A 72,089-nucleotide genomic window follows, 5' to 3' on the forward strand; every position below is an offset into this window, starting at 1 on the left:
ATGCTTCAGTCCTAGTTAGAAGGGGAAACAAAAAAATCATGGGGAGTAGAAAGTAAGAGGGACTTGGGAGGAAGTAAATAGGGAGAGGGGGAAAACAGGGGATGTATCAGGTATGGGACGAGATGGAAAAGATGGACAGAGGATCAGGAAATTGAACAGAGGTATTTAACAAGTAAGGATAGAGAACTTGGGGTTGCAACCAGAAAGTCCCAGATATCAGGAAAGCAAGAACCTCCCAGTAAACCACAGTGATGACATTAGTTGAAATACCCCACAAATGGCAGAAAGAATCTGTAGAGACCATATGCAAAGGTTAGGCATGGCCCGCCAATTGAAAGTTGGGGCCCCTCACCCATCTCAAAAATTTTAATCCAGAATTGCTCCTGTCTAAAAGAAAAACAGAGACAAAGAGTGGAGCAGTCTGAAAGAAAGGCCATAAAGAGATTGCCCCACATACAGACATGAAACCCAGACACTATTGCTGATGCCAAGAAGTATTTGCTGGCAGAAATCTGGTACAGCTATCTCCTGAGAGGCTATGCCAGATCCTGCTCAATACAGATGCAGATGCTCATAGTCAACTATCAGACTGAGCACAAGAACCTCAATAGAGGAGATAGGGAAAGGACTGAAGGAGCTGAAGGGGCCTTACCTGGCATCCATGGGTGGGGAGGCCCTTGGTCCTGTGAAGACCTGATGCCCCAGTGTAGAGGATGCTAGAGCTGTAAAGCAGAAGTAGGTAGGTTCCTCATAGAAGCAGGGTAAGGGGGATAGGATAGGAGGTTTGCAGAGGGGAAACAGGGAAATGGGACAACATTTGAAATGTAAATATATAAAATATCCAATTAAGAAAAAGAAAAAGGAACAAAAAGACATCACAAACTCTGTAAGTAGACGGATGTATATTGACAATATCATATAGAATGAAGTAATCCAGACACAAAATGACATACATGGTATGTACTCACTTAAAAGTGGATATTTGCAATAAACTAATGACCCACATGGAGGGAGCAAGCAAGGATGCTTGTGGCTTCCCAGGAACCAGGAATTAAATAGTACTAGAAGACAGAGGTCAGACTTCACAGGCCTTAAAAGTTCCCTCTACTTTCTTACCATGATGTTGTATGTTATTTCCTAAATTGCATATTTTTACTCCCTTCCCCCAATCTATCTCTTATTCAGACTAAGCAAAATATGGATTTCCATTTTTTATTTCTGAATAACCTGTGTCTTATGAAAATCAATGTATTTGTTAATGCCTTTTTCTTATATCTATCCCAATTTATATATATGAATTGAGGTTGTCCTCATATAATCAATCACACACTGCATGGAATTCATTGAATGAAAATTAGTATGTGAATGAGAAAAACACCAAACCATGAATCAAATCAAGGCATTTTTCAAATGCATTACTAGGAAAACCATATAGACCTGTTACAGAAAAGCAGGGACAATCCTGTGACAGATCTCAAGTGTTATCTGATGACACTCTCAGTTCCACAGGACAGCAATCTGTCCTCAAGTATTCATCTGTGGAATTTACATATGGTGATGAAAATATAGCTTCCCTCACCTAAAACTTGAAGCATTATGTATAAATGATTGGAAAACATCAACCCTAAAGGAGTTTGCCTGGGTCCAGATGTGTGAACACAAACCTTGAACAGCAGCCTATATCTGGGAATTCTACTTAGTTTCTCCTGTAAGGAGTTTGCAACTGTCAAGTGTTAAGTTGAGGTCTGATCCATTTGAAATGAATTTTTGCAGATTGAAAGCTATGTATGTAACTTAATTCTTCTACACATGGATATTCACTTTTCTTATGACCAGTTGAAAAACAACTGCATTTTCTCCAATAAGTATTGTTTATATATCTGGCAAATATCAGATGGCTGTAGACCTGTCTGGCCATATTTGGATCTTATATGTTCCATTGATGTCCATATCTATTTTTATGCCAGTGCCATGCTGTTGTTGTGACTACGGCTCTATAATATATCTTTTTAATTAGATGTATTCTTTATTCACATTTCAAATGTTGTCCCTTTCATGCCCCCCCCCAAAAAATTCCTTCTCCTCTGCACACCAATCCACCCACTCACACTTTCCTGTCCTGGCATTCCCCTATAGACTGGCATCTAGACTTTTCAGGAAAAAGGGCCTTTCATCCCTTTGATGTCCAACTAAGCCATACTCTGCTACATATGCATCTGGAGCCACGGGTCATATGCACTTTGGCTGGTGGATTAGTCCCTGGGAGCTCAGGGGGAACTGGGTGGTTCAAATAGTTGTTCCTCCTATGGCAAGGCAAACCACTTTCAGCTCCTTGGGTCCATTCTCTAGTTCCTTCATTGGGAACACTGTGCTCAGTTCACTGGTTGGCTGAGAGTGTCCCTCTTTGTATTTGTCAAGTACTGGCAGAGCCTCCCACATGAAAGAAATATCAGGCTCCTGTCAGCAAGCACTTGTTGGCATACACTATGGTATCTGGGATTTGTAACTGTATATGAGATGGATCCCTGGGAGGGGCAGTCTCTGGATGGTCTTTTGCTCAGGCTCTCCTCCACACTTTGTCTCTGTGTCTCCTCCTGAGGGTATTTTATTCCGACTTCTAAGAGTGGCTTCTGAGATAATATCCACTTATCCATGAGTGAATTTCATGTGTGTTCTTTTTGTGATTGGTCACCTCACTCAGAATGATATTTTCTAGTTCCAGATATTTGCTTAAGAATTTCATTAATTCAATGTTTTTTAATAGCTCAGCAGTATTCAATTGTGTATATGTGTCACATTTTCTGTATCTATTCATATGTTGAGTAACATCTGGGTTCTTTGCAGGTTCTGGCTATTATAAATAAGACTGCTATGAACTTAGGTGAACATTTGTCCTTATTACATAGAGAATACTCTTGATATATGCCCAGGACTGGTATTGCTGGGTCCTCTGATAGCATTATCCCCAATTTTCTGAGAAACTGACAAACTGATTTCCAGAGTGGTTGTACCAGCTAGCAATCCCAGGAAGTGTGGAGGAGTGTTCCTCTTTCTCCACATGCTTGCCAGCACCTGCTGTCTCCTGAATTTTTAATCTTAGCCATTTTGACTGGTGTGAGGTGGAATCTCAGGGTTGTTTTGATTTGCATGTCCCTGACGACTAAGGTTGTTGAACATTTCATTAGGTGCTTCTCAGCCATACAATATTCCTCAGTTGAAAATTCTTTGTTTAGCTCTGTATCCCATTTTTTAACAGTGTTATTTGGTTTTCTGGACTCTAACTTCTTGACTTCTTTATCTATATTGGATATTAGCCCTCTGTTGGATGTAGGGTTGGGAAAGATTTTTTTTCCCAATTTGTTGGTTGCTGTTTTGTGATAGTGACAGTTTCCTTTGCCTTACAGAAACTTTGTAATTTCGTGAGGTCCCTTTTGTCAATTCTTGATCTTAGAGCATAAGCAATTGGTGTTCTGTTGAAGAAATTTTTCCCTGTGCCCATGTCCTCATGGCTCTTCACCTGTTACTTTTCTATTAGTTTCAGTATGTCTGGTTTTATGTGGAGGTTCTTGATCCACTTGGACTTGAACTTAGTACAAGGAGATAAGAATGGATTGATTTTCATTCTTCATGCTAATCGTCAGTGGAACCAGCACCATTTGTTGAAAATGCTAACTTTCATCTTCTGGTTGATTTTAGCTCCTTTGTCAAAGATCAAATGACCATAATAAGTGTGTGGGTTCATTTCTGGGTCTTCATTATGATTCCATTGCTCTACATGCCTGTCACTGTACAATACCATGCAGTTTTTCTCACTATTGCTCTGTAGTACTGTTTGAGGTAAATATATATATATATATATATATATATATATATATATATATATATATATATTGATTCCACCAGAAGTTCTTTTATTGTTAAGAATAGTTTTGACTATCCTGGGTTTTTTGTTATTCTAGATGAATTTGAGAATTGCTGTTTCTTTTTCTTTCTTTCTTTCGTTTTTCTTATTTTCTATTTCTTTGTTTACACTCCAAATGATTTCCCCTTTACCAGTTCCCCCCCTCTCCATATGTTCCAAAAGCCTTCTTCTCTCAACACATTCTCTAATCACCTCCCTCTGTTTTATCTGTCCTGGTAGTCCCATACAATGATAGATCAAGCCTTTCCAGGATCAGGAAACTCTCCTTACTTCTTACTGGGAGACATTTGTTATGCTAATTGTACCTTGGGTATTCAGAGCTTCTGGGCTAATTAATATCCACTTATCAGAGATTGCATTCCATGTGTATTCTTTTGTGATTGGGTTACCTCACTTAGGACATTTTCTAGTTTCAACCATTTCCCTAAAAATTTTATGAATTCATTGTTTTTAATTGATGAGTAGTATTCCATTGTGTAAATATACCACATTTTCTGTATCCATTCCTTGATTGAGGGAATCTGGGTTCTTTACAGCTTCTGGCTATTATAAATAAGGCTGCTACAAACATAATGTAGCATGTGTCAATATTGCATGCCAGGGAATTCTCTGGGTATATGCCCAGGAGAGGTATAGCAGGGTCCTCCGGAAGTGTCATGTCCAGTTTTCTGAGGAACCACCAAACTGATTTCCATAGTGGTTGTGCCATCTTAAAATCACACCAGCAGTGGAGGAGTGTTCCTCTTTCTCCACATCCTCGCCAACTTGCTGTCTCCTGAGTTTTTAACCTTAGCCATTCTGATTGGTATTAGGTGAAATCTCAGGGTTGTTTTGATTTGCATTTCTCTGATGACTAATGATGTTGAGCATTTCTTCAGGAGCTTATCGGCCATCCAAATTTCTTCAGGTGAAAATTCTTTGTTTAGATCTGTACCCCATTTTTAGTAGGGTTATTTGGCTTCCTGCAGTCTAACTTCTTGAGTTCTTTGTATGTATTGGATATTAGCCTTCTATGGGATGTAGGGTGGGTGAAGATCTGTTCCCAATTTGTTGGTTGCAATTTTATCCTTTTAACAGTGTCCTTTGCCTTACAGAATCTTTGTAATTTTATGATGTCCCATTTGTCAATCCTTGATCTTAAAGCATAAGCTATTTGTGTTCTATACAGGAACTTTTCCCCTGTGCCCATGTCCTCAAGGGTTTTCCCGTTTCTTTTCTATTAGTTTCAGTGTTTCTGGTTTTACATGGTGGTTTTACTTAATCCACTTGGAGTTGAGCTTAGTACAAGGACATAAGAATGTATCAATTCGCATTCTTCTGCATGCTAACCTCCAGTTGAACCAGCATCATAAGTTGAAAAGGCTATCTTTTTTCTACTGTATGTTTTCTACTCCTCTGTAGAAGATGAAATAACCATAGGTGTGTGGATTCATTTCTGGGTCTTCAATTTTATTCTATTGGTCACCTTGCCTGTCACTGTGTCAATACCATGCAGTTTTTAACACCATTACTCTGCAGTAATGCATGAAGTCTGGGATACTGATTCCCCCAGAAGTTCTTTTTACTATTGAGAATAGTTTTAGCTATCCTGGTTTTTGTTATTCCAGATGAATTTGAGAATTGCTTTTACTAACTCTGTGAAGAACTGAGTTGGAATTTTGTAGGGGATTGCATTAAATCTTTATATTGCTTTGGCAAGATGCCCACTTTAACTATATTAATCCTGCCAATCCATGAGCATGGAAGATTTTTCCATTGTCTGAGGTCTTCTTCAATTTCCTTCTTCAGAGACCTGAAGTTCTTGTCCTGTAGATGTTTCACTTGTTTGGTTAGAGTCACACCAAGATATGTTATAATGTTTGTGGCAATTGTGAAGGGTGTCATTTCCCTAACTTCTTTCTCAGCCTGCTTATCCTTTGAGTATAGGAAGTCAACTGATTTGCTTGAGTTGGTTTTATAACCTGCCACTTTGCTGAAGTTGTTTATCAGCTGTAGGAATTCTCTGGTGGAGTTTTTTAGGTCACTTAGGTATACTATCATATCATCTGCAAATAGTGATAATTTTTTCTCCCTTTCCAATTTGTATCCCTTTGACCTCCTCATGTTGTCTAATCACTCTAGCTAGAACTTCAAGTACTATATTGAAAAGATATGGAGAGAGAGGGGAGCCATGTCTAGTCCCTGCTTTAGTGGGATTCCTTCAAGTTTCTCTCAATTTAGTTTGAAGTTGGCTACTGGTTTGCTGTATATTAGCTATGTTTAGGTTTGGGCCTTAAATTCCTGTTCTTTCCAAGACTTTTAGTATGAAAGGATGCTGAATTTTGTCAAATGCATGTTGAGCATCTAATGAAATTATCATGTGTTTTTTTTCTTTGAGTTTGTTGATGTAGTGGATTGCATTGATGGATTTCCTTATATTGAACCATCCCTGCATGCCTGGGATGAAGCCTACTTGATCATGGTGGATGATCATTTTGATGTGTTCTTGGATTTGGTTGGCAAGAATTTTATTTAGTATTTTTGCATTGATATTCATAAGGGAAATTGGCCTGAAGTTCTCTTTCTTTGCTGGATATTTGTGTGGTTTTGGTATCAGCGTAATTGTGGCTTCATAGAATGAGTTGAGTAGTGTTCCTTCTGTTTCTATTTTGTGGAAAAGTTTGAAGAGTATTGGTGTTAGGTTTTCTTTGAAGGTCTGATAGAATTCTGCACTGAAGCCTTCTGGTCCCATGCTTTTTTTAGTTGGGAGACTTTCTATGACCCCTTTTATTTCCTTAGTGGTTATGGAACTGCTTAAATGATCTATTTGATCCTGATTTAATTTTGGTGTCTGATATCTGTCTAGGAAACTGTCCATTTCCTCCATATTCTCCAGTTGTGTTGAGTATAGGCTTTTGTGGTAGGATCTGATGATTTTTCGAATTTCCTCAGTTTCTGTTTTTATATCTACCTTTTCATTTCTAATTTTGTTAATCTTGATACTGTCTCTGTGCCCTTGGTTACCTGTATAAGGGTTTGTCTATCTTGTTGATTTTCTCATAGTACCAGCTCCTGGTTTTGTTGATTCTTTGTATGGTTCTCTTTGTTTATATTTGATTGATTTCAACCCTCAGTTTGTCCTGGGTGAAATAGCTTCTTTTTGTTCCAGGGCTTTCAGGTGTGTTGTTAAGCTGCTAATGTATGCTCTCTCCATTTTCTTTTTGGAGGCACTCAGGGCTATGAATTTTCCTCTTAGCACTGCTTTCATTGTGTTCCATAGATTTGTGTATGTTGTGTCTCCATTTTCATTAAATTCTAAAAAGTCTTTGATTTCTTTCTTTATTTCTTCCTTGACGAAGGCATCATTGAGTAGAGAATTGTTCAGTTCTCATGTGTTTTTTAATTTTTTTTATATTCTTTGTTTACATTCTAAAAGCTTTACCCTTTCCCAGTCCCACCCCCCACCAGCCATATGTTCCATAAGTCCTCTTCTCTCCATCCATTCTCGTATCTTTCCCCCTCCCTTTTCTCTGTCCTGGTACTTCCCTACAATGCTGGATCAAGCCTTTCCAGGATTAGGGCCCTCTTCTTCCTTCTTCATGGCAATCATTTGATATGCTAATTATATCTTCAGTATTCAGAGCTTCAGGCCTAATTAATATCCACTTATCAATGATTGCAATCCACGTATATTCTTTTGTGATTGCGTTACCTTGCTTAGGATGATATTTTCCAGTTCCATCCATTTGCCTAAAAAATTCATGAATTCATTGTTTTTAATTGCTTAATAGGACTCCATTGTGTATATATACCACATTTTCTGTATCCATTCCTCCATTGAAGGATATCTGGGTTCTTTCCAGCTTCTGCCTATCATAAATAAGGCTGCTATGAATATAGTGGTGCATGTGACCTTATTGGATGCTGGAGAATCCTCTGGGTATATGCCCAGGAGAGGTATAGCAGGGTCTTCCGGAAGTGTCATGCCCAGTTTTCTTAGGATTATTGTTCAGTTTCCATGTGTATGTGGGCTTTCTGTTGTTTTTGTTGCTATTGAAGAACACTATTACTCCATAGTGATCTGAGAGGAAACATGGGATTATTTCAATCTACTCTTTGTTGAGATCTGTCTTGTGACCAATTATATGATCGATTTTGGAGAAGTTACCATGATATCCTGCAAAAAAGGTAATTCTTTTGCTTAAGGATGAAATGTTCTATATAGATCTGTTAAATCTAATTGGTCCAAAGCTTCAGTTAATTTCACTGTATCCCTGTTTAGTTTCTGCTTTTCTGATTGGCCCATTGAGGAAAGTGCAGTGTTGAAGTCACCCACAATTATTGAGTTAGGTGCAATGTGCACTTTCAGCTTTAGTAAAGTTTCTTTTTGGAAGAAGGGCACCCTTGCATTTGGAGCATAGATGTTTAGTATTGAGTTCTTCTTGGCGTTTTTCCTTTGACCAGCAAGAAGTGTCCCTCAGTGTCTCTTTTGATGACTTTAGGTTGAAAGTCAATTTTATCTGATATTCGAATGGCTACTCCGGCTCCTTTCCTGAGACCATTGGCTTGTAAAATTGTCTTCCAGCCTTTTACTCTAAGAGAGTTTGTCTTTGAATCTGAGGTGTGTTTCCTGTATGCAGCAAAATGTAGGCTCCTGTTTCCTTATCCAGTCTGTTAGTCTATGTCTTTTTATTGGGGAATTGATTCCATTGATGTTAAGAGATTAAGGAATAGTGATTATTATTTCCTCTCATTTTTGATGTTGTCTTTTATATTTGATTGGTTATCTTCTTTTGGGTTTGTTGAAAGAAAGGTACTATCTTGCTTTTTCCAGGTTGAAGTTTCCCTCCTTGTATTGGTGTTTTCCGCCTATTATCCTTTGTAGGGCTGGGTTTGTGGAAACATATTGGGTAAACTTGGTTTTGTCATGGAATATAGTGGTTTCTCCATCTATGGTGAATGAGAGTTTTGCTGGGTATAGTAGTTTTGGCTGGCATTTGTGTTCTCTTAGAGTCTGCATGAGATGTGCTCAGGATCTTCTAGCTTTCATAGTCTCTGGTGAGAAGTCTGGTGTGATTCTGATAGGTCTTCCTTTATATGTTACTTGGCCTTTTTCTCTTACTGTCTTTAGTATTCTTTCTTTGTTTAGTACATTTGGGGTTTTGATTATTATGTGGCAGGAGGTATTTCTGTTCTGGTCCAGTCAGTTTGGAGTTCTGTAGGCTTCTTGATTATTCATGAACATCTCTCCCTTTAGGTTATGGAAGTTTTCTTCCATAATTTTATTGAAGATACTTGCTTGCCATTTAAGTTTTAAATCTTCACTCTCATCTATGCCTATAATACTTAGGTTTGGCCTTCTCATTTTGTCCTGTATTTCCTGGATGTTTTGGGTTACAAGCTTTTTGCATTTTGCATTTTCTTTGACTGTTGAGTCTATGATTTCAATGGTATCTTAGCCATCTGACATTCTTTCTTCTACCTCTTGTATTCTGTTGTTGATATTTGCATCTATTGCCCCTGATTTCTTCCCAAGGTTTTCTATCTCCAAAGTTGTCTCTTTTTGTGATTTCCTAGTTGTTTCTACTTCTGTTTTTAGATCCTAGATGGATTTGTTTAGCGCCTTCTCTTGCTTGTTTGTGTTTTCCTGTAATTCTTTAAGAGATTTTTCTGTTTCCTCTTTCATGACCTCAAATTGTTGACCAAAGTTCTCCTGTTTTTCTTTAAGTGATTTTTGAATTTCCTCCTTATTGGCTTCTATCTTTTGACCCCTATTCTCCTGAATTTCTTTCAATGATTTTTGTGTTTCCCTTGTAAGAGCTTGTAACTTCTGATCCATTTTCTCCTGAATTTCTCTAAGAGATTTATTTATGTCCTTCATGTGTTCCTGTAACAGCATCATGTCCAGTGATTTTAAATCCAAATCTTGTTTTTTTGGTGTGTTGGGGTATCCAGGACATGCTGTTAATAGAGAATTGGGTTCAGATGCTGCCATATTGCCTTGATTTCTGTTAGTAAAATTCCTACGTTTGCCTTTTGCCATCTAGTTCTCACTGGTGTTAGTTGGACATGTTGTTAATGCCGGACTTACCAGTACAAGCTGCCCCCTCCCAGCTGGCCTACGGCTGCACAGTTGGCCTCATGCACCGCCTGGAGATGGAGAACTGTGGTCAAGGCTGTTAAGATCCAGAGGTAGAGACTCGAGAATTGTTGTTTCTAACGCTATGAAGAATTGATTTGGAATTTTGATGGGGATTGCATTGAATCTGTAGATTGCTTTTGGCAAGATCACCATATTTACTATATTAATCCTGCCAATCTATGACCATGGATGATATTTTCATCTTCTGAGGTTTCTTCAAATAATTTTCTCAGAGAATTGAGGTTCCTGTCATACAGAACTTTCACTTGTTTGGATAGAGTCACATCAAGATTCTGTATATTTTTAATGACTATTGTGAAGGCTGTAGCTTCCCTAATTTCTTTCTCAGCCTATATATCCTTTGAGTATAGGAAGGCACTTAATTTGTTTCAGTTGGTTTAATATCTGGCCACTTTGCTGAAGTTGTTGTCACTTGATGGCATTCTCTGCTGGATTTTTATGTTTTTTTTTTAAGTATACTATCTTATCTGCATACAGAAAAATTTTCCTTTTCAATTTCTATTACTTTGACCTCCTTTTATTGCTTAATTGCTCTAGCTAAAATATCAAGTACCATATTGAATAGACATGGAGAGAGAGGGCAGCCTTGTCAAGTCCCTGATTTTAGTGGAATTGCTTCAAATCTCTCTCCATTTAGTTTGATGTTGGGTACTAGTTAACTGTATATTGCTTCTAATCTGTCTAAGTATGGGCCTTGAATTCCTGATATTTCCAAGACTTTTAACATGAAAGAATGATCAATTTTGTCAAACGCTTTTTCAGCATCTAATGAAATGACCATGTGGTTTTCTTTTTTGAGTTTTTTTTTTTTAATACAGTGGATTACAATGATGGATTTCCATATATAGAACCATCCCTGCATACCTGGCATGAAACTTACTTGACTCTGGTGAATAGTCATTTTGATGTGTTCTTGGATTGGGTTGGCAAGAATTATATTGAGTACTTTTGCATACATATTCATAAGGGAAATTGATCTGAAGTTGTCTTTCCTTGTTTGATCTTTGTGTGGTTTTTGTATCAGCATATTTGACTTTATAGAATGGGTTGTCAGTGTTTCTTCTGTTTTTATTTTGTGGAATAGTTTCAAAAGTATTGGTGTTAGTTAGGTCTTCTAGGAAGGTCTGATAGAATTCTGCACTAAAACTATCTGGACCAGTGTGGTTTTCTGGTTGGGAGTTTTTCAGAGACTTCTTCTAAATCTTTAGAGGTTATGGGACAGTTTAGATGGTCTATCTTATCCTGATTTAACTTTGGTATTTAGAATCTCTCTAAAAAATTGTCCATTTAAAGCAGATTTTGCTGTTGTGTTAAGTACAGGCTTTTGTAATAAGATCTGATTTTTTTTAATTTCCTCAATTTTTGTTGTTATATCTCCCTATTCACTTCTAATTTTGTTAGTTTGGATACTGTCTTGTTCCCTCTGGTTAGTCTGGCTAAGGATTTAGCTATCTTGTTGATTTTCTCAAAGAACAAATTCTTGGTTGTGTTGACTCTTTTTATAGTTCTTTTTTTCCCACTTGGTTGATTTCAGCCCTGAGTTTGATGATTTCCTGCAGTCTACTACTCTTAGTTGTATTAGTTTCTTTCTGTTCTAGAGCTTACAGATAGATGTACTGTTAAGCTTCTAGTGTATGCTCTCTCCATTGTCATTTTGGAGGCACTCAAGGCTATGAGTTTTTCTTTTATCACTGTTTTCATTGTGTTCCATAAGTTGGGTAATGTTGTGCCTTAATTTTCATTAAATTCTAAAAAGCCTTTGATTTTTTTCCTTATTACTTCCTTGTCTAAGGTATCATTGAGTAGAACATTGTTCATGTTCCATGTTTACATGGGCTTTCTGTTATTTTTTTGCTATTGAAGACCAGCCTTCATATCTAGTTATCTGATAGGAGGTAAGGGATTATTTCTATCTTCACATATCTGTTGAGGTCTGTTTTGTGATCAGTTATATGATCAGTTTTGAGAAGGTATCATGAGGTGCTGAGAAGAAGGTATATTCTTTTGATTTAGATTCAAATGTTCTATAGAGATCTGTTAAATCCATTTGGTCTATAACTTCTGTAAGATTCACTTTGTGTCTGTTTAATTTGTGTTTCCCTGCTCTGAACATTGATGAAAGTGGAGTGTTGATGTCCCCCACAATTATTGAGTGAAGCGCAATATGTTTTAAGCTTTAGTAAAGTTTCTTTTATGAATGTGGGTACCCTTGCATTTGGAGCATAGATGTTTAGAATTGAGACTTATTTTTGGAAGATTTTTCCTTTAATGAGTACAAATCGTCCTCCCATGTGGTTTTTTGATGATTTTGGTTGAAAGTCGATTTCATCCAATATTAGAATGGCAACTCGAGCTTCTTTCCTGTGACCATATGCTTGTAAAAGTCTTTCCCAGCATTTTACTCTGAGGTAGTGTTTGTCGTTGACCCTGAGGGGTGTTTCCTGTCAACATCAAAATGGTGGATCCTGTTTATGTATCCAGTCTGTTAGTCTATGTCTTTTTATTGGGGAACTGAATCCATTAATGTTAGGAGATATTAAGGAGTAGTGATGGTTGCCTCCTGTTCATTTAGAGCACTGTTATTTGGTTTTGTTTTTCCTTAATGCCCAGGGCCATCTAGTATCAAGATCCTGGTCAGGCAAGCAGTGCTACATATGGATTCCATCTCTGAGAGTAGACATTAAATCAAACGTTTGTTAGTTACTAATAAAAAGGAGTAGAAAATGACTAAAGGTTAGTCTCATGAATCATTCCTTGGAGGAGACAGCTCTGATGTATACATAAATAAAGATTCATTTTTATTATTTCATTTATTTACATTGAAAATGTTGTCCCCTTTCCAGTTCTCCCCATTCATGAGACCTCCCACATTCTTCCTAGTCTTTTTTGTGTCTAAGAGGCTATTCTCCTACCTACTCAATCCTACCCCATCCCTCTAGCATTTAACTTCTCTGGGGCATGAAGCCTCCATAGTATTAAGTGTATCCCTCCCACTGAGGCCTGACAAGTCAGTCCTCTGTTACATATGTAATTGGGACCATAAACCTGACCGGATACACCCTTTGGTTGGTGGGTTAGTCCCTGCCAGCTCTCAGGTGTCCAATTAGTTGATACTTTTGTTATTCCTATATAAGTGTAATCCCATGCAGCTCTTTCAGTCCTTCCCCTAGATTGTCTATTTGGATGACTGGGGTCAATCCAACGGTTAGCTTTAAGTATCTGCTTGTGTCTCAGGCAGCTGCTGTTGGAGCCCCTCACAGGACATCCATGCCAGGCTAAGACTGCAATCCACATCTTGGCACCAGGAATAGTGTCTCAGTTTGGTGTCTGTGCTGGGATGGATCCCAAGATACAGTGGTGTCTGGTTGGCCTTTCCTCAGTCTCTCTTCCATTTCTTGTCCCTGCATTTCCTTTAGAAAAGAACCATGCTGGGTTAAAAATCTTGAAGATGGGTGGTAGTCCCATCCCTCAACTGGTAGCCATGTCTATCTACTGGAAGTGGTCTCTACAGGTACTATCTTCCTGCTGTTGGAAAGAATGTTTGAGGAACATTTTGGCTAAGGAAATCTCTATTGGGCCCTGGGAGCCTGCCTCATTCCTGGTGTCTGGTATGTTCTAGTGGTTTCTCTCATTCCCCAGCCCACAGTTCTGCATATTTCTATTCAATCTCTTGGTGGTCTGGGATTCTCCTGTCTCCTCAACCCCACTCCATACCTGACCTGTCCTGTTCTGCTGCTTCCTCCTCTCCCTCCCACTAAGGTCCTTCCCTCCCTCTGACTCTTATGATTATTTTGTTCCCCCTTGTAAATGGCAATGAAGGATCCAGACTTGGTTCTTCCTTCCTGTTAAGCTTGATGTGGACTTGATTTGTGTCATGGGTATTCTGTACCTTTTGTCTAATACCCACTTATCAGTAAGTACATACCATGAATGTTCTATTAGCTATGGGTTACCCGACTCAAGACTATTTTTTATATTTCCACCTATTGGCCTGAAACATTTGTAATGTTCTCATTGTTAATAGCCAATTTGTACTTCATTGTATCAATGTACCACATTTTCTGTATCCAATCTTCTTTTGAGGAACATCTGAGTTCTGTCCAGCTTCTGCCTATGATAAATATTGCTGCTAAGAATCTAAACGAGCATGTGTCCTTGTCATATGTGGAAGCCTTTTGGGGGGTATTTGCCCAGGTGTTAGATACCTAGGTTTTCAGATAGAAATATTTCCAAATTTCTGAGAAACTGCCAGATTTATTTACAAAATGGTTCTACCAGTTTCAAACCTACCAGCAAAAAGAAATATTCCTCTTGCTCCACATATTCACTAGCTTCTGTTGACAGCTGAGTTTTTGATCTTAGAAATTCTGATTGTTGTAGTGGAATTTCAGTCTTGTTTTGATTTGAATTTCCCTGATGGCTAAAGGATGTTGAACTTTTCTTTAGGTGCTATTTAGCCATTCACAATTCATCACTTCAGATTTCTCTCTTTAGCAATATACCCCATTGTTACTTGGGTTATTTGGTTTTCTGAAGTGTAACATCTTGAGTTCTTGTATATTTTGAATATTACCCCTCAATAAGATGTAGGGTTAGTTAAGATTTTTGGCCAATCTGTAGTTTGCCTTTTTGTCCTATTGACAGTGTCCTTTGCCTTAAAGATGCTTTTCAGATTCAAGAGGTCCCCTTTGCCATCTATTGATCTTAGAGCCTGAGCGATTGGTGTGCTGTTCAGGAAATTTTCCTCTGCAGCTCTGTTTTTGAGGCTCTTACCCATTTGTTTCTTCTATTAGATTAAGTATATTTGTTTTTTATGTGGAGGTCCTTGATCCACTTGGTCATGAGCTTTCAACCAGGGTATAAAACTGGATCAATTCCCACTCTTCTACATGAATATTGCCAGTTAGACCAGCACTATACACAGAAGAGGGGAAGGTTAGCAGTAGAGAAACGAGGGAGGGAATAAGGGAAGGAAGGAAGGAAGGAGGGAAGGAGGGGGAAGGAAAGGACGGAGGAAGGGAGGAATGGAGGGAAAGAAAGAGGGAGGTAGGGAAGAAGGGGGAGGGAGGGAGGAAGGAAAGAAGGAGGAAGGGAGAAAGAAACAGAATTTTCATAGACACTAATGACCCACAATATAGGAAGCCATGTCTCTCAGAGGATAGACTTGCTAGACTCTTGCCTGCAAGCACAAAAACTTATCATTTTTTTGATAACCCCGTCAGGGATTAGCTTTTGCCCATAGGATGGATCTCAACTTGTGGTGATTAATATTTGGAAATTCCCTCAGTCTTTGCTTCATCCCCCATGGCTGCATTTCATGTAGACAGGCTAAATTAGGGGTTGAAAGTTTTGTAGGTAGGTTGGTGTCTCTATCATTCTACTGGAATTCCTGCCTCGCTATAAGAGTTGGCCTCTTCAATTTCCATATCTTCAGTGTTGTTGATCACACTCAACTTCACAACCATTGATTCTTGGGCACCTTTCTTATACCAAGTCTCTGTGTCCACTTTGACATTGCCCCAACCACTTCATCCATGTCAGTTGCAGATTTTCATTTTGTGGCCATTTTCCTTTCTCTCCTGCTATTCCCCATACCTGTTCCTAAACTCCTGCTTTATCCACCACATCCTGCTCCTTTCCATACCCCTTGATGATCGGCCTCTTCTGACTATATTTTTCACCTTTCTAAATGAGGCTCAAGCATCTTCCCTTGTGTCTTCCTTCCATTTTAACTTCTTCAGGTCTATGAAATATTTTTAGACAGAATACCAGGCCAGCACAATTTCCATTCTTTATTAAAGGGGGGAAGAAGCAAGGATGAGTAAAAAGACAGCAAGGGGTTGGGGTCTCAGTGTTTTACCTGGGCTGTGACATAGATGCCAGGTAATGATGCACACTATCATGTACTCATGATGTGGGTGAGTAGTGCCCAAGGAATGTGCCCAAGTGGCAGTTGCCATGGCAACAGATACAGGATGGCCATTGTCACCTGATTCTGAGGCTAAGTGTAAACAGCTTCTGATGCCAACAAGTATAGCTTGGTACCTGTATTTTATGGCTGATATCTACATACAAGTGAATACACACTGTGCATGTCATTTTTGGACTGGGTTACCTCACTAGGATGATAGTTTCAAGTTTCATCCATTTCCTTGCAAAATTCATGATGGCTTGGTGTATAATAGCTGGATTAGTATTCCATTGTGTACATGTACCACATTTTCTGTATTCATGCTTCAGTTGAGGGACATCTAAACTGTTTCCACTTTCAGGCTATTACAAATAAAGCTGCTACAAACATAGTTAAGCCAGTATCTTTGTATGTTGGTGGAATACCTTTTGGGTATATGGCCAGGAATAGTATAGTTGGGTCCTGCAGTAGAACTTTTCACAGTTTTCTGAGAAACCACCAAATAATTTGTGAAGTGGCTATTCAACTTCATACCCCCACCAACAATAAAGAAATATTCCCCTTGCTCCAAATCTTCACAATCATGTGGTAATTCCAGAGTTTTTGAACTTAGCCATTTTGATGGGTGTAATTTTAAACCCTAAAGTTGGTTTTAATTTACATTTCCAGGAAAATTAAGGAATTTGAGCATTGCTTTAAGTGCCTCTAGACCATATGAGATAACTCTGTGGAGAGGTCTCTGTTTAGCTCTCTGCCCCATTTTTTTATATTTGGTTATTTGGGTTATTGGTATCAAATTTCTTGAGTTCTTTGAAAATTTTGGACATGGGCTCTCTAACAGGTGAAGGTTTGGTGAAGACCCTTTACCAGTCTGTAGACTGGTCTTTTGTTTTATTAACAGTGTCTTTAACCTTACAGAAGATTTGCAGTTTCAAGGGAACCCATTTATCGATTTGTGACTTTTATTAGATATTTTTCTTATTTACATTGCAAATGTTATCCCCTTTCCTGGTTAACCCTCTGAAAACACCTTATCTCATCTCTCCTCCCCCTTCTCACTAATCCACCCACTCTTACTAACCTATCCTGGAATTCCCTTACACTGGGGCATCAAACCTTTATAGGACCAACAGCTTCTCCTCCCACTGATTACCAACAAGGCATTCTCTGCTACATATGCAGCTAGAGCCATGGGTCACTTCATGTGTACTCTTTGAGTGGTGGTATAGTTCCCTGGGAGCTGAGCAGGCACTGGTTGGTTCATATTGTTGTTCCGCCTATGGGGGTGCAAGCTCCTTCAACTTCTGTGGCCTTTCTCTAGCTCCTACACTGGGAAATCATCCTTAATCCAATGGTTGGCTGAGAGAATCCACCTGTGTATTTGTCAGGTACTGGCAAAGCCTCTCAGGAGACACCTATTTCAGGCTCTGGGCACCACACCAAGACTTGTTGACATCCAATATAGAGTCTGGGTTTGAGACTGTATATGGGATTGATTCCCTGGTGGGGCAGTCTTCAGATGGTCTTTCCTTCTGTCTCTGCCTCACACTTTACCTCCCATGGATATTTTCGTCATCCTTCTAAGAATGAAGAGCAAAGTATCCATACTTTGGTCTTCCTTCTCCTTGAGCTTCATTTGATCTGTGAATGGTTTCTTGGGAATTCAGATCTTCTCGGCTAATGTCCACTTATCAGAGAGTGGATACATGTGTGTTCTTTTGTGATTGGGTTACCTCACTCAGGATGATATTTTGTAGTTCCATCCATTTGCCTAAAAAATTCATGAATTAATTGTTTTTAACAGCCAAGTAGTATTCCATTGTGAATTCATTGTTTTTAATAGCTGAGTATATTCCGTTGTGTAAATGTACGATATTTTCTGTATCCATTTCTCTGTTGAAGGACATCTGGATTCTTGCCAGCTTCTGGCTATTATAAAGTATGCTGCTATAAATATAGAAAGTGGCAAAGAACTTCAAACACATGGGCACAGGGAAAAATTTCCTGAACAGAATACCAATCGCTTATGCTCTAAAATCAAGGTAGGGCCTCAAAAATTTACAAAGTTTCTACAAGGCAAATGACATTGTCAATAGGGCAAAACAGCAACCAACAAATTGTGAAAAGATCTTTACCAATGCCACCTCCAATAGAGGCCTAATATCGAATATATATAAAGAAACCAAGAAGTTAGACTCCAGAGAACCACATAACCTTATAAAAAATGGGGTAAGGAGGTTAACAAAGAATTCTCAACTGAGACATAAAGAATGGCTGAGAAGCACCTAATGGCATGTTTAACATCATTTGTCATATGGGAAATGCAAATCAAAACTGCCCTGAGATTCTACCTCTCACCAGTCAGAATAACTAAGATAATAAAACTCAGATGAAAGCAGTGCTGGTGAGGATGTGGACAAAGAGGAACACTCTGCCACTGCTGGTGGGATTGCAAGCTTGGAAAACTGCTCTTGAAGTCAGTTTTGATGTTCCCAGAAAATTGGACATAGTACTACCAGAAGATTCAGCTCTACCACTCCTGGGCATGCACCCAGAAGATGCCCCAACATGTGGTAAGGATACATGTTCTACTATGTTCATAGCAGGCTTCTTTATAATAGTAAATTGATGATCTTAGAGCTGCAGCCATTAGTGTTCTACTCAGAAAATTGTCTCCTGTATTAGTGCTTTAAGCGTATGTCTCTTCTTCTATGTGATTTGATATATCCAGTTTTATTTGGGGACCCTTCATTCACTTGGACTTGAGTTTTGTGAAGGGTGATAAACCTGAATCTATTTTCATTCCTCAACATGGAAACATCAAGTTAGAGCTGTATCATTTGTTGAAGATGCATTTTTTCCCATTGTATGGTTTTGATGTTTTATCAAAACTCACGTGCCCATATATGTGTGGGTTTATTTCTTGAACTTTGATCCAATTCTATTGATCAAGGTGTGGTTTCCTATACCAATATCATACAGTTTTTGCCACTATTGTTCTATAGTGACAACTTGAGAGGATGGTTTGTAATTTCTCCTGAAATTCTTTTCTTGTTCAGGATTGCTTCAGATTTCCTGAGTTTGGTTTTTTTATTCTTTCTTTCTCTCTTTCTTTTTACTGTTTTTGCATAAGTACTTAAGAATTCATCCTTAATGGTTTATAAAAAATGTACTGTAATTTTAATGGAGTTGTACTAAATCATTAGAATACTTTGGTAAGCTGGTCATTTCTACTATGTTATCTTACCTATCAAGGTGCACAAGAGATCTTTCTGTCTTCAGATGACTTCTCTGGTATTTTCTAAAGGTATTGGGAGTTCTTGTCCTACATATCTTTCACTTGCTTGGATAGAGTTACAGAAAATATATGATGTTATTTTGGCTGTTACATATTGCTTTGTTTTTCAAATTTCTTTCTCAACCAATTTATCAATAGTATAAAAAAAGACCAGCTATTTCTTAGAGTTAACTTTGGTTCCAGCTACTTTACTGGAACTGTTTATCTGTTCTTTCAGAAAATATTTGAAGACCTCAATCAATTTATCATTTGTATAAAAAAAAAAAAATCAAAAGCCCAGGTGCTTCTTAGAGTTAAATGTACTTCCAGCCAATTGGCTGTAGGTGTTTAACAGCTATCTCTGAACTCTCAGAGGTTATTTGGAGACCCTATTTTATACTATCATATCATGTGGAAATAGATATTTGACTTCTTTGAGAATTTGTATCCCATTATTGATTGTCTTATCACAGTTTATGTTGGATTTTTCAGATGAATTTTTATATAATTTAACAACAGATATAATTCTGTATCTCCTTTTGCAATTACGAAGCTTCTAGGTATTTTTCTTATGATATTTTCATTATATACTTTTTTATTAGATATTTAAAATATTATTTAAAGCTTCTAGGCATTTTCTTTTTTCACAATAAATATCTTCAGTCCCAGGTCTGGCAGGCAGAGGCAGGAAGGTATCTTTGAGTTTAAAACCAGCTTGGTCTACATAGTGAGTTCCAATCTAGCCAAAGATATTCATTATGGCAAAAAATTGTTTGAAAAATGATTTTTCTCCTTTTAAAAACTACGCTGATGAGCTTTAAAGCAAGCAGTCTCCACACTGGCATTGTTTGCTATGTAGCAGGGAATAAACTGAGAAAAACCTATGAGAAAATGTGGGTGATTCCCAAATATTGAACATTGTCTCATGTGCAGCTTTGTCTGTCCTCGAACCCACTCACTATGTAGACTAGGCTGTACACAAATTCATAAAGATCATGTATATCTACTTCCGAACTGCTGCGGTAAAACATATACAGCGCCATGATACTTTTTCTTGTTGATCTTAATTCATTTGTAGTGTGTGTGTGCTTGTGTGTGTTTGTGTGTGTGTGTGTGTGTGTGTGTGTGTGTATGTGTCTGTGTGCATGTGCTTGTGCATGTGCTTGTGCCTGTGCCTTTGCATACATGTGTGCATGTGCACATGCATGCTTGTGTATGTGTGTGTGTGTGTGTGTGTGTGTGTGTGTGTGTGTGTGTCTTGCCTATCCTTTGTCCATTTCCCACAGAGGCAAGAAGAAGGTGTCAGATCCCCAGGAAGGAGAGTAAATGAACACAAACACAAAAATCCCATAATCAAATAATTAGATCAATAATAGTTTTGATAAAATCCAACACTCCTTCAAGGTAAAACCTATGAAGATACTCAAAAGAGAAGGAAATTTTATCAACAAAGTAAAGGCTAAGAATAATAAATTCAAAGTTAATCATTTATACATCATACTTAATGGTAGGAACTTCAGGCAATTCTCATAAAATCAGGAATAAAAAAGGGTGTCTGTCTTCTCTACTCCCAATGCATATAGAACTTTATGAACAAGACAAGAGAAAGCAATAGAAAGAATACAGACAAGTAAGTAGAAGCCAGCATGTCCTTACTTGCAGCTGGCATGCTTCTATAAATGCCGGATCCTAAAACTCCACCCCATTTAGATTTTCTAAAAAGTTTAGCAAAGTATCAAGATAAAAACATAATATTATGAAAATTGATATCACTTATAACCAATAACAAATATACTAAAAATTAAATCAGGAAAACATTCCTTAAAAATATATTCCTAAAAACACATTTCTTAGACTGAACCTAATCAAGAAAATGAAAGGCTTCAATAATAAGTACTGTAAAACATTGAAAAAAAAGTGAAATGAAAGAAGGCATCATAATATGGAAAGACCTCTTATACTCAAGTATTGGAGCAAACACTATTGTAAAAAAATATTATTGTAGTAAAAGTAATCTACAGCTTCAGTGTAACCCAATACAAACTCCAGTGACATCCTTCACAACAACAGAACTAGCAACATTAAAATAAAAGTATAATTAAAATATAGGAATTGGTATTGTATACAAAATAATATTTTGGAAATTGTAAGACTGAAATGGTAAAAGCAGAATCAAATCTGGCCAGGAAAACTAAAGGACTGATGGGAGGAGAAGGTAAGATGTGTTCAACATGGAGTTTGTTCTTATATGAACATGGTGTAAAATCAGAAGGGATGGATTGGCATCCCTTTGTTCCCTATATTCTTTGCTTACATTCCAAATACTTTCCCCTTTCCAGTTTACCCCCTCCCCATATGTCCCATAAGTCCTCTTATCTCCACCCATTCTCTAATCACCCCTCCCATTTCTCTGTCCTGGTACTCCCCTACAATGATGGATCAAGCTTTTCCAGGATCAGGGCCCCCTCCTTACTTCTTCATGGGTGTCATTTGATATGCTAATTGTGTCTTGAGTATTCAGAGCTTCGGGGCTAATTAATATTCACTTATCAGTGATTGCATTCCATGTGTATTCATTTGTGATTGGGTTACCTCACTTAGGGTATTTTCCAGTTCCAACCATTTGCCTAAAAATTTCATGAATTCATTGTTTTTAATTGCTGAGTAGTATTCCATTGTGTAAATATACCATATTTTTTGTATCCATTCCTCCATTGAGGGACATCTGGGTTCTTTCATGCTTCTCACTATTATAAATAAGGCTGCTATGAACATAGTGGAGCATGTGTCCTTATTGCATGCCAGGGAATCCTCTGGGTATATGCCCAGGAGTGGTATAGTAGGGTCCTCCGGAAGTGTCATGCCCAGTTTTCTGAGGAACGGCCAGACTGATTTCAAGAGTAGTTTTATGATCTTGCAATCACACCAGCCGAGGAAGAGTGTTCATCTTTCTCCACATCCTCACCAACAACTGCTGTCTCCTGAGCCATTCTGACAGGTGTGAGGTGAAATCTCAGGGTTGTTTTGATTTGCATTTCCCTAATGACTAATGATGTTGAACATTTCTTAAGGTGCTTCTCAGCCATCCAAATTTCTTTCAGTCAAATAAAATATAGAGTATAATTTAAGAGACATTACACGTTGAATAATACTATTTATTGTTACATCCTGTGAGGTAGCAGATAGAGAGAAAGGAAAAGAAAATGTTGAATAATGAAGCCAGCGAACAGCCATGAAAAAAGAACACTATTTGAGATGAGGAAGCCCAGAAAATCCTAGATGGGATGAATAAAGAAAACTATTTTTATGTCATAAAATTAAAAGTTATCAGATAACTCCAACCAGGATGTGAACTTTCTGCCATCCACTTGGAACTGCCCCGGTGCTGTGCTTGGCTTTCAACACTGTGGTACATGGCTTCAAGAGAGAAACTGGCTCTGAGAAACAGGGATTTCTTTATACTAATGTAGTCCACCTGCCTGGGCAGATTTTCAGAGTGGGGTGTCATCCTTTATAAGGGACTAAAACCCCATGAGTGTACTTTGAACATAAGTATTTCTATGTCCATCAAATAATATCTTTGGAACAAACTTTACTATGCCTATATCAAAGAAGATTCCTATGGGAACTTCTCTGCTGTTTTTCTGGCCAAGTAAAAGCAACACTGTCTAATATAACATAAATTTGTGTAAGTGAAAGATAAGCAATAACTGAGAGACAAGTTAGACTTGAAATACCCTAAATGTGTTTTGATCTTAAGATGATATTGTATCAAACATTACAGTGCGCAAACACACTCATGATTTAAAAACAAAGGAAGACATAAATAAGCCTTGTTCCAAAATACAATGAACACCACTTTGGCCAAGTAGCCTTTGCAGTGCAGGTTTTTAACCATGGTTGAGCAATAATTCCTCCCAATGTTAAAAGGTCCAACTTCAGTTAGACCAGGGCTTGATCTGGCAATAATGTTTAAAACAACTCCTTAGATAGATTAAAGAAAATACCTGAAAGTTACATGGTCTAGGATATAAAATTCTATGATTCCCCATGTCCTGTTGATTCCCTGGCCTTATACCTCTTCTCCATGCCCACATTTACCATCAGATAGAGTATCTCCTTGAGAGTAGATTCCAAATGTTGTAAATGATATCAGCTTTCACTCTGTGAAGACAATGTGAAACTCCTGACTCTAGTAGAGAAACGAACTTCAAATGGAGGCTGTTTGCTCTCTCAGGAGATTCTATTCACTGATCTGTTATATAGGGTGAGGGTAAACCTATCTGTGTTTCCCTGTGACTCTTCCTAATCTTGTATCCATGTTGTTTCTTGCATCCATGTTGGAGCATAGAGAATAGCACAAAACATCCCAAGACTGTGAAACTTACATGATAAATTGTCTTCTTTGTCAGGCCTTTCAGAACAGAGAAACAGCAACCAAGAAATTTCTTTAGCGGAACTCATGATTACATTGGAATTTATTTGTCTTGAATATAAAGAGTCAGCCTGCATATGACTAACAGAGAAGAATCACATTTTACAACATCTGTTACTTTTGTTTCCACACAAATGATGTGTTCTCATTCTTAAACTTAATCTTTCCCAGTCCTGTTACATTGTTTATAAATGAAAAAAAAAACTGTGATTTAATGAAACATCCAGTAGACACACCTAAATTCACCTTGAGTAGTCAACTATCTGACCTTTGATTGCTGGGTTCATTGTGTCTAGTTGGCTCTAAGGAGTGCAGGGACAGGTGATTAAATTGCAGATGCCATTGTTTGGTGAAATGCATTGACTTCATACCACTCTTCATAACACATATTCTTTTGAATATACTGACATGATTCATTTGACACAAATCACAATAAATTCTGTTGTTTTAAAGAAGTCATTTAAAGAACCTTTTTCTGGAATGGCCATGTGACCTCAGTAGGATCATATAGCATTTGGGAAGAAACATGCATCCCAGTAATCCAGCACTGGAGGCCAGAATTGAAAAAATTTCCACAGCTACCATGGTTTTGCCTGTGGAACTCAGGTAAGTAGGTATAAAAGAAATCCACACACTACAGAAAACCAGCATGCTGAAGGTGATTGTTTTTGCCTCATTGAAGGTGTCAGGTAGCCTTCTAGCCAGAAAAGCAATAAGCAAGCTGAGACTGGCCAGAAAGCCCAAGTACCCCAGAACACAATAGAAAGCAAGGGTGGATCCCTCATTACACAAGAGGATGATTTTCCCATACTCTGACTGCATGTCAACATCAGGGAAGGGAGGATATGTTCCCAGCCAGACTGCACAGATGCACACTTGGATGATGGAACCACAGCATACTATAGCTTTTGAGAGTCGAGTTGCCATCCACATTTGGAAGGTGCTTCCTGGTTTGATGGCTTTGAAGGCCACAACGACAATGAAGGTCTTTGCCAAGACAGCAGAAACAGCAACAGAAAGTACAACCCCAAAAATCATTTTTCTCAAGACACAGGTGACTGTTCTAGGTTGGCCAATGAATATCAATGAGCAAAAGAAACAGAGCATTAAAGAAACAAGGAGGACATAACTGAGATTTCTGTTATTTGCTCTGACAATGGGTGTGTCCCGATAGTGGATAAATAATCCTAAAATCATTGCTGAAAAGGTAGATAAACTAATGGCCATTGAGAACAAAACAGCTCCCAGAGTATCTTCATGGGATAAAAATGTCATAACTTTAGGGAGACATTGATTCCTCTGCTTATTTGGATACTGATCTTGAGGACACTTGAAGCATTGAACCATATCTGAAAATGAGGCAGATTGTTTTGTTACATTCAACCCATAAATCTCCAGATATTCTTGAGAGAACTGTGTCTTACACCAAGAAATTGGTGGCTTCTCAAGAAAATGTCAGTGGACATATTCACTGAACCATGATATTGAAAAACAATAAATGAATATGTTATTTTTCTTCTGAGAGAAAAATACACATACACTGTACTCATAATATATTCAGAAAGTGAGTATACTTGAACAATATGAGAGATTGAGAAATCTGGAAATGATGTTGAGTGGAAATCAGACAATATGAAAATTATATTTGATTACTTATAAAAGAAAAAGTTGACTTTGAAGATTTTGCTATTTTCCTTTTTGTTCTATTTGTTTATTAAATATTATTTTTACTTGAGAACATCTTATATGCACATTATGTATTTTAATCAAGTCAACCACCAATTTCTTCCCCCTGCAATTCTTTCTCTCTATCCCTCCAAGAAGTTTTTCACCCATCTTTATTTCTGTTTTGCTTTGTTTTTCCCACTGAGTTAACTTCATGCTATCTGTATGCATATCAAGATAAGGGCATCAACCATAACATGGGCAGGACTACATATATGAAGCAAACAAACAAACAGACATCATGCTTTCTCTCCAGAACCCATCAATTGCCAATAGCTTCTAGCTAAAAGTGAGAGCTTATGATCCTGTCCCCCAGCCATGGTGGTATTTTGTCAGGCTTGATATGGCTTGATCTGGTACATGCTTCTGTGAGTTTATGTGTTCCTGGACATTGTCATTTTTGACAAATAATGCTTTGCTACATATCTCCTCTCTGTGGCTCTTATGACCTTTCTACCTTCTCTATCGTGGCACTCTAATCCCTGAGTGCTATTGGTTGTTATTATGGAAGGTGCCAGGAGACATCTAGGAGAAAGTAAGAACTAGCAGGTGACCTTTGAGGGAGTTTCACTCTGGACTGTAAAGTCACATGGATTTAACCTTCTAGGCAAGGCTGAAGGAATTACATAAGAGGAAAGGTCTCTGCTATTAATATGCTTTTCCTGTTATTATGCATACACACAACCACAGAGACACAGAGTCACACACTCATACATACACACAAACACACAGAGACACACAGATATAGTCAAAAACACACACTCACAAAAACACACATAACTCATAGACCTGCACATTGCTCACAGCTCCACACATCACTCATAGCCATGTATATCACTCACCACCCCAAACAGCACTCATAGCCCTACACATCACTCACAGCCCTGCACATCATTCACAGCCCACACATCACTCACAGCCCTGCCCATCACTCGCAGCCCTGTACTTCACTCACAGCCCACACATCACTCACATCCCCATACATCACTCATCCCCTGGGATCACCCAGTATTTGGTTATTCTGTGGCCTCATACTTGCTTACCATACCAAGGAATACATAATGAGAGCTCCCACAAGAATCAAAGTATTTCCAAAGAAACACTTAAATCATATAGGAAATACTTATTTAATAATAAGCAAATACTTATGGAGTTTCTACAGTTCACCATAGGAAGTGGTCCCTGGGTCCCAGTGTCCCAGTATCCCAGGGTTCCAGGAAAGCACTGCTATATCTGCCATCAATGTCACTCTGATACATTCTTTTCAGCAGTTGCTCTCACTTGACAAGTCTGTATTTTCTCTCAGATGTCTCTAAGTTTTATGACCTTAGCAATTTATTTGGCAATTTACATGGCTAATGTCCATGTAAAAACATTGCATATATTAATATTAATTGTGCATGACATTAGGTCATGCTCTATAATGCATCTCATAGTTTAGGGTATAGATGGCACACTCACTGTTTACAGTATACAGAGAGTGCTAACCTTACTCAATAATACTGCAATAGTTGTAATAGAACCAGTAGTGAAAACCAGGGAATCAGAGAAAAGAATCTTAAACTCAAAGCACATGTGCAGAGGACAAAGCTGGACCATTTACAGGAGAACACTCCTGTGGTCATAGTCACCCAGAAGGCTCAGCCTGGAGGATTGCTGGAACCCAGGAGTTTGAGATCAATACACACAGCATAGCAAATAAAACAAACAGATAAATATCAGTAACAAAAATGAATGTTGAAATCAATGTTTTTGTTTGTTTTTTGTTTTATTTTTCAAGATGGGGTTTTTCTTTTCAGCCCAGGCTATCTTGTAACTCACTTTGTGGATCAGGATTGCCTTGAACTCAGAGAACCACTTACTGAGAGTTGGCATTAAGAACTTTGCCGCCTCCACCTAGCATTAACTTGTTTTGGATTTGGTTTTTTTGAGACAGGGTTTCTCTGTATAGCCCTGGCTGTCTTGGAACTCACTCTGTAGACCAGGCTGGCCTTGAACTTAGAAATCCACCTGCCTCTGCCTCCCAGAGTGCTGGGATTACAGGTGTGTGCCACCGCCACCACCATCTGGCCAGCATTAACTTGTTTTAAAGTATTGAGAATCAGTTACATAAATATAACCTGGTCTTCACGGGTTCTGTTTCACGCCTACCTAGTGGTGCATCATTTCCATATTCAGAACCATTTCTAGAAATTTCCAAATTCAGAACCATTTTATAAATACCTGTTTCATTTGTAATCTCTCCAGCTGGACATGGGACACAATCATAACAACAGAAAGTATTCCAATCGACTTGTGTTTTGCTAAATCCAAGCAGACAAGTTTGGCGGCAAACAGAAAAAGCAGCCTGTATAGAAGACATGAAAGGAGCAAAGGCAGTCAGCTCATGACATTCAGGATTATCATCCAGATGGTAAAATTCAGCAGGACATCTGTGTACTGTAACAACAAAGAAGTACCATGCTTTTAGAGAGTGTGAAGTCAAAGTGCCCTTTTTTCCATTTCCCTAATTCTCTTTTTGAACTCTTGCTTTATTTTATTTCATTGTTTGATTGATATTCTTGCTTTCATTTATTTACATTTATTTATTTCATATATTTTGATCATGTCCTTCCCTTCTCCCATATCTGTCCAGGTCCTCTCCCTCAGTCAACCTGCCCAAATTTGAGTTCTTTCTCAAGAAAACAGACTGAAGTCCCCAAAACTCAACTAAGCATCAAAACCTTGAAAATAAAATACAACAGCACAAAAAGAAAAAGAAATAAAAACAAAACTATAACCAAATAAAAGTATGTATGTATTGTGGATTTCCTTCTTGTGCTTCCCAACTACTCCTGGATATGAGACCTGCCTTGGGGTGGTTGATGTAACCAGTGTTTCGCATTAGATAAAACTTATCAGGTCTCTTGAAGACCATATTGTTCCACATTACTCCATATCACCTCTTTTTATCAAATCACAGAGATGTTCATGATGACCACTTCCAACAATAAGGATATGAGTATGCATATAGTTTTACATTCAAATCCAGAAATATCTGTCACAGGATATTTAATCACACTGTAAACCCTGAGATTGTGTAATTTACTGAAAAATCTGTTTCTAGTTGTGGTATGGCTCAACCATATAATATATCCTTAATCCCAACTAAAGTAGGTAATGTTAGTTTGTAGAGTAAAGCACCCATGATTGAAAGCAACTTTTAATTGAGGGGCAGGTAAAGTTACAAATCAGAGAAAGATTTGACAGAATTGAGTCAGAGATAGGAAACACCCAACTCTCATTAGAATAGACAGGAGGGAGAAGAAATTTGCTGGGGTGCTAGCTTCTACAATCAGGAACTATGGTGGGACACAGTAACAGATGAAGGACAAAGGATGAAAACCTCTGGCCATTAAAACTCTCTTACTGTTTGGAGGCCCAGAAACTGATGGCTTCTGGCTATTTATTTCTCTCTATTCTGGTGGTAGATGCTGATGGCTTTTGGCAATTAACTTGGTTTTGCTTATCCAAGGCCAAAAGCTGATGACTTCTTGCACTTGAGTCCTGCTGCAGGAGGTGATTAAGAAAAGAAACTTAGTTACTTGGGCTCATTAGACATTGACTCAGGGACCTGTTGCTAGGCAGGCAAGAGGCTCAAATTTGGATAACTCTTCCCTATCCAGAAAGAAAGAAGTAACAAAGAGAAGAGAGATAGAAAGAGAAGTGAGGGTGGGGGAGGGAGAGAGAAGAGAGAGAGAGAGAAGAGAGAGAATTGAGGGAGGGGGAGGGAGGGAGGGATGAAAGGAAGGAAGGAAGGAAAGAAGGAAGATAGGAAGGAAACAAAAAAGGAAGGAAAAGGAAAGAAAAGGAGTGAAGGAAAATGAAAGAAAAAAGAAGAAGGAATAAAGAAAGGAAGGAAAGAAAAGAAGAAAAGAAAAGAAAAAGAAAGAAAAGAAAAGAAAAGAAAAGAAAAGAAAAGAAAAGAAAAGAAAAGAAAAGAAAAGAAAAGAAAAGAAAAGAAAAGAAAAGAAAAGAAAAGAAGAAAGTCAAAGTAAGGGGTTCAGACAGACAAACACACATTGGGAGAAACAGAAAGAGGCTACTCCAAGCCTTTATTTTTGCTTTCACTTTTTATTTTTTTTACATTTTTAGTTACAAAAACCTATGTAAAAATACCTCAAACATAAAATGTTTAAAAAAGGGAATTACAGCAGAAAGGATATTATAAAATCAAAGCAGTGTTTCATTGTATCAGTTCAGTATAAGTTCAAAGAGCAGTTTCATATGGCCTTGCTTTTCCAAAGTGAACACCTGTGGGATATTTCTTGGATCTATCATTGAATAAATTTTTTTCTCATTGATCATTAATTTTTTCTAGTCCTGTTTTTTTTCCTAGCACAATTAGTCCATGAAACATGAAGGTATTCATTGCTCTATTTGCAACTTTTATTTTATAGGACCCTTGAGAATACTTGTATCAATTTAGGAGCTCTTTAAAATCATGATCAGCAATTAGAAAATCAATTCATTAAAACAGCTTTATTACATAAAAGTACATCTTGATATTGATTCTGAAGGAAATGTACCCAATAGAATGTGTAAATACATAGAAAATCCCTGAGCTAAGTAATACTGTGAGGAAAGAGGAGCAAAATCTAAGTCAAATACTCTGGAGTCTTTGCCTTTCAGAGTGCACCCATTACAACCACTGAAACCTCTGGGTTATCTCCAGAAATTTTACCCACTTGTCATAGCATTTCCTAGATTGCTTGTTAGATACATGAAGGAATAGTGCATGAGGGTTGGGGGAGGGGCAATGAGTTTTACTTGTGCAACTTGTACAGAGACAGGTAGTAAAGAGTACAAGCTAGACACAGGCAATGACAGAACCAGGAGGACTTGAGAAGGATACAGATGATCAGAATATATTGCCAAACTTAGTATGAAGCAAAGCAGAGCAAATTCAGTCAGAAACTGAGAGAAGTCAGATTGAAACAGTCATCTTGAAGAAGACATTGAGCCAGAATACCTGAGTTGAACCAGCCAGCCAGAACTCAGAAAGAGGTAGAGATGGGGAACTTCTTCAACATTAAGTCTCAAAGACTGTAAACATTCTAGAACTAGAATAGACTATAGGAGTCTAGAAGCATCCTGAAATAGAATTAGGATAGCAGATGGAGGCAGTAAGCCTCAGAGATGACAATTAACTTCATAAAAATCAAAATTATATTTAGAAATCCTTATTTGGAGAGACTGGTTTTATCCATATGTCTTTATTTTATTTATTTTCCGAAGGCAGTTACTCCCACTAAATCCTTGACCGCTATGATCCATCGAGATAGCTGTCCAAGATGTTGTTTCTTTTTCCTTTTTTTCTTTTTTCTTTCTAGGTAAGCCATGGGTTTATCTGATCATTTCAAGAATGAAACAATCTGAAGAATTAATCCAAAATGAATAAGTAATTCTTATAGTGATTCGTAGGCAGAAAGTTCTGGTATTCAGCATTAGAAAGGACAAAATAAAGGCACTCTCAGCCTGATGGCATTCTGCATTCCCTTAACCCTGTTCTCTGAGGAATTCCACTCTGAACACAGCACACAGTGGTGTGTGTAGCTTGGCTGGGCAAGGCCACTCTGGAGACTCAACTCCATATTCCTATGGCCATCAGTATCATATGGCATGCCCCACACACTAGCGTTCTGGCTGGAATCTGCCTCCACACGCACCTGGCTACAGCCAGGATTGCCCCGCCCCTTGGTTACCAAGTAACCAGCCAGATAACCCAGCTTACTCTAAATGGATACTTCCAGCCCCTCCTGGATCCTTTTATCCTGCTTCATTCTCTGTCTCTCTGACTCTCTCTCTCTCTCTCTCTCTCTCTCTCTCTCTCTCCCTGCCTCCCCCCCCCCCCCCCCCGCTCTTTCATTTACTCTTGACTCTATCTCTCTTATTCTCTTTTACGTGGTCATGGCCATCCCTTATCTCTCTATCTTCTCTTTCTCCTTTTCTCATTTTATCCTTTTAATAATAAAACATAAAACTATGAACTGTCTCTTTTATTAAACTGACCACATAAAAAAAGGAGCATGCCTCAGCATTTCCAGCCACCATGGGAAAGGATCCATGCCAGCCTCCTGTCAGCCTGCTGAGCCCCCTCAGAGCTAAGCAGCTTCATTCATAACAGCTATTCAGGACTGTGTGAACAGCCAGGCCCACTAGCCCTGTCCAGTGGGGCCTTCAATATGTTTGGTCCTGCTGGTTTTCCTATCCCCTCAGAATCTGCATGCCAGATTTCTCCTATGAAGGACCTGCTGCCACCTTCACTCACACACTCTCCTTTTTTTCCCACAAGAGGTGACTTTAAAGATACTCACCTGATTGTGGAGTTCACCTAAATTTATGAGTTTGTCGTTTAGGGAAAGATGCTGAACACTGTGAGATTCAAAGACAAACTCGCCAACTTTCACTTGAGCTTTGGTACCACTCTGCAGAGACTGGTAATTAAAGATGTCAAGCTTGGTTGCTGAAACTTCATGATTCACAGCATTCTCCTCATTGATGTTTCTCCCACCTTGGCCCTTTTGTAAGAATGGATGGAGCTGAAAAAGAAAATAGCTGTCAGAAATTGCATTATAACTCACTGGGATGCAAATAAACCTGGTTACTATAATTGCCTTCTCTTTCACTCACTGTATGTTCCTGTGGCTGATTTTTGTGTCATTTATCAAATATTTATAATAAGGCTAGTGCGTGTAGGTCTATAGGTAGACATTAACATAGTTATATGCTTTTCACCAACTCTATCACCACTATTCAGATTTGATTTCTGAACTTTTCTCAGTCACTTATTGATGAAAGGAGGACCCTGGCAGCCAGATTCTAATTTTTTAAAATTACAATTTAAAAAATTATGAAAAATAAAAACAATTTGAATGAGGTGTTTTAAAATTTTGCTTAAGTGTTTTTCAGAAAAACCACAATTTTTCGCCACTATAAATGACTCAAGAAAATTCAAACCAAATAAAATTTTCAATTTTAAAATATGAAATTTGTAAATAAGGAATGAAGCAAAAGAAGAACATCTGTGGTACAGAAATGTATAGGAAATTGTGATGGAGTGCTGCAAAGGTGGATGGGAGTCAGAGAGAATAGTGTAGGGTAAGTTGACCAAACCCAAAGATTATGAAGAAGTCATATATAGCTACAACTTCAAGCTGCTTACAAAGAAAAATGCAACTTAAAAAGAATTTAAACAGAGGTATTACAGTTTACTAAATATAAAATATACTTGTGGAAGTTTAAGAAGGCCCCACAAGACCCCAAGACAATGCAGGTTACAATCATTGCCTTTGGTTACATATAAGAACCAGATAGCAAGACCGTGCTACTCAAGACACCACGTATCTTTGCTGCAGGACTCAGCAGTGAGGCTACAACTAATGTGAAAACGTTCTCCCTGTTATCTATTCTGCTTGTCTGTCTGTCTGGCACATTTTACTCTGGCAGAAGCTGAACTACAAGCTGCTGAGGAAGTAAAGTCAGCAGAGGCCTTTCCCAACTGTAGACCTTGCATTCTATAATACCCACTTTGCAGACATGATGTACATAATGAGAAAATACTGGCACAACTGTTCTGGGAATAAATAACTTCTTGCTCATGGTATTTGAGGATGTCCTTACAAAAAGGCCTCATGCCTGTTACTACAAACCTATTTAAGATCAATGTGTTTGGAGATCAGAAGTCCTATGGGTGTGCCTACTACTTCTGTTTGGATGAGAAGATACATTATTGAATTTCCTCCTGAATATTTATATACATGGAATCCTACTATTGTCAAATTATATCAGAGAATTTTTCTATGCCAAGAATACCAGTGCTTGAGGAAAGAAATGACTATTGATGGTTCATGTTGAAATAGGAGAGCGATGAGACGATTCCCAAATCATGGGAACAATTGGGAAAGTGGGGATGGAGAAAATGCACTAATCAGAATCAGGACATCCATGAAATACTGTCTCTTAGGTATAATATTTCATGGCACTCAGGAGCTTTTGGTAACTAAGTTTGCCTGTATAGAAACTGAACAAGATTGAGCGCATAAAAATGTTTAACCTCAGACGAGGGAGGACGTTTATGGGGTCAAGCCCATCACATGAGCAATGTAAGAATTTAAAAGATTCTAAAGGAGAGGGAGGCTTTGTTGTCTGAAATACCAACACGTTGAATTCCTTCTGCCTCTTTGGATATCTGCATATTGATGCCCATATTAAAGGCCCTGTGGGTCATAAATCCAGTGGGTCATGGAAGAAATCACAAATCAAAAGATATGAATATAGAATAGGGAGATAGTGGAAGACTGGAGGTTCTGTGAGTATGAAGAGAGCTAAGATACTGAGAGAAATGTGTGTGAAGAAAAGCTTGTTGTAACTGTCAAAGAATACATTTTTAACAGACTATATAAGTTAGATATACATATAACTCCATCTAACCTTATAATTCAATCTAAAAACAAACAAACAAACAAATAAAAAACAATTCTCTGAAGAATTAAGTGAAAAATATCCCTTCCTCAGAGAAGAGAATGATTTACTTTTAAGGTTGAATCAGCAAAATTCTCTCCTCTTAAAGTGATGGAAAAATGAATATAATCACATTTAAAAATAGTTGCGAGTAAAATTTTATTCATGTTCCAGCCTTCTGTAACAGTTAAAGGAAACTTTCACAGAAAAGGAAAATTGTGTTATCAGAAAATGAAACTGACTCAGAGACAAGAACAGCAAAGAAGCAGAATAACACTGTAAAATTGAGTGTTGTATCTTCTTTATCTTTGTAGTAGGCTCTAATCTGCTCAAAACCACAAAGTGAATGCAATACAACCTGGGTATATCTTTAGATGTATGAAACACTTGCCAACACTGCTACAACAGATAGAAAAGGGGAAGCAGAAGAGTTGCCAAATGTGCCAGCATTACTGATAAGCAGTATTTGTAAATGTGTCTTGAACATGTTTGAAAACTACCAGAATATTTTAAGTATAACTGATAATTCTTAGAGAAAAAGTCAAATTGAACATATTCAATTGAAACTCATGAAGTCAGATAAAAAGATGAACAAAAGGATTCAATTGCCCCCATATAGAACATTCTCACATGATAGAAGGTACTAAAATGATTAATAGTGAATTTAAGGTGAGTTCACAAAATGCATGAATTTAAAACAGAAACAAATTAGAGGGAAATACTACACTCAACCAGCCAAACAAAAAACTGTCAAGACTTGACTGTGTGCTAGTTAACATGAAATCCACAGGGAGAGTCAATGTCCCTGACAAAAAACATGCAGGAAATATGGGGCACTGAGAAAGAACAAATTTCTTAGAAATAAAAATCAAGATAATGGGAATAGAACAAGGAGAAGATCCTAGCTTGAAGGCCCACAATAAACACACTCAAAAAAGAAAAAAATTCCTAACTCCTAAGGAAAAAGAATGCCTATAAAGGTACAAGAAATATATAGAACACAAAATAGTTTGGAACAGAAAATAAACTCACTTTGATATACAATAATAAGAACACTGAAAATATAGAACATAGAAAGAATAATAAATGTTTCAAGGAGAAAAGGCCAAGTAACTTACACAGGTAGACCTATTCAAATTGCACAAGTGGAAGACACTAAAAACCAGAACGTTCTAGGCAATTACATTGTATATTTGAAGATACCACAGATGCCCAGATCACTATACCCAGCAAAACTTGCAATCACCATTGATGGAGAAAGAAGATATTCTGTGATAAACACAAATTTAAATAATATCTATCCACAAATTCATTGCTACAGACGATGCTAAAATGAAAACACCAACGCTAGGAGGTAAAATATGCCAATGAAAACCTAGGAAATACATAACCTCACAGCAGAAAAACCAAAGAGGGAAGTATGCAGAAAAACAGTCATATACTCATACTCAAACATACAACCACTTCTGGCATCCAATTTTAAAAAAGCATCATTGATATCTCTTAATATCAATGGACTCAATTCCTCAATAAAAAGACACAGGCTAACAGAATGGGTCTGAAAATAGGATCCAACATTTCAAAGCATATATGAAACACATCTCAAAATCCAGATAGTTGTTACCTCGAGTAAAGGCTTGGGTGTAACTACCCAAAATTACATCAAATGGGTTAGCTGGAAGGGAAGCTGGGGATGTAAGGGAAGGCAGCAAAAAAGAGATGAAGACCAAGATAACACCTGCTATTCAAGGTCTCAAAGTTTAATGAAGAATATATATAGGCAGCTGGAAAAGTCTAGAAGTTTCTCAGCAGAATCAGTTCAGTTTCTCCACAGGTGGCTAGTGTTTTTCAGAAGATTGCAGGTCCTTGAAGAATAGGCTTCACCTTTGTCTGAGCACTCCACCCCAGGTGGAGGGGATTATGACTGACCCAGGAGTTCCCACCCAAAGGCTGGGAGAGGAACTTTAAATTGGTCAGATGTCAATCAAGTTCCTGCCAGGTGGCTTGGCATCTCAATAAGTCTCTTTACATCTCCTTCCTTTTTAGTAGTTTTAAGATGAAAAGATAACCAAGTGGAAAGTCATCTGTCAAAGGACGGTGGGCATTAACCATGGTGGGGGTGAAGTAGTAGCCTGGTCCTCCTAATACTTTATGGTGTCTTTTTATGGAGGAGGGTGCTTAGGCTTCCTTGTCATTTGTTAGTCTAAGGAACACCTTTAAACACCAACCTCTATGCAACCAGGTGTGATCTACAGAGGACTCAGACACAGAAAACATGGTCCTCCCTTTGCAGTGCTTTCCCTCGCACCTCCTACTGGTGTTTGTGTCTGCTCATAAGCAGACACACAGAGATGTGAGTTCTATGTAGCTCTAGTAAGAGATCCACTTGTATGGGTTTTGATGTCAGAGATTCTATTTATTGCCAAACACCCTGCAAGGATCTTTAACAGACATACCAATTTTCAATCCAGGTGAGCCTGAGTGGAGACAACCAAACTGCTTAAACTATAAGGTAAAGAGTTAGAAGCAAAACAAAATTAATTTATCTGCAGAGATCCCAAGGCATCCAATTAGGTTGTAAATTAGCCAACTTTGAACTGTGCCACGGCTGTTTTTAATTCTTCTGTCACTTTGAACTCCAAGGTCTAATATTTTCTAAGTCTATTCTGCTGGCCTATGATCTCAATGACAGGGAAAGCCAGCACATGAGAATTATCCTGTCCTTCCCTTTGAGCCTGACTTACACCTCTTTCTTTTAGTGACTGGTGCATCCCAGGATCACTGCTCCTTCCTGTACTTGATACCCTTTTTAGCTCCTGTAGCTCATTAGTTAATTTCTACAACTTAATTTCAAACTCCAATTTATGTAGTTGCATCTTCATCTGGGTATCATCTCGTACAGTAAAGATCATAGGCAGAGCAGAAGGTGCACTAGGAGGCCAATCCTCAACATAATATTTGGCAGCTCCTTCATCTGAATGAGCTTTCTCCTCTAATGTTAGTTCATCAGCAGTATCTCTATATCTTTCTAATTTAGGGTTGAGAGGAACCTTTTCTGAGAAAGTCCTCTCTGGCAGACTTCCATCTTGAGATTCCTCAAATTCTCTCTGTGTACTGTCTGATGCCTGTGAGTTCTCTTTATCAATAACATATTTTATAAGCATCTAGAGGCAGAGGGTAGTATTATCTGTCTTGGAGGCTCCTAACATTTTTCCCATTTTTCCCAGGTTCTCTTATCTAAAGTTCTTCTTTCTTGGAACCATGGGCAACAAGAATCTATCTGATCTAAAAAAAACCTTCAAACCAGTGTTTTTCAAACCCTTCTTCTTTTGCCTGAAGCAGCTCTTGAAGGCTGCAGACAAACACCTATAAAGCTCCTATCCCATTTTCCACTGTTAACCCCTAAGCTAGTACAGTGCTGGGTAAACACTGTCCCACTTAGTCTGTATCTTTCTGCACCTACAACAACAGCTTAAAAAGATGATATTTTAGATTAGTGCTAGTATTTAACTCCTGTAGTTGCTCACTGTTCATAACTATATTAGGAATGGTAACTCTGTTCCTGAAAAGACTTACATGCACATAGCTGCTGAATAGCAAACCTTGATGGAAGAAAAAGTAGTGACTATGATAAATCTGGATTATCAGAGGAAGGTGGATTAGTAAAATGGAGGTTAGGAAGTGGCCCAACCATTGACCTGTTTAAAGCATATTAAATTATAAAGACTGAGTGTGTGTCTTTCATTTGAGGACCCAGAGATTTAGGGAAGGTAGTGCGGAATGTGCTGCCAAAACATATTTAATTATTTAATTCTACACATCCTAGCACAGGAGAAACTTTCTAAACAGAACACAGATAGGACCTCATGACAGCAAAAAAAGCTTATGAGAGACAAATGACAACATCAGTAGAACAAAATGTCAGTCAACAGAATGGAAAAGGATTTTTTACAACTCTAAATCTGACAGAGATATAATTCACAAAATATATAAAGAACTGAAGACACAAGGCATCACCAAACCACAAATCTAATTTTTAAAATTAGTTATGGACTTAAACAGAGAATTCTCAATAGAGGAATCTCAAAGGTGTGAGAAACATATAAAAATAATATTCGTCATCCTTATTCATTAGGGAAATGCAAATCAAAATTAGTTTGAGCTTCTATTGTACACATGTCAATATGGCTAAAATCAATGATAAAATGATGGCTTATGGTGGCAAGGAAATGGATCAAGGGGAACACAATTACATTGATTAAGGGAGTGCAAACTTGTATAGCCACTCTAGAAACAATTATGATAGGTCCTCAGAAAATTGGGAATCTATCTACCTCAAGACACATCTATACCACTGTTGAGCATATACTCAATGGACACTATATCTTACCAAAAGGAAAGTTGATCAATTAGTTCATAGTATCATTGTTTAAAATATTAGAAAACTAGAAGCAAAGTAGATGTTTTTCAGTGGAAGAATGGATAAAGAAAATGTGGTCTATTTGCATAATGGAATACTACTCTGGAGAGGATAAATAACAAGGTGAGTTCTTGGGGTTGGGGTAGACTTGTCAAATGAATATCACTGGGAATGCAAAAGATTTGTTGGGTAGGCTAGAGGGTGTGTGGAGATGGGAAAAAGAAGGAAAAAAATTGGGAAGGGCAGGACACAGGAAGAGGGTATGGACAGAGAGACACAGAGAGAGATGGAATATTGGGGCATTGAGAGTCGATGTCAAAACTAGTGAAATGGAAGTTCCAGAAACCTATGAGGGTCACCTTAGTGATAACATAGTAATGGAGGATATGGAACCTGAAATGGCCATCTTCTGTAACCTGGAAAGCTCTCAGTGGTACATGTGGGACACCAACCCATTCACCAAACCTTAGACTCAGAATGTGTTCTGACTGCAAGATGTACTGGGGCAATGGTGGCTCAGAATGTGTGAGACTGACCAACCAATGACTGGTTTAACTTGAGGCTCAAGACATGAGGCAACCCATGAAAGACACTGCCTGGATTGCCAGGAATCTGAAGCTGGGTGGCTCAGAGACCTAAGAGAGAACCAAATGCCATAGAACACAATGACAGCAACAAGTCAAAGAACAGAATTCTAAGGATATCCTGCTATAGTCATAGAGCAGGAACTAGTCCAGTTCTCATCAAAGAGGCTTCATCATGCAACCAAGGAGAGACTGTACAGCCCAGACTGGCTTCAAACTCATGACCCTTCTGCCTCAGCCTCCTGTAGGCTGGAGAACAGGCATGGATTATATTGTCTATTCTCAGAGAAGCTATGTCTTCTTCTAGGTTCTGTTTATCAAAACAAAACAAACTTTTGGCATCAAAGGTTCCTAAAACCCTTAAAATATGCCACATTTGCACTTCTACAAGTCTCCTCTGTTGTGTATATCATTACTTCACAGAACATTAAAAGCAGTAATAAAAGATGTGAAAATTAAATAACATAAATATTATGTTTTGAATTTTCTTAAACTAGAAATACCATTTTCTCAACATCATGAACATATTGAGATATGTTAGCTCATTAAAGAAATCACAAAAGAGATGGTCAGCCATGGAATTTGTGTTGCATTTGTAGAAAAGGGTCCAGTATTTACTTCTGGTGTTGTAGTAGGCTGGTACCAATTATTATTAAGTATCACATTGACACGTGTTGTCCTTGCATTTGGTGACACTCATGACTTTCTGACACTTGTCTCTCTCATCCTTTGCTTTGCTGTTTTTGGTAGAAATGTTAGCTCAACTTTAAACCCTAGGACATGTTTTTTTTTTCTATTTCTTTATGATACCTAATGTTTATGAATAAACATGAAAATGTTGAGAAGGAGAACGTAACATAAAGAAGCATGCAAGCATAAGGAATGCATTTCTAACATTAACTATGACAGATTAGGAACCAAAATGCAGATATTAAAAGCAAGCACCCAATATTCTAGGAAAACATAAACATAGCTATTTTTACCTTCCATGGGAGAGGAGCCTGGAGTCCACTTTTATCCAGTGACTCTCCATTCACTCTGAGTGACAGCTCCTCATGGAGTGCATGGGCAATGGCATACACAGCTGCATGGACTTTGTAGCTCAAGGGTGAGGTACTCATATCCCAAACCTTCACAGATCGTGTGCTCAGGCTGCCATTTTGCTCACATTGACTTAGTTCCTTTACTCCATGCTCATAGAAATGTGGACATTCAAATAAAATCGACCACACACATTGGATAAAGATATCATGAGGGTATTTTCTAGGTTGAACACTTCTTTGAAAATCCTTGAATCCCAGAATTTCATCCTTGTGAACTGAAAATGATAATGCTCCACCAAAGGATGTATAAATTCGATTTTGTTGAAAGGGTAATGTGATGGTATACCAATCAGAAGTTGTGATCCAGACATTACCAAAAACAGCAAAGCAAAGGATGAGAGAGACAAGTGTCAGAAAGTCATGAGTGTCACCAAATGCAAGGACAACACGTGTCAATGTGATACTTAATAATAATTGGTACCAGCCTACTACAACACCAGAAGTAAATACTGGACCCTTTTCTGAAAATGCAACACAAATTCCATGGCTGACCATCTCTTTTGTGATTTCTTTAATGAAGAGTTCTCCCCTCATATCATCTGGAACCACCAGACCAACCCAGACCCAAGTGAAGTATAGCAGCAGTTGAATAATTCCCTGGTACAGAGCTGCAGTGTGCACAGGAAACTGGTAAGCAGACTTGAGCTGGACTCTGGTCCCAAGACTCACATCAAATGGAGCATAGCTGATCTGAACAGAAAGAAAGTTACTGTATAAGTCAAGACAATTAGATTTATTTTCAAATGATTTGGTTTACCTTTTCTGCTTATGCACTTAGGAGATATTGAACAGTTAAATAACTTTACTAGGTAATACCAATTTGTTACTTATGTCACTTACTCTTTACAACATACAAAATATACAGTTTTCTTTGTCCGTTTATAGAACATATGAAAAAAAGGCAACAGAGTGTCTATCTCCTGATCTCCATTCAGGTAATACCAGTCAAATACCACCAGTTGCAAATCTGCCACTTCAAAACTTTCATCTTCCTGATAATAGAAGTGGAGAAACATTAACACTAAAGGTCTTTTACTTGATGTCACAAATCCATAACAAACTAATAAAGAGGAATCTATGGAGCATTGTAAAATCCACTATTGATGTTCCTAAGTCTTTTGTCTCTTTTAATCCATAGTCAACTATCTTAAAATAAGCTTGCTTAGGTTAGAAGGCTGACTGTCGACCTCAGTGATTGTTATAAAGTCTCCTTTGACAGGACTGTCTGGTCACCCCATCATGTTGCTATCCTTCTTACCAGAAAATGTCAGCTGAGTTGTCTACAGTGCCATTCCTATGGACTTTAGGGCATCACCTTTGGGATAGGGGACAGGATAGAGCATTAATTACCTAATCTGCTATATGAAATGACTCACTTCTATTAATCTAATACTGGCATAAAACATTCCTTTTCCTATGTATATGTTCTTTAATGAGTTCCAGGATTCTTACTTTAGTCTGGGAGTATATTTCCAAGGATTGGCCAACACATTTTGTCTGACTTACTGAATCTTCTATCTCTCTCTACACTGGTGGTATCAGAATATACTGGTATTCATGGCTCAGACTGGAAGTTGGTCTCCTTTCCATACAAATTCCCTAAATAATAATCTCCTAAAATCAGATGCCCCCTAGGTCATGCCGTAAACTACATTTCATGCCCTGGTTCTATGCACTGACTTCTCCAAAGGCATCTGAGTTTAGATGTTTAGTAAACATTTCACTTATTGGACCCAAAATCATGATAATTGAATACAGACACTCAATATATATGTTAATTGATTGGGAGAAAGTGTTGGATGTGGAGAAGAAAAAGTAATGCAAAACAAGAAATCACAAAATGAAGAAAACATGAATACTTTGAGGAAGAATACAGTGGCATAAAGAAATACTCTATATTTAGTAAATGCACAAAAGTAAGAAATGTAAATAGGTGACACATGACAATAAAAATTTTATATTAATAAACTCATATAACAAGTTTCTGAGTTCCATGAAATAAATTAATTAATAAAACATAATTTGAATTATGTTTTCTGAATTAACAAATTATGTTAAATCAATATATATCTAAAAATCTGAATGAAATACTTTTCAACCATAAATTTAAAAAATATGTCAAAATGTGACAAATGAAATTCAAAAAAAAAAAAAAGGCAAGGGTCTGTGCTAGAGACCTGTTGTCCTTCTCACAGGACAAGTCCAGGGTACTTTTAGAGTTGAATCCAGGTGTTGCTCTCAGGAAGATGCTGTTCTTCAGGGAGATGGACTGAAAAAACTGAAGAGCTATACTTTGTCACTCTCTATGACTCAAAGGGCTATGGCACACTGTCCTCTCAGGAGAGAACTGATCATCTAACACTGACCTACTGTGGGGGCTGAGAATGTGGAGTGACAGCACCTCACAGAGTCTGGAGGAAAGTGAACAGGCCTGGATGAGGTTGCCTCAGAGGAAGGGGTCAAAACAGAAGGTCACAATGGCAAGACACTGAATAGTTATGTAAGAAGAGGTTTGGCTCAGGTAGTTTATGGAGGGAAGATTTAATTCACTGTTTTGGTGTCTGGGAGCTAACCTCAACATCAAATTATGACTGTAGAGTCCAATAGACCAAAGTCAGTGCTGAGGAGACTGAAAAACAATTTATAATGCTATACATGCATGAAGATGTTATGACAAATCCATTGTATTGTAGTATATATATCATGAGGCTGAAAGGTCATTAGTGGGTTTGAAGTGCTTGCTTTACAAGCAGAAGTGCCTACAGTAGAATCTTCAGCATCCCCATAACAAGTCAGACATGGCTCTGAGTGCGCGTACGCTAACATGACAGGGTGGAGACAGGTAAATCCCTAGAGCTTTCTGACTAGTCAGCTCAAAATCTCAACCTTCTGATTCAGTATCCTGATTCCAAACAACAGTGGAGAAAGTGATGAAGGAAGAAATTCAGGTATACTGACATGCCTACCTACATAGTCCTGACATACATCATATGTGCCACACATACCACACAAACACACATACACACACATGTACATGGTCAAATACAATCACACACCTATGCACACATACACATTCACACAGGCAAACACACTGAAAGAGAGAGACAGAGACTGAGACTGAGATAAAGACATAAAGGGGGAGAGGGAGACTCAGAGAGAGACAAAACAAATAACTATGGCATCTCCATGAGGCCATAATTCCTCAGTATTAGGAATCAAAGAGAGTAAGAAAAAAGGCATGAGTTACTCTGTACCATAGAGTAACCAATATTCACAAAAAACATAAACAAGGCTCACATAAGCAGGTACATGCAATAAGATAATCAATTCTGAATCTAAATAGAACCTAGCAAACAGGCCTTAGGTGGAGAAATTTTAAAATATGGAGAAAAACTAAAGGAAAAAGAGATACCTAAATAAACCTGATAATTACTATTCAAGAAGTCAAATGAAAACCCACTATAGAACAACCTTTGTAAATTTTCTTCAACTTAAAAATGTGCTCTGAAAATGTGAAAGTTAATCAAGAAAGAAAGATGTAAGACTCAGGATACAGAAGACCCTGCTATACCACTCCTGGGCATATACCCAGAGAATTCCCCAGCATGTAATAAGGATACATGCTCCACTATGTTCATAGCAGCTCTATTTATAATAGCCATAACCTGGAAAGGACCTAGATAGCCCTCAACGGAAGAATGGATGAAAAAATATGTGCTATATATACATAATACAGTACTATTCAGCCATTAGAAACAATGAATTCATGAAATTCTTAGACAAATGGATGGAGCTGGAGAACATCACACTAAGTGAGGTAACCCAGTCTCAAAAGAATAATCACGGTATGCATTCACTAATAAGTGGATATTAGCTTAGAAAATTGTAATACCCAAAACATAATCCACACATCCAATGATGTCAAAGAAGAACAGAGGAGTGGCCCCTGGTTCTGGAAAGACTCAGTGTAGCAATATAAGACAAAGCCAGAACAGGGAAGTGGGAAGGGGTAGATGGGAGAACGGGGGAGGGGAGAGGGCTTATGGGACTTTCGAGGAGTGGGGGGCCAGAAAAAGGGAATTCATTTGAAATGTAAATAAAAAATATATCGAATAAAAAAAAAAGAACAGTCATACAGCACTTAGGCTGGAGAAACAAGAAATTGAAAGAAGGGATTTTCTGTCACAGGTAAAGTTGAAATGATTTGCATATACTAGGGAATCATTTGCATACACGAGAGATGGTGTACTTATTCTACACAGAAAAACGCAAACAAAAATTCCAAAGTGATAAAAGAAAAAAACATAAATAGAATATCGTCTGCAATACAGTACTGCCAGCTACAGAGTTCAAGCTTAAAAAGTGTGTGAGGAGATTACTAAAAGAAACGATAAAAATGTCTCAGGACACCGTGACTATATTGAATTTTTGTTAGGCTATGTATGTAAGTTTCAGCCACAGGCAGCCAGCTAGCCAGAGGTGAAAGAGAAAAATTTGAATTTCAACTAATAAAAAGGAGGACATCATGAATTTTATAGGAAGATGGAAAGAACTAGAAAATATCACTCTGGTTGAGGTAACCCAGACCCAAAAGGACAGACTCAAAATGTTTATACTCAGTGATAAGTAGATATTAGCCAAAAAGTACAGAGTTGCTTTGCATTAGAATTAGCCAAAGAGATAGGGCCCCAAGTAGAGGCATGGCATCACTGAACTATCCTCAAATTTTTTGACTAAGAAATGTTCTTGCCTAAAACTAAAGCAGGGACAAAAATGCAGCAGAGAGAGAAGGAGAGTACATTGAGTGATTGGACAACTTGAGATCCATCCCATGGTTGGCAACTAAACCATAACACTATTGGTGATGTTTTGTTGTACTTCAGACGGGAATGTAGCATGACTGTGCACTGAGAGCCTTGATCAGTAGCTAACGGAGACAGGCTCAGATACTTACAGCCACCCATTGGACTAAAGTTGTGGAACCCTATTGAGAAGATAGGGATAAGACTGAAAGAGATGAAGGGGAGGGCAACCCCATAGGAAGACTAACAATATAAATTAGCCCAGATCCCTGGGAACTCCCAGAGACTAGGCAGCCCACCCAAGAACATACATGGGTTGGTCTGTGGACCCACATCCAATATGTAGCAGAGAACTGCCTACTCTGGCCTCCGTGGGAGAGAATGTGCTTAATCCTGTAGAGACTGGATACTGTATGGAAGGGAGATGAAAGGGCACATGTTGTGGGTGGTAGGGATGGATAAGCACAATCTCAGAGGCCAAGGGTAGGGGGAATGGGGTTAAAAACTCTGGGAGGGAGACCAGGAAAAGGGCAACATTTGGAATGTAAATAATTCTGTGGCCAAAATGAGCCTAGTACAGTTATATACACATTTCTTATAAATAATTGTATCATTATAAATGTCATAATAAGCGTAGGTCAAAAATTACATATTTAAAAGAAGAAATAAAATTCATGAAGACACAGTTATATTACTACTAGTCATATACCTGAAAAAGATGCCCCAGCAAATAACAAGTACATGCTCCATTATGTTCATGACAACCATATTTATAATAGCCATAAGCAGGAAAGTACCCTAATGTCTTTCAATGAAAGAATGGATACAGAAACTATGGGACAGTTACAAAATGGAATAGTGCTCAGCTCATAATAATGAAGATTTCACAAATTTTGCAGGCAAATGAGTTGAAATAGAAAATATCATCCTATATAAGGTAACCCAGACCCAAAATGACATACATGGTAGACACTAACTGATAAGTGGATATTAGCCCCAAACCTTAGTATGTTCCATCATAGGGAACAATCAGGTGACAGAAACCACCAGAAAGTTCCAAATGCCAGAGATGTGAAAGGCTCCTAAGACCCAATTGGGATGACATTAGCTACAATACCCAAGAGCAGGATGATTGATCCTGAGGAGAACAACTCCAGAAGATACGTATGGATAACAGTTGAGGGATGGGACCTGGGACCACTCATGAATCTCAAAATATTTAACACAGAATACTTAAAGTCTAAAGGAAGCTTTGGCCAAAAAACAAACAAACAAACAAAAACAAACAAACAAACAAACAAACAAAAAACCAAAAAAAACAAAAATGGAGGAGAGACTGAAGCGAAGGCCATCCAGAGATTGCCTGACCTTGGAATCCATGACATCTGCAGATAGCAAAGCCTGACACTATTGCTGATGCCAAACGCTTGCAGAGAGGATTTAGTACAGCTGTCCTCTGAGAGGTTCTGCCAGCACGTGGAGAAAGACAGAAGTTGAAACTCTGCCAACCATTGGATTGAACCTGGGGACCCCAGTGGAAGAGTTAGTGGAAGGACTAAAGGAGCTGAAAGGGATGGCAACACAATATAAAGAACAATATCAAGTAACTGGATACCTCTAAGATCCCATGGACTAAACTACCAACAACCACATGGTATTCAGGGTTGGTTCCATGGATCATTTTACATATGTATCAGAGTGCCTTATCTGGTACCAAAGGAAGGGGAGGCACTTGTTTCTATGGAGGTTTGTTGTCCCAGTAAAGGAAGACGCTACAGGAATGAGGCCAGAGTGGGTGGGTGGTTGCAAAATAACCCACTTAGAGTCAAGAAGGGAGATGGGATGGAGGGTTTAGGGAGGTGAGACTGGAAAGGGAGAAAAAAAATTGAAATGTAAATAAATAAAATGACAAATATTTAAAAAAACAACTCATAAAAACTTATAAAAATAAAAATGAAGTCAAGCATGAAGGAGTATGATTTTAATCCTAGCCCTGGGCAAGCAAAGGCATGAGGAGATCTCTAATGCTATCTTGGGCTACAAAGGAAGTTCAAGACTGGGCAAACTTGCATAGTGAGAATGTCTCAAAAATAAACAACTAGGTAAAAATTAATAATAAAAATGAAACAACATAAGTCAGTATGGAGGAAATGCAAAAATCACTTAAAGAAATACAGGAAAACTTGTATTTTTCAATAGGTCAATAGGCAGAGGTCATGAAAGAGGAAACAAAATTCTCTTAAAAAATTAGAGGAAAACAGAAAACAAGCAAGTGAAGGAACTGAGCAAAACCATTCAGGATCTAAAACCAGATGTAGAAACAACTAAGAAATCTCAAAGGGAGACAACATTGGACATAAAAAACCTTGGGAAGAAATCAGGGGCCATAGACACAAATATCAAAAAAGGAATGCAAGAGATAGAAGAAAGAATCTCAGATGTCAAAATTTCCATAGAAAGAATAGACTCAACAGTCAAAGATAATGCAAAATGTAAAAAGCTTGTAACCCAAAACATCCAGGAAATCCAGGACACAATAAGAAGGTCAAACCAAAGGATTATAGGCTTAGATGAGAGTGAAAATGTACAACTTAAAGGACCAGCAAATATTTTCAACAAAATTATGGAAGAAATCATCCATAATCTAAAGAGAGAGAGATACCCATGAATATACAAGAAGCCTACAGAACTCCAAACAGACTGGACCAGAACAGAAATATCTCCCATCACATAATTATCAAAACCCCAAATGTACTAAACAAAGAAAGAATATTAGAAGATGTAAGAGAAAAAGGCCAAGTAACATATAAAGGAACAACTATCAGAATCACACCAGACTTCTCACCAGAGACTATGAAAGCTAGAAGATCCTGGGCAGATCTCATGCAGACTCTAAGAAAACACAAATGCCAGCCAAAACTACTATATCCAGCAAAACTCTCAATCACCTTAGATGGAGAAACTAAGATATTCCATGACAAAAACACATTTACACAGTATCTTTCCACAAACCCAGCCCAACAGAGGATAATAGGGGGAAAACACTAATACAGGGAGGGAAACTTCACCCTGAAAAAAGCAAGATAGTAAACTTTCATCAAACCGAAAAGAAGATAACTATCAAATATAAAAAATAACATCAAAAATGACAGGAAGTAATAATCACTATTCCTTAATAGCTCTTAATATCAATAAACTCAATTTCCCAATTAAAAAAAACATGGACTAAAAGACTGGACACTTAAACAGGACGCTACATTTTGCTGCATACAGAAAACACACCTCAGTGTCAAAGACAAACACTACCTTAAAGTAAAAGGCTGGAAGACAGTTTTATAAGCAAATAATCTCAGGAAACAAGCCAGAGTAGCTACTCTAATATCAGATAAAATTGACATTCAACCCAAAGTCATCAAAAGAGACAGTGAAGGACACTTCTTGCTGGTCAAAGGAAAAATACACCAAGAAGAACTCTCAATCCTGAACATATATGCTCCAAAAGCAAGGTCAACCTCATTCATAAAAATAACTTTACTAAAGCACAAAGCACACATTTCACCTAACACAATAATTGTGGGTGACTTCAACACTGCACTCTCCTCAATGGACCAATCAAGAAAACAGAAACTAAACAGGGATACAGTGAAACAAATTGAAGCTTTGGACCAATTGGATTTAACATATATATATATATATATATATATATATATATATATATATATATATATATATATATATATAAAACATTTCATCCCAAAGCAAAAGAATAGACCTTTTTTCTCAGCACCTCATGGTACCTTCTCCAAAATCAACCAGATAATTGCTCACAAGACAGAACTCAACAAATATAAGAAGATCGAACTAATCCCATGCCTCCTATCAGATCACTATGGAGTAAGAGTGGTTTTCAATAGCAACAAAAACAAAAGAAAGCCCACATACACATAGAAACTGAACAATACTCTACTCAATGACACCTTGGCCAAAGAAGAAATAAAGAGAGGAATCAGAGACTTTTTAGAATTTAATGAAAATGAAGGCACAACATACCCAAATCTTTGGGACACAATGAAAGCAGTGCTAAGAGGAAATCTCATAGCTCTGAGTGCCTACAAAAAGAAAATGGAGAGAGCATACACTCGCAGCTTAACAATACACCTGAAAGCCGTGGAACAAAAAGAAAGCAATACACCCAGGAGGAGTAGAAGACAGGAAATCATTAAACTTAGGGCTGAAATCAATCAAGTGGAAACAAAGAGAACCATACAAAGAATCAACTTATCCAGGAGCTGGTTCTTTGAGAAAATCAACCAGATAGATAAAACCTTAGACAGACTGATGAAAGGGCACAGAGAATGTATCCAAATTAACAAAATTAGAAATGAAAAGGGGCATATAACAACAGAAACTGAGGAAAACCAAAGAATCATCAGATCCTACTACAAAAACCGGTACTCAACACAACTTGAGAATCTGGAGGAAATGGAAAATTTCCTTGACAGATACCAAATACCAAAATTAAATCAGGACCAAGTACATCATCTAAACAGTCCCATAACCCTTAAAGAAATAGAAGGGGTCATAGAAAGTCTTCCAACAAAAAAAAGAACAGGACAAGATGGTTTCAGTGCAGAATTCTATCAGACCTTCAAAGAATACCTAACACCAATACTCTTCAAACTATTCCACAAAATAGAAACAGAAGTAACACTGCCCAACTCCTTCTATGAAGCCACCATTGCGATGATACAAAAACCACACAAATATTCAACAAAGAAAGAGAACTTCAGATCAATTTCCCTTATGAACATCGATGCAAAAATACTCAATAAAATTCTTGCCAACCGAATCAAAGAGCACATAAAAACAATCATCCACCATGATCAAGTGGGCTTTATCCCAGGGATGCAGGGTTGGTTCAATATATGGAAATCCATCAATGCAATCCACTACATAAACAAACTCAAAGAAAAAAGCCACATGGTAATTTCATTGGATGCTGAAAAAGCATTTGACAAAATTCAGCATCCTTTCATGTTTAAAGTCTTGGAAATAACAGGAATTCAAGGCCCATACCTAAACATAGTAAAAGCAATATACGGCAAACCAGTAGCCAGCATCAAACTAAATGGAGAGAAACTTGAAGCAATCCCACTAAAATAAGGGACTAGACAAGGCTGCCCCCTTTCTCCTTATCTTTTCACTGTTGTACTTGAGGTACTAGCTCAGGCAATTAGACAACATAAGGAGGTCAAAGGGATACAAATTGGAAATAAAGAAGTCAAACTTTCATTATTTGCAGATGATATGATAGTCTACCTAAGTGACACAAAAAACTCCACTAGAGAACTCCTACAGGTGATAAACAACTTCAGCAAAGTGGCAGGTTAGAAAATCAACTCAAGCAAATCAGTAGCCTTCCTATACTCAAAGGATAAGCAGGCTGAGAAAGAAATTAAGAAAATGACCCCTTCACAATAGCCAAAAGCAGTATAATGCAACTTGGGGTGACTCTTACCAAAAATGTGAAGGATCTTTATGACAAAAACTTCAAGACTCTGTAGAAGGAAATGGAAGAAGTCCTCAGAAAATGGAAAAATCAGCCATGCTCGTGGAGCAGCAGGATTAATATAGTTAAAATGGCCATTTTGCCAAAAGTGATCTACAGATTCAGCACAATCCCCATCAAAATCCCAACTCAGATCTTCACAGAGTTAGAAAAAGCAATTCTCAAATTCATCTGGAATAACAAAAAACCCAGGATAGCTAAAACTATTCTCAACAACAAAAGAAATTCTGGGGGAATCAGTATCCCTGATTTCAAGCAATACTACAGGGCAATAGTGTTAAAAACTGCATGGTATTGGTACAGTGACAGACAAGTGGACCAATGGAATAGAATTGAAGATCCAGAAATGAATCCACACACCTATGGTCACTTGATCTTCGACAAAGGAGCCAAAAACATCCAGTGGAAAAAAGATAGCCTTTTCAACAAATGGTGCTGGTTCAATTGGAGGTCAGCATGCAGAAGAATGCAAATTGATGCATTCTTATCTCCATGTACTAAACTTCACTCCAAGTGGATCGAGGACCCCCATGTAAAACCAGACACACTGAAACTAATAGAAAAGAAACTGGGGAAGACTCTTGAGGACATGGGCACAGGGTAAAAGTTCCTGAACAAATCACCAATAGCTTATGCTCTAAGATCAAGAATTGACAAATTGGACCTCATAAAATTACAAAGTTTCTGTAAGGCAAAGGACACTGTTAAAAGGACAAAATGACAACCATCAAATTGGGAAAGGATATTCACCAACCCTACATCTGATAGAGGGCTAATATCCAATATATATAAAGAACTCAAGAAGTTAGACCCCAGAGAACCAAATAACCCTATTAAAAATGGGGGTACATATCTAAACAATGAATTTTCACCTGAAGAAATTCGGATGGCCAAGAGGCACCTTAAGAAGTGCTCAACTTCATTAGTCCTTAGGTAAATGCAAATCAAAACAACCCTGAGATTTCACTTACACCAGTCAGAATGGCTGAAGTCAAATCTCAGGAGACAGCAGGTGTTGGCAAGGATGAGGAGAAAGAGGAACACTCCTCCACTGCTGGTGGGGCTATAAGATGGTACAACCACTTTGGAAATCAGTCTGGCAGTTCCTCAGAAAATTTGACATGACACTTCTGGAGCACCCTGATATACCTCTCCTGGGCATATACCAAGAGGATTCCCCAGCATGCAATAAAGACACATGCTCCACTATGTTCATAGCAGCCTTATTTATAATAGCCAGAAGCTGGAAAGAGCCCAGATGTCCCTCAAAGGAGGAATGGATACAGAAAATGTTGGATATTTACACAATGGAATACTACTCAGCAATTAAACACAATGAATTCATGAAATTTGTAGGCAAATGTTTGGAACTGGAAAATATCAACCTAAGTGAGGTAACCCAATCACCAAAGAATACACATGGAATGCAATCACAGATAAGTGGATATTAATTAGCCCAGAAGTTCTGAATACCCAAGACACAATTAGCATATCAAATGACACCTATGAAGAAGTAAGGAGAGGGCTCTGATCCTGAAAAGGCTTGATCCAGCACTGTAGGGGAGTACCAGGACAGAGAAAAAGGAGGGAGGTGATTGTAGAATGAATGGAGAGAAGAGGGCTTATGGGACATATGGGGAGAGGGGAACCGGGAAAGGGAAAATCATTTGGAATGTAAACAAAGAATTTAGAAAAAAAAAAAAGGATTTCCATATGACGCAGCTAAGCCCGTTCTGAGCATATACCTAAAGTACACTATATCCTACCAGAAACTTATACACCCATGTTAATTATTTTATACCCAGTGACAACTAATGGAATAAGCCTATCTACAGATGAAGGGGTAATGAAAGCATGGTACAAATATACAATAGACTTTTATTTAGAAGTTAAGAAAAATGATAAGTGATTTACTTGAAAATAGATACAATTGGAAAAGATTATATTTAGTGAGATAATTTAGGCCCAGAAAGAGAAATAATGCATTATTGAATGTTCTTTTGATATGTGTATCCTTTCTTTTAATGTGTCTGTCTGTCTTTCTACCTATGTATTCATTTGTAATGTATAGAGTCTAGGTAACTAGAAAGGTGATGGTGAGGTAGAACACTGGAGGTAGAAGTGTATGAAGAAGGACAGGGATCAGGGAGAAGTGGCAAGAGTGTGTGGGCCAACCAAAGTAAGTATGTATAATAAAATGGGACAAGGAAACCTTGAAACAGCATGGCAGCCTAATTAATTTTACTAAGATTTAAGTTACTTCACTGAGGATACTAGGAAACATTAAGCACTGGATCAGTGTTGTTTGCAAACTAATGTATTTCTAAGTAAACCTTTCCAAATATATGACAAATTAAGATGCAATTGACTTATAAATGCTACCTCTCTAGCATTGTTTATAAGAAATCAGTACTGATCAACAGAAAGATATTTAAACAAAGACAAAAGTAAAAACTTTCCTATCAACAGGAGAAAATTACAGTCTAAATGTCCAGCCAGAGTAAGTCTGACGCATGCTTCTTCGTATAAATGAAACTTATGTGGCAATATGAGCTGATACCACAGTAAAATAATCACGAATATGTTCATAGTAGTTACTGTGTACATACATGCATGCAATTATTATATCCTCATGCTTTGTGATGCTCTAAAACTGGATACAGAAGAAAGACAGTATTGAAAATGGTAACTAACAAAAGAAATTTTCTTGGAGTGGTAAGAATACAGGCTGTCATTACTTTTACTTATATTTTTTTCAGTGTTAAAGATTTTGAAATTAAATTTATTTTACAAATGATTTTATATTAAGAATAAATTATTCTTCAGAGTTACAATGAAAACAAAATAGAAAGTTATTAAGCAGTCCCATACCCCATCAATAATCAATAACTGGATTAATTAGCATTTATTACTATCTTACTTTCTTTAACCTAAGAATCAGGATGAATTGTGTACCTGTGGAACATTGTAGAGACTTAGAACTCTGGAGATCTGAGTTGATATTCCTGTTGAAATGCCTCCTATCACTGCAACCAGCTTATCAGTCTTCTCAGGCCTGCAGCTGTAGTTAGGAATTGGGGGGCTCTCTCCTGAGAGCAAAGCCATAGAACTTTCCATGGCCTTTCTTTCAGAAAAGTCAACATTGAAGAGATAGAATCCCAGGGACATATTGAATAGAATATTTGGGTTCTTGTTTATTTTTTCTATAGCAAAAATGAATGCTAGCATGTGCTGATAATTTTTGGTGAGATTCCTGGGAGGAAAAATTGGAAAGATCATTTTTTGTGTTTTTATATTAATTAAATATATTGATTAATTATTTTAATTAATTTCTGTTCTTTTTAATGTACATAATATGATTATTTATATTAATTTATATATATTATTCTAATAATTAAAAATAATTACATTCTTTACCTCCCTCTCTTTTCTCTAAGAAGCTCCTTGCATTCTACCTCTCAAATTCTGCATTTTTATTTATAGCAACGTAATTCATATAAAAATTGTACATGACATTCCAGGAAACAAGTAGTATGTTCAATATTAAAAATATGGAGAAAATTGTGCTATAAAAGAAGATTCGTAGTACAACTTGTTATTAAATCTGTTATTTTTGTTTTTTAATTTTTTTGAGACAGCATCTTGCTTTTTCAATCAAGGTTTAATTTAAACTCCTTCTGTAGTCTAGCTTAAACTCAGGCTCAGAAAGATCCACCTGCCTCTGCTTTTCAAGTTTTGGGATTAAACTTTTGCACCACCACAAACTATCAAATGTATATTTTTCAATATTTACTCTACAATTTGTGTTTGAGAAATAAAATGGAAGAGGAAAGCATGTGGGATAGCAAACATTAAAACTTAGTTTTCATGCTGTCTTCAAACCAGAAGATCCTGCTATACCACTCCTGGGCATATACCCAGAGGATTCCCCACCATGTAATAAGGATACATGCTCTACTATGTTCATAGCAGCCCTATTTATAATTGCCAGATGCTGGAAAGAACCCAGGTATCCCTCAACAGAAGAGTGGATGCAAAAAATGTGGTATATCTGCACAATGGAGTACTATTCAGCCATTAGAAACAATGAATTCATGAAATTCTTAGGCAAATGGATGGAGCTAGAGAACATCATACTAAGTGAGGTAACCCAGACTCAAAAGGTGAATCATGGTATGCACTCACTAATAAGTGGTTATTAACCTAGAAAACTGGAATACCGAAAACATAATCCACACATCAAATGAGATACAAGAAGAAAGGAGGAGTGGTCCCTGGTTCTGGAAAGACTCAGTGAAGCAGTATTCGGCAAAACCAGAACGGGGAACTGGGAAGGGGTGGGAGGGAGGACAGGGGAAGAGAAGGGGGCTTACGGGACTTTCGGGGAGTGGGGGGGGGCTAGAAAAGGGGAAATCATTTGAAATGTAAATAAATTATATCAAATAAAAAAAATTAAAAAAAAATAAATGCAGCAAAATTCACAAAAGTAAAAAAAAAAAAAAAAAAAAAGAATAGGATAAACCTCAGGAAAATACAAAGTGCTTGATCACCAATAGCAACTGAAAACAAAATAGTGTCAAGTAAATTTAAACAGGAAAACTAAAATGTTCTCAATACAATGCACTAAATAAATAAAAATAAAAATTGTTTTTGACAGCAAAATGCTTTCAAAATTTCTTACATTTTTAAGAGAATTCAGCATGTGTAGGGGAGAGGCACACAGAGTCATGCCTGAGTAGCTATTGGCATTTGGTGGCTACCATGGAAGGGACAGTCAGTTTCCATAGCAGGTTTGCCTAGCAGCTTGTCTAGACTCTAGATAATGCCCTATACTCCTGTAGTACTGGCATACCTAAATGAACATTAAAATTTGAGAGAGACTGAGAGAAAGACAGACAGACAAACAGAGAGACAGACAGACAGACAGAGAACCTATGACAGTGAAGGAAGGAGACATTGGAAAGAAAGCAATAGAATAGGGTGAGATCAAAATGTTGTTTACATATATGAAATCCTGAAATTTAAAGAGTAGTCAAACACTTACACAATAACAGCTTCCGGTATAGTCATTGTATCATTAAGTCCAAATTTAAATCTACTGTCTCTAGCAGTCACTCTGAGGGAAAAGAGTCCTCCAATAACAAAATGCCCATTTTGATAGTAGCCAGGAGAAACAGGTATACTTAAGGAAAAACAAGAAATTTGTTCCTGGAAAGCAATGAGAAAAATCAGGAGAGAGAAAATGAGTAATTTCATATTAACATAGATAAATAATTGATAAAACCCAGATATCTATTCAGTTGATAATCTTTGACTATTCATCCCTGGGAGCACATCAACAAACTGGTAAAGATGTCTGGCTGATCCATGTGGATCAAGGTTATAAAGCATTGTTTTGTCCTGATACATGCCCACCAGTATCCAAACACTCCCTCAGTTCCCTGGAGTCCAATCTGCTTTATACCTTCTTAGCCCTAGATTATGTCCCCTTCACAGAGTCACTGTGAGTCTCCCAGGGCTCAGGAACCTCTCACTTGGCACCTGGGAATCCTAATTCTCAGCAGGAAAACTCACAATTAAGAAAAAGTGTGAAGTCCACAAAAACACCTGTGGGGTGTGTGCACTCACAGAGCTGAGACTTGTCCAGTTCTCAAGGTAACTAGAGACTAACCATTGGAAACAAAATTAAGTCATGAAGAGTCATGTGTTTGTGAGGGGAAGGAGTGGACTCTTAATTATTTGACAACAGTATCATGTTAGAGTATTTCTGTAAGGAAAAGCAAAAGCCTTACATTAGAAAACATTATTTATGATTACTATATTGGGTCAAATATCAACTCGTGTATATTTACTTGGATATTTTATGTATTTACATTTCAAATGTTATCCCCTTTCCCAGATTCCCTTCCAGATCTGTCCTATCCCATTCCCTCACCCTATGGAATATGAACTGTCAAAAACATGCATTCTGGTATGGCACTTCCTCTGAAAATTGCACCCCAGGACCCAGCTTTACCACTCCTTGGCATATACCCAAAAGATGTTCCAACATATAACAAGAACACATGCTTCACTATGTTCATAGCAGCCTTAGTTATAATAGCCAGAAGCTGGAAACAACCCAGATGTCCCTCAACAGATGAATGAGTACAGAAAATGTGGTACATTTACACAATGGAGTACTACTCAGCTATTAAAACAATGGCTTCAAGAAATTCACAGGCAAATCAAAGAAACTAGAAAGTATCCTGAGTAAGATAACACAGTCACAAAAGAACAGACATGGTATGTACTTACTTATAAGTGGCTATTAGGAGAAACACTCAGGATACTGATGATACAACTTACAGACAATCTGAAACTCAAAATGAAGGAAGACCAAAGTGTGGATGCTTCAGTCCTTCTTAGAAGGGGTCACAAAATAATCATGGGAGGTAGAAAGTGTACAGGATTTGGGAGGAAGAGAGAAGGGGAAGAGGAAAATAGAGGGGCAACATCAGGTGTGAGAGGAGACAGGACAGGTGTTTAGAGGATCATGAAATTGAACAAATGTGTGTAGCAATGGTAGATGGGGAACTGGGAGTACCCACCAGAATGTCTAAGATGCCAGGAAATCAACAGGCTCCCGGGACACAACAGGGATGAGATTAGCTCAAATATGCAACACAGGCAAGAGAGAACTTATAGAGACAATATCCACAGGTTAGGCATGACTTCCAGTTAAGGGATTGGGCTACCTATCCTTCTCAAAAATTTAAACACAGAATCACTACAGTCTAAAAGAAATACGGGGGGGGGGGGGGGGGAGGGGGAGGGCACGGAGCTTAGGTTCCAGTCCTGAGGCCTCTGGCAGGAGCCCTCAGATCTCTCTGCTTCCTGATCCAGATCAGCCTGGGCAGCAACACCACATCTCCAGGTCCTGCAGGAGGCAAGAGGGGCTTCCAGGAGGCCGGCTGGGAGGAGTCAGTGTGCTCTGGTGAATCCAGCAGGCCCCAGCGGAGCCTTCAGGTGTCTGCTTCAGGATCTGAACAGCCTAGGCAACAGCACCCTGTCTCCAGGCAGTGCAGGACCTAAGCTGTGCACCAGAGGCCAACTGGGAAGGGGCAGCTTGCACTGGTGAGTCCAACATTGACAAGACCAACTAACACCAGTGAGATCTAGATGGCAAAAGGCAAACACAGGAACGTCACTAACAGAAATCAAGGCAATATGGCAACGTCTGAACCCAATTCTCCTTTACCAGCATGTCCTGGATACCCCATCACACCAGTAAAACAAGATTTGGATTTAAAATCACTGGTCATGATGCTGGTCCAGGAACACATGAAGGACATACTTAAAGAAATTCAGGAGAAAATGAATCAAAAGTTAGAAGCCCTTGCAAGGGAAACACAAAAATCATTGAAAGAAATCCAGGAGAATACAAAAGCCAATAATGAGGAAATGCAAAAAACACTTAAAGAAATACAGGAGAACTTTGGTCAACAGGCTGAGGTCATGAAAGAGGAAACACAAAAATCTCTTAAAGAATTACAGGAAAGCACAAACAAGCAAGTGAAGAAGCTAAGCAAAAACAATCCAGGATCTAAAATCAGAAGTAGAAACAACTAAGAAAACTCAAAGGAAGACAACTTTGGAGATAGAAAGCCTTGGGAAGAAATCGGGGGGGGGGGGGGACATATATGCAAACATCAACAACAGAATACAAGTTAGAAGAAAGAATCTCAGATGCTGAAGATACCATAGAAACCATGGACTCAACAGTTAAAGAAAATGCAAAATGCAAAAAGCTTGTAACCCAAAACATCCAGGAAATCCAGGACACAATGAGAAGACCAAACCTAAGGATTATAGGCATAGATGAGAGTGAAGATTTACAACTTAAAGGGCCAGCAAATATTTTCAATAAAATTATGGAAGAAAACTTCCCTAACCTAAAGAGAGAGATGCCCATGAATATACAAGAAGCCTACAGAACTCCAAACAGACTAGACCAGAACAGAAATACTTCCCATCACATAATAATCAAAACACCAAATGTTCTAAACAAAGAAAGAATATTAAAGGCAGTAAGAGAAAAAGGCCAAGTAACATATAAAGGAAGACCTATCAGAATCACAGCAGACTTTTCACCTGAGACTATGAAGGCTAGAAGGTCCTGGGCAGATCTCATGCAGACTCTAAGAGAACACAAATGCCAGCCAAAACTACTATATCCAGCAAAACTCCCAATCAACACAGATGGAGAAACTAAGATATTCCATGACAAAACCAAGTTTACCCAATATCAATCCACAAACCCAGCCCTACAAAGGATAATAGGAGGAAAACACCAATACAAGGAGGGAAACTTCACCCTGGAAAAAGCAAGATAGTAATCTTTCATCAAACCCAAAAGAAGTTAACCAATCAAATTTAAAAAATAACGTCAAAAATGATAGGAAGTAACAATCACTATTCCTTAATATCTCTTAACATCAATGGACTCAATTCCCCAATAAAAAGCCATAGACTAACTGACTGGATATGTAAACAGGACCCTACATTTTGCTGCTTACAGGAAACACACCTCAGGGTCAAAGACAAACACTACCTTAGAGTAAAAGGCTGGAAGACAATTTTACAAGCAAATGGTCTCAGGAAACAAGCTGGAGTAGTCATTTTAATATCAGATAAAATTGACTTTCAACCCAAAATCATCAAAAGAGACTCTGAGGGAAACTTCTTGCTGGTCAAAGGAAAAATTCAACAAGAACTCTCAATCCTGAACATCTATGTTCCAAATGCAAGGGCACCCTCTTTCATAAGGGAAATTTATTAATGCTCAAAGCACACATTGCACCTAACACAATAATTGTGGGTGACTTCAACACTGCACTTTCCTCAATGGACTGATCAGGAAAACAGAAACTAAACAGGGACACAATGAAACTAATTGAAGCTTTGGACCAATTAGATTTAACAGATATATATATATATAGAACATTCTATCCTAAAGCAAAAGAATATAACTTTTTCTCAGCACCTCATGGTACCTTCTCCAAAATCGACCATATAATTGGTCACAAGACAGACCTCAACAAATATAAGATCAAAATAATCCCATGCCTCTTATCAAATCACTATGGAATAAAAGTGGTCTTCAATAGCAACAAAAACAACAGAAAACCCACATACACGTGGAAACTGAACAATATTCTATTCAATGATACCTTGGTCAAGGAAGAAATAAAGAAAGAAATTAAAGACTTTTTAGAACACAATGAAAATGGAGACACAACATACCCAAATCTATGGGACACAATGAAAGCAGTGCTAAGAGGAAAACTCATAGCCCTGTGTGCCTCCAAAAAGAAAATGGAGAAAGCATACACTACCAGCTTAATGGCACACCTGAAAGCCCTGGAACAAAAAGAAGCTATTTCACCCAGGAGGAGTAGAAAGCAGGAAATCATCAAACTCAGGGCTGAAATCAATCAAGTAGAAACAAAGGGAACCATACAAAGAATCAACAAAACCAGGAGCTGGTCCCTCGAGAAAATCAACAAGATAGATAAACCCTTAGCCAGATTAACCAAAGGGCACAGAGACAGTAACCAGATTAACAAACTTAGAAATGAAAAGGGAGATATAACAACAGAAACTGGGGAAATTCAAAAAATCATTAGATCCTACTACAAAAGCCTATACTCTACACAACTGGAGAATCTGGAGGAAATGGACAGTTTCCTAGACAGATATCCGACACCAAAACTAAATCAGGATCAAATAGATCAACTAAACAGTCCCATAACACCTGAAGAAATAAAAGGGTCATAGAAAGTCTTCCAACCAAAAAAAGGACGGGACCAGATGGCTTCAGTGCAGAGTTCTATCAAACCTTCATAGAAGACCTAACACCAATCCTCTTCAAACTATTCCACAAAATAGAAACAGAAGGAACTCTACCCAACTCCTTCTATGAAGCCACAATTACACTGATACCAAAAACACACAAAGATCCAACAAAGAAAGAGAACTTCAGGTCAATTTCTCTTATGAATATTGATGCAAAAATACTTAATAAAATTCTTGCCAACCGAATCCAAGAACACATCAAAATGATCATCCACCATGATCAAGTAGGGTTCATCCCAGGGATGCAGGGATGATTCAATATAAGGAAATCCATCAATGCTATCCACTACATAAACAAACTCAAAGACAAAAACCATATGATCATCTCATTAGATGCAGAAAAAGCATTTGACAAAATCCAGCATCCTTTCATGCTAAAAGTATTGGAAAGAACAGGAATTCAAGGCCCATACCTAAACATCGTTAAAGCAATATACTGCAAACCAGTAGCCAACATCAAACTAAATGGAGAGAAACTTGAAGTAATCCCACTAAAATCAGGGACTAGACAAGGCTGTCCTCTCTCTCCATATCTTTTCAATATAGTACTTAAAGTTCTAGCTAGAGCAATTAGACAACATAAGGAGGTCAAGGGGATACAAATTGGAAAGGAAGAAGTCAAATTATCACTATTTGCAGATGACATGATAGTCTACTTAAGTGACCTGAAAACCTCCACCAGATAATTCCTACAGCTGATAAACAACTTCAGCAAAGTGGCTGGTTATAAAATCAACTCAAGCAAATCAGTTGCCTTCCTATACTCAAAGGATAAACAGGCTGAGAAAAAAGTTAAGAAACGACACCCTTCACAATAGCCAAAAACAATATAAAGTATCTTGGTGTGTCTCTAACCAAACAAGTGAAAGATCTATATGACAAGAACTTCAGGTCTCTAAAGAAGGAAATCGAAGAGGACCTCAGAAAATGGAAAAATCTGCCATGCTCGTGGATTGGCAGGATTAATATAGTTAAAATGGCCATCTTACCAAAAGCGATCTACAGATTCAATGCAATCCCCATCAAAATTCCAACTCAGTTCTTCACATAGTTAAAAAAAGCAATTCTCAAATTCATCTGGAATAACAAGAAACCCAGGATAGCTAAAACTATTCTCAACAACAAAAGAAATTCTGGGGGAATCAGTATCCCTGACTTCAAGCAGTACTACAGAGCAATAGTGTTAAAAACTGCATGGTATTGGCACAGTGACAGACTAGTGGACCAATGGAATAGAACTGAAGATCCAGAAATGAATACACACACCTATGGTCACTTGATCTTCGACAAAGGAGCCAAAAACATCCAGTGGAAAAAAGATAGCCTTTTCAACAAATGGTGCTGGATCTATTGGAGGTCAGCATGCAGAAGAATGCGAATTGATCCATTCTTATCTCCATGCACTAAAATTCACTCCAAGTGGATCAAGGACCTCCATGTAAAACCAGACACACTGAAACTAATGGAAAAGAAATTGGGGAAGACCCTTGAGGACATGGGCACAGGGGAAAAGTTCCTTAACAGATCACCAATAGCTTATGCTTTAAGATCAAGAATTGACAAATGGGACCTCATAAAATTACAAAGTTTCTGTAAGGCAAAGGACACTGTTAAAAGGACAAAACGGCAACCATCAAATTGGGATAAGATATTCACCAACCCCACATCTGATAGAGGGCTAATATCCAATTTATACAAAGAACTCAAGAAGTTAGAAACCAGGTAACCAAATAACCCTATTAAAAATGGGGTACAGATCTTAACAAAGAATTTTCACCTGAAGAAATTCGGATGGCCAAGAGGCACCTTAAGAAGTGTTCAACATCATTAGTCATTAGGGAAATGCAGATCAAAACAACCCTGATATTTCACCTTATACCAGTCAGAATGGCTAAGGTCAAAAACTCAGGAGAAAGCAGGTGTTGGCAAGGATGAGGAGAAAGAGGAATACTCCTCCACTGCTGGTGGGGCTGTAAGATGGTACAACCACTGTGGAAATCAGTCTGGAGGTTCCTCAGAAAACTGGACATGAGACTTCCAGAGGACCCTGCTATACCTCTCCTGGGCATATACCCAAAGGATTCCCCGGCATGCAATAAAGACACATGCTCCATTATGTTCATAGCAGCCTTATTTATAATAGCCAGAAGCTGGAAAGAACCCAGATGCCCCTAAAAGGAGGAATGGATACAGAAAATGTGGTATATTTACACAATGGAATACTACTCAGCAATTAGAAACAATGAATTCACAAAATTTTTAGGCAAATGGTTTGATCTAGAAAAATCATCCTAAGTGAGGTAACCCAATCACAAAAGAATACACATGGAATGCAATCTCTGATAAGTGGATATTAATTAGCCCAGAAGCCCTGAATACCCAAGGCACAAATTGCATAACAAATGACTCCCATGAAGAAGTATGGAGAGGGTCCTGATCCTGGAAAGGATTGATCTAGCATGGGAAGGGAATATAAGGACAGAGGAAAAGGAGGGAGGTGATTCGAGAAGGGATGGAGAGAAGAAGGTTTATGGGACATATGGGAGGGGGGATCCGGGAAAGGGGAAATCATTTGGAATGTAAACAAAGAATATAGAAAATAAAAATATATAAAAAAAAGAAAGAAATACAGGGACAAAGAGTGGAGCAGGTACTGAAGGAAAGGCCATCTAGAGACTGCCCCACCTGAGGATCCATCCCATATGTAGCCATCAAACACCATCACTATTGATAATGCCAAGAAGTGCTTGCTGACTGGGGCCTGATATGAATGTCTCCTGAGGCTCAGTCAAAGCTTTACTGATACAGATGCAGATCCATGCAGGCTGAGAACAATAAAACTGAGAATAGGGGTGCCAATGAAGGAGTTAGAGGAAGGACTGAAAGAGCTGAAGGGGTATGTAACCCAGAGGAAGAACAACAATATCAACCAACCAGACCCCCAGATGTCCCGGGAACTAAACCATCAATCAAAGAATACATATGGAAGGATAAATGTCTCCAGCTGCATATAAAGCAAAGGATGGTATTGTCTGGCATCATTGGGTAGGGAGGACCTTGGTGCTATGAAGGATTTTTGTCCCAGTGTGTCTCCTCCCCCCCCTGCAACTAAGTTGGCTGGCGGGCACCCAACTCTTCCGATGGCTACCTCTGGCCTTTGTTCTGTGAACAATAAGGCTCCACACCTCGGCTATCCGCCTCCACACCGCCCCCAAGCCGGCGTTTACCTGAGCCACCAGGCTGAAGGCAGACGACCCGCTGAGACCTGGAGCCAGAGGATTCACAGCACCGCCTTTGAAGCTACCGACTTCTGGGGGGTTGGCCGATCCCCCAAATGTCTATATAACCTGTCTTAAATTTATTAAAACCAGTCTTGACCGGAATCCCCGCCTTGACTCAAATCCCTTTTGTCTCTGTCTCTGTTACCCCAAGATTCTCTCAACAGGTAACCTGGTTCACATGTAGCTGCTGGCAGTTACACAGTGTAAGGGAATGATACAGTGTGGAGGTGAGAGTAAGTAGGTAGGTTGTGGATCACCCTTATAGAAGCAAGGAGGATAGGGTGGGATAGGTAGTTTGCAGAGTGTAAACTAGGAACTCAAGAAGTTAGACTCCAGAGAACCAAATAATCCTATTAAAAATGAAGTACAGAGCTAAACAAAGAATTTTCAACTGAAGAATAACAGATGCATAAGAAACACCTAAAGAAATGATCAACATCCTTAGTCATCAGGGGACGGATACAGAAAATGTGGTACATTTATATAATGGAGTACTACTCGGTTATTAAAAACAATGAATTCATGAAATTCCTCGGCAAATGGATGGAGCAAGAAAATATCATCCTGAGTTAACCCAATCACAAAAGAACACACAGAGTATGCACTCGCTGATAAGTGGATAATAGCCCAAATGCTCCCAATACCCAAGACACAATGCAGAGACAAGAAACTCAAAGTGACGGAAGAGCAAGTATAGATACCTTGATCCTTATTGAAAAGGGGATCAAAACACTCATGGCTCACAGCCAACCAATAGAATGAGCATAGGGTCCCCAATGCATCAGCTAGAGAGAAGACCAAAGAGCTGAAGAGAGTTGCAGCCCTGCAAGAGAAACAATAATATGTACCAACCAGGACCCCCAGAGCTCCCAGGGACTAAACCACCAAACAAAGAGTGCAGATGGAGGGACCCACAGCTCCAGCTACATATGTAGCAGAAGATTGCCATTTGAGTCATGAAGCAGAGAAGCCGTTGATCCTGTGAAGGCTAGATTCCGTAGAATAGGTGGATGCAAGTCAGGAAATTGGGTGGGTGTTGTGTGAACAGGGTTGGGGGATGGGATAGAGGTTTTCAGCAGGGTAATGCTGAAAGAGAAAGCAATTTCAAATGTAAACAAAGCAAATATCTAATAATTTAAAAAAAAGAAATTAAGTCCATTTATTTTGAGAGATATTAATGACCAATGATTATTTCCTGTTATTTTGATGTTGGTGGTTTGGCAGTGTGTGTGTGTGTGTGTGTGTGTGTGTGTGTGTGTTGTGTGTGTGTTGTGTGTATGTGTGTCTGTGTATATATGTATGTGTTGTATGTATATGTATCTCTGTGTGTGTGTCTGTGTGTGTCTGTTTATGTATGTATGTGTGTTTTCTCCCTTCTCTCTTTCTGTGTCTCTCACATTCTCCATGTGTGGTAATTTCTATCATTTAATTGTAAGTAGTTGTCCTTAGTATTTAGGAATTCTTCTTTGCCTGCTATTTTGTTGCAGTGTTCATCATCTCTGTCAGTCATTTGTAGAGTCTTTAGGAATTATGTGTAAAGTTATATCACAAATAAACATACTTTGACCTCTTTTCATGTATGTATGTATATATATATATATATATATATATATATATATATATACATTCTTTTATTATTATTCTAGATAAGACTCAATCCACATATTGAATAGGAGTGGAAATAATAACAATTCTTTCTTTGCTTCAGATCTCAGTGACAATGCTTTAACTTTAGTGTTGGGAATGGGTTTGTCATAGCCTTTATCATGCCTAGGTATGCACCTTCCATTCTTATACTCTTTTGGGTTTTTACAAGATGAACTGTTGGGTTTTGTCAGAAGCCCTTCCTGCATATAATGAAATGATCATGTAATGTCTTTCTTTGAGCCCATTTAGCTGACAAATTTCATTTATTGAATTATGCATGTTGGTTCATCCCTGCAACTCTGCAACAAGGCCAACTTGATCTTAATGAATGATCTTCTTAGTGTGATCTTAAATTCTGTTTGCAAGTAATTTATTGGCAATAATTTTATCTGTATTCACTAAGTAGATGAAACCCTAATTTTCTCTTTCTAGTGTCTTTTCTAGGTTTGTTATGAGGGTAACGTGATCTGCATAAATGTCTTTGGAGGGATTCTTTATCATATAGAGTAATTTGAAAAGAATTTTGTATCAGCTATTTCTTGTAGTTCTGGTAGAATGCTATAATAAACTATGTGTTTTCAGAATTGCTTTTGCTTGAGAAATTTGTTCTTATTGATGTGATTATTATTGTTATTATCACTTCAATTTTGCTTCTGATTATAGATCTGTTTATTTACTATTTCTTGGTTTAATTTGAGTAGAACATATACATCAAAATTTAACTATTTCTTTTCTATTATCCAATTTAGTGGCAAAATGTTTGTAGGTTTGTCCTTATAATTTTCTGAATTTCATTGGAGTCTGTTAAAACATGTACCTTCTCATCTCTAATCCTGTTTATTTGAGTCTCCTTTTCTTACAGAAAGCCTACAGAACTCCAAACAGACTGGACCAGAACAGAAATACCTCCTTTCACATAATAATCAAAACCCCAAATGTGCTAAACAAAGAAACAATATTAAAGGCTGTAAGAGAAAAAGGTCAAGTAACATATAAAGGAAGACCTATCAGAATCACAACAGACTTCTCACCAGAGACTATGAAAGCTAGAAAATCCTGGGCAGATCTCATGCAGACTCTAAGAGAACACAAATGCCAGCCAAAACTACTATACCCAGCAAAATTCTCAATCACCAAAGATGGAGAAGCTAAGATAGTCGTAACAAAACCAATATCTTTCCACAAACCCAGCCCTAGAAAGAATAATAGGAGGAAAACACCAATAAAGGAGGGAAACCTCACACTGGAACAAGCAAGATAGTAACCTTCCTTCATCAAACACAAAAGAAGATAGCCAATCAAATTTAGAAAATAATATCAAAAATGACAGAAAGTAATATACGTAAACAGGACCCTACATTTTGCTGCATATAGGAAACACACCTCAGTGTCAAAGACAAACACTACCTTAGAGTAAAATGCTGGAAGACAATTTTACAAGCAAATGGTCTCAAGAAACAAGCTGGAGTAGCCATTCTAATATCAGATAAAACTGACTTTCAACCCAAATTCATCAAAAGAGACTCTGAGGGACACCTTTTGCTGGTCAAAGGAAAAACACACCATGAAGAACTCTCAATCCTGAACATCTATGCTCCAAATGCAAGGGTACCCTCCTTAATAAAATAAACTTTACTAAAGTGCAAATCACTCATTGCTAACATTTTTTTCTAGATAACAGATTAATTGCTTAGGGTATTGAAGTTATTCACTCTCGTGGTGTTAGGATTAATCTGTGGCTATATGATTGTTATTTTATGAAACTGGCTGCACTTGTGCTTGGTGGAGGTGTTCTAAACTTGTAATAGCCTCATCATGGACTCTTCCTTTGAAGAGTATGAAGAGAATGTTCTTATCTGTTCTGGTAGTTTTGGTTTGAAGTCTGTCTTGTCAGATATTAGATTAGTCATGCCTACCTAATTCTTAATTTCATTTTCTTAGGAAATCATTTTCCATCCTTTTCCTCTAAGATGGTACCTACCTTGTTAGTAAGACATGTTGTCGGGTCTATGAACAGGATAAATTCTGTTTTCTAAGCCAATTTGCTAGTCTATGTGCTTTTTATTAAATGATTAAGAACATTAATATTCAGAGATATTAGTGAAGGATGTGCTTATGTTCCTGTCATTTGTTGATTTTGTACTGTTTTCTTAGACCTCTTTTTATTAACTTTCCTGATAATGTTTATTTCTCTCTGAGGGTCAGTTGTGCATCCTATTCACTCTCTTCAGACTTAAGCACTACTTGTAGGATCCTCAAAAGAGATTCTAGGTATCATAAATTCAAGTGTATTTTATCATAAAACCTTTATACTTCTCCTTCAAATATAAGGCATAGTTTTACTATGCATACTACTCAGGTTGGCAGTTGTGGTCTTTCAGAATTTGAAAGGCATCTTTCCAGACTCTTGTGCTTTAAGTGCTTCTACTTAATGTATGTTCCACAGTTTTTCTGATGGGCATGTCCTTGTAAGTGATTTCCCTGGGTCTATCACAGCTTTTAATGCCCTTTATTTTGTTTTTCCAGTATTTTAACTATAGTATGCCATGAGAAGTTTCTTTTCTAGACCTGTCAATTTGTTTTCTGTAAGCCTCTTGTACCTAATTGAACATCTCAGTCTGTAGATTTGGAACCTTTTCTAGTATGTCTTTATTGCAAATAAATTCATTGCTTTTTTTATGGAATTATTCTCCTGCTTTGTGTCTAAAACGTAAAGATTGGGTGTTTTATGGTGTTACAAAGCTCTCCACTTTCTACACTAATATATATTTTAATTTATTTTTGACCATTTTTGAATGATTGAATTTCTCTACCCTATCTCCCAGTCCTGATCTTCTCTCTTCAACACAATTCACTATTTTAATGAGGTTTTCTGCTAGTCTTACTGAGTTTTTCATTTCCATCCTTATTTCAACTTGACTTTATTTTGGCAATTTTATTTCTTTATTGAACCCTATTTAAACATTTTTATTGACTACCCTACTCATGTTGGGTATTTGTTTTTATTGGGGAGGGTAGAATTTTTCTTTTAGTTGTTTAGCATAATTTGTTTTATGTATAGCATTATTTTCTTAATTCTTTTCTTATTTACATTCCAAATGTATGTTACCCCCTTCTAGATACCTCCTCCAAAATTCCTTCAATCCCCACCTCCCCTTCGCCTCTGAGAGGATGCTCCTATAGAGATGTTGGCCTGCTTCCACTCAGTCATATGGTCACTTGGGGAGGCAGAATGCAGGTGGGGTTTTTTTATTGATTATTTTATTTTTCACATTTATTTTTATAAGATATTATCTTTTTTTACATTTCAAATGTTATCCCCTTTCCTGGTTTCGCCTCTGAAAATGTGCTATCCCATCCTGCCTATCCCTGCTTCTATGATGGTGTTCTGCCACCAACCTATCCACTCCCACTTTCTCATCCTGGCATTCCCCTACACTGGGGTAACCAGCCTTCAAAGGACCAAGAGCCTCTCCTCCCATTGTTGTCTGACAAGTTCCTCCTCTACTACATATGGGTCCCTCTATATGTACTCTCTGGTTGGTGGCTTAGTCCCTGTGAACTTGGGGGTCTTATAGGTTGGTATTGTTGTTCCTCCTATGAAGCTGCAAACCTCTTCTTCTCCTTCAGTCCTTTCTCTAATTCCTCCATTATGGACACCATCCTCAGTCAAAAGGTTGGCTGTGAGCATCCAGCTCTGTATTTATCAGGCTCTGTCAGAGCCTCTCAGGCACATTTCAGCAAGCATTTCTTGGCATGCACAATAGAATCTGGGTTTGGTGACTGTATATGGGATGGATCCCAAGATGGGACAGTCTCTAGATGGCCTTTCCTTCAGTCTCTCCTCCACACTTTATCTCAGTATCTCCTCCTAACAGGTATTTTGTACCTCTTTCTAAGGACTGAAGCACCCACATGTTGGTCTTCCTTCTTCTTGAGCTTCCTGTGGCTTGTGAATTGTATCTTGGGTATTCCGAGGCTTTTGGCTAATATACACTTATCAGTGAGTACATTCCATGTGCGATCTTTGTGACTGGGTTACCTCACTAGGGATATTTTCTAGTTCCATCCATTTGACTGAGAATTTCATGAATTAGTGTTTTAATAAATTCCCTTTGTGATTTCTTTATTGTTTCTTCCTCCATTTGTAGATCCTGGATGGCTTTGTTCAATTCATTCAACTATTTTGTTGTGCTTTCCTGTAGTTCTTTAAGAGCTTCTAACTGTTTACCTGTGATCTCCTGTATTTCTTTAAGGGAGTTATGTCCTTCTTGAAGCCCTCTTTATGCATCTTTAGCTGTGATTTTAAATACAAATCTGTAGTAACCCACCTTTTATTCATCTCTATTACAAGATGGCACTGACCACATGCAGCTCCCTGGTAGTAAATTACTTTAGTACATGTGCAGTGTGCTGTATTCCTTATCACACTTACATGCTAATGAAGAACTTACTTAGTTCACTAATGAGGAAACGGCTGACTATCTCCCTTGGCAGACGGGGCTGAGTAGGCTATATAAGGTCAGGCTGGGAGAGAGCCCGGGGCCACCAATAGAAGAAATAAGCTTAATTCAAGGTTTCCTGAATAAACAATAAGAAGGAAGAAACTCCCTGGTGCTGCGTCCTCTTTGCTGGCGAGGGTGGGTGTGACACAAATCTTGTTTTTCCAGTACTTTGAGGTATCCAGAACTTGCTGTTGTGTGAGATTAGGTTCAGATGGTGGCATGTTGCCTTGGTTTCTGTTGGTCACCTTCCTATGCTTGACTTTCGCTATCTGTTTATCACTGGTGTTAGTTGGTTCTGCTGTCCCTCCTGTGGGCCTGCAAGTCTGTCTCAGCACCCCTGCATGACTGACTCTCCGTGGCACAGAGTTCTGTGGCACTGACCAGCTCCTGGGTACAGTTGAATCTCAAACTGACTCTGTCCCAGCTGCTCTGCCACTCCTGTGTTCCCTGCATTCCTGGCTGAACACACCTGCTCAGTTGCTAGAGAGAAGATGGAGGCCTCACCTCCAAAGCCAGGAGCCAAAATACTCCCTGCCAAGCAGTTTTTGTCCCTGGTGGGATCAGTGCACAGATGACTGCGGCACTGGCCAGCTCCTGGGTTCAGGTGGAGCGGGATGGATGCTGGTCCAGCTGCTCTGATGCTCCTGTGATCCCTGTGCACCTGGCTCTATCCATCTGCTCAGTCACTGGAGAGAAGATCCTTAATTTCTCAGAAAATGCACAGGCATACAGAATGGGTATGAAAAAATGGATTGATCATTCTGCTGCATACAAGAAAAACACTTCAGCAATAAATGTAGATGTTATCTAAGAGTCAAGGGCTACAAGAATGTTTTCCAAACAAATGGACCCAAGAAGCAAGCTGGAGTAGCCATTTTAATGTTTAACAAAAGAGAATTTAAACAAGTATTAATCAAAAGAGACACAGAAGGACACTTCACACTCATGAGAGAAAAATATTACCAAAATGACATCTTAATTCTGAACATCTAATCCCCAAACACAACGGCACCCACATTTTTAAAGAAACATTGCTAAAGCTTTAATTGCACATTGAACTCCCCACTTTGATAGTGGGAACTTCAATACCCCATCCTCACAAATTGATAGGTCATCTAGACAAAAATTAAACAGAAAAATAACTAAACTAGCAGACATTATAATGTATATGGACCTAACAGACACCTATAGAAAATTTCATAAGCACACCAAAGAATATACATTCTTCTCAGCACCTCAGGGATCCTTCTCCAAAGCTAACCTTATAGTTAGTAACAAAGCAAGCCTCAACAGATATAAGAAAATTGAAATAATGCCTTGTATCTTATCAGACAATCATGGATTAAAGCTGCTCTTTGACAAGAACAAAAACACCTTCCTACATATACAACTCTCTACTGAGTATCTCATCTTGAGGTGAAAAATAAAGAAATTAAAGACTTTCTAGAATTCAAGAAAATGAAGGCACAATACTGGAGAGTCCCAGACACCAGGGAATTGAGAGGCTCCATGGACCCAACATGGATGACTTTATCGAAAATGTGCAGCAAAGGCGAGAGTGGGCCTGTAGTTACCACCTCCAGTACATAGAGAGTGCTCCTGGTTGAGAGATGGGGCTGTCCAAACATCTCATAATTTTTAACCCAGAAATGTTCCCGTCCAAAGGAAAGATAGGGACAAAAATGGAGCAGAGACTGGAGGAACAGCCATCCAGGGACTACCCCACCAGAGATATATCATGTCTGCAGACAACAAACCTTGACACTGGTGCTATTACCAAGTGGTGTTTTAATACAGGAAGCTGGCAAGGCTATTCCTTGGAAGGTTCTGCCAGCAACTCTCCAATGCAGGTGTGGATGCTTGGAGCCAACCTTCAAACTCAGCTCTGGGACTCTGGTGGGGGAGCTGGCAGAAAGACTGTAGGAAAGGGAGATTGCTATCCCATAGAAAGAAGAATATTGGCTGACGAGGCCACCCAGTGCTCCCAGGGATTAGACCACTAACCAAGGGACGAATCCAGGGATCCAGATAAATTATATATATATATATATATATATATATATATATATATATATATATATATATATATATATATATATAAATATATATCAGAGGATGGCATTGCCTGACATCAATGGGAGGAGAGGCCCTTGGTTCCTTGGAGTTTTGATGCCCCATAATAGGTGGTGTATATTGGAACATTGAGGTGCAAGAGGGTGGATGAGTCATGGAACACCCTCATAGAGACAAAGTATAGGTGGGAAGAGCAGAGATGTAGGATGGGAGATTTGTGTAGGGGTAACCCGGAAGTAGGATATCCCTTGAGATGTTAACAAATAGAGTGACTAATAAAAAACACAAAGGAAA

At 38.1% G+C, this 72,089-nt stretch overlaps 1 protein-coding gene across 1 annotated transcript; it reads right to left on the reverse strand.

The window, feature by feature from the left end:
- Nucleotides 1–24,143: 24,143 nt before the first annotated feature.
- Nucleotides 24,144–55,648, reverse strand: LOC127677643 (vomeronasal type-2 receptor 26-like). The gene is made up of 6 exons (XM_052172681.1): nt 55,437–55,648; nt 53,348–53,645; nt 39,902–40,711; nt 31,769–31,993; nt 27,636–27,759; nt 24,144–25,036 (listed from the first exon to the last, which is right to left on the reverse strand). Exons 1-6 carry the CDS (start codon nt 55,646–55,648, stop codon nt 24,144–24,146), a joined length of 2,562 nt encoding a protein of 853 aa, XP_052028641.1.
- Nucleotides 55,649–72,089: the final 16,441 nt, after the last annotated feature.

Source organism: Apodemus sylvaticus, chromosome 2, assembly GCF_947179515.1.
Source record: "Apodemus sylvaticus chromosome 2, mApoSyl1.1, whole genome shotgun sequence".
Taxonomy (NCBI): domain Eukaryota; kingdom Metazoa; phylum Chordata; class Mammalia; order Rodentia; family Muridae; genus Apodemus; species Apodemus sylvaticus.

Bases quoted from the DNA above. Each gene is read 5' to 3' on its own strand.
- LOC127677643 (XM_052172681.1), bottom strand. From the start codon at position 55,648: ATGAAATTACTCATTTTCTCTCTCCTGATTTTTCTCATTGCTTTCCAG. The intron at 27,760-31,768 runs GTGAGTATCTTT...TCTTCTATACAG, and splicing joins TAGGTGAACTCCACAATCAG to GCTGCTTTTTCTGTTTGCCG. The intron at 25,037-27,635 runs GTATTTATAAAA...CCTCATTTTCAG, and splicing joins AGAGATTACAAATGAAACAG to ATATGGTTCAATGCTTCAAG.